Consider the following 72089-nt stretch of genomic DNA (forward strand, 5'->3'; position numbering starts at 1 on the left):
TTTCGTTGACTAAAACTATGACGAAATATGTTCGTCAACGACCTTTTTTTCCATGACGAAAACGAGACGATGACGAGACGGCACCGACGGCAGTAAACAATAACTGTAACAAAATCATCATGCAATATCGTTGACGAAAAGTGACGAGACGAAAATGTAGTTTACTAAATAAAAACTATGACAAAATCTCTCTTTACTTTCGTTGACGAAAAATGAGGAGACGAAATATTATCAAAGATAACGTTAAATCTCTGATAGTCAGTTTTTTTCCCAGCAGTTCCATTTCCGGTGCTGCGGCAGAGCAGCAGCTGTTTCTGTGCTGCGCGCGGCAGTACATTTGAATTACACCGGGCAGCGGCACAATATGAACTGTCAGGAAGACTCGGGTCTAACTCATGGTCTAACTAACCTTATTTAACAGAAAATAAAATGGCAACATCAGGGCTTAGGAGCAGTGGTCGCGTTAACCGAATACCCCCCGTCAGCGCGAGTGAGTGATACATTGTGCACTCGACGGGTAATAATGGATTATGACGGAAATGTTACAATCCTGTCCGTCAAAATGACTGACAACGAAAAAGTCTAAAGCCACCACTGCTTGGCAGAAAGAAACTATGTCATATTTGGGCCCATTTTCGCTACAATGAGGCGGAGAAAAAAAGCGAATGCATTGTTTTATCAGAAGGGAAGCAATGTGGCCATAACACAGCTGGTAAAAACACCACAAACCTGACAAGATACTCTCTGCAAAGCTGCATTCTTAATCATTCAACCTGTGTTTTTCATCAAATAAGGACAAGATAATCTTATTTATATACTAAAATGACAAATTATTGGTTTTGGCTAGACTAGTTTGACTGAAATGTTCTATATAATCTGATGACTAAAAAAGACTCAACAGTTTTCATTGACAAAAAGTAGACTAAAATGCTTAGACTTTTAGTCGACTAAATCTTGACTAAAATGTTTACTGTTTTAGTCGACTAAAATAAGACTAAAATGCTCAGACTTTTATTCGACTAAATCTTGACTAAAATGTTTACTGTTTTAGTCGACTAAAATAAGACTAAAATGCTCAGACTTTTAGTCGACTAAAACTTGACTAAATAAAAACAGGATGAAGGTGACTAAATATGACTAAAACTAAAAAGGAAATTTAACACAGGACTAAAACTAAATAAAAAAATAGCTGACGAAATTAACACTAGTCTACACGTATACATGTCTCATTATGGTATCGGATTTCAAACTGCATTCCTGGCCTAGTCCGTGGGCCCCCGCCCACAGGGAACAATGTCTCGTCTCACGTTGCATCTACATATAATGGGCTGCATTCTCCTGCACGCAGGTATCTAAATCCCAGGCCCTCGCTCAAATGTGTTCGTGTAAAATGTATACCCTGCGACGTCAGGTGTGGACTGGGGGTCCTCGTAGACTTCGGTCTCGTGGCTTCGGGCCACCGTACACTTCGGTATCGTGGACGTTGGACCACCGTACACTTCGGTGTCAGTTACAAAACAAGATCCCTGCTCCGGCAGGACGTTCGACCTTCGGGCGGCGTAGTCAAGCCCTGCTAGCCAGGCAGGCGACCCTCAGGTCGTTTTCAGATAAGACCGGCACTGATTTCGGCAGTCAGAGTCTCAGCATGACCCGTAAGCTCCGGCAGTGATTCCGGCCCACTGCCGCATACATATGTTAATCTATTATATCACCACAGTCACCCCACAAGGTAGGAAACTCAGTTCATCTCAGTATTTCATACTTCACTAGTTTTGGGGATTTCATCGGAGCGGTGCTTTCCCTCCTGAATGATTATCCTGCAAACCGGGGCCTAATCGCCAAACACCATTCCATTATCCTTTTTGTATTATCATGGCAATCATTTCATTCATATGACGTGTAAACAATAAATATGTATTCCTTACATCACGTCTCTCCAGTTTGAAATGAAAGCTTTAGCGCAAGTTCAATAAGGAAGACCTAACATGAGTCACTTACACGTCACTCTATTGCTCCCTTCCCCCTCATTAAATACGAGGGCGTCACCCCTCAGCAGCCAATTGCTGCACAGGCTAAATTCCTTAAATACCTGCTCTTCCTCCCTGTCAGTTGTCATTTCAGGTGACTACACGCAACCCGCCTCCACCCCTCTCGCCTCCCGTCTCCTCCAGGACAAAGCTAAACTTCCTTCTTCAGACCGGTCCCACCTACTTATCACCACTACCACCACCATCAATCAATCAATCAATCAATCAATCAATCAATCATCAATCAATCAATCAATATTCATATAGCCCAATATCACAAATGTTACATTTGTCTCAGTGGTCTTCACAGTGTGTACAGAATATCAGTATGACAATACGACACCCTCTGTCCTTAGACCCTCACATCGTACAAGGAAAAACTTCCGAAGAAAACCCAGTTTAAAGGGAAAAATGGGAGAAACCTCAGGGAGAGCAACAGAGGAGGGATCCCTCTCACAGGACGGACAGACATGCAATAGATGCCGTGTGTAAATTGAAAAGATAATACATTTGCTACATAGGTAGTCCAAATGTTTGGAAATGCATGTGTGTATAATACATGCATTATACACCACCAGTGTCTAGACCCCGGGGATTTCATCAGATCGGTTCTTCCCCTCCTGAATGATTTTCCTGCAAACCGGGGCCTAATCGACAAACACCATTCCATTCTCCTTTTGTATTATCATTTCATTCATATGACGTGTAAACAATAAATATGTATTCCTTACATCACGTCTCTCCGGTTTGAACTATAATAAGTAAAACATATTCAAAACAAGTCAAAGAGGAAGAGCCTGAGTTGCTTTCAGAGGTGATTATAATGTACAATGGATTAGAGAGATCTTAAACACAAGTAGAGACACTTTCAAAGTTTAGGACTTCAGAGAAACTACATTTTTCTTTCGTGATAGCTTTCGGCTACAGTTTTTAATAAAAAGTGATAATTCTCCTATCACTGTTCGCAATTCTCAAATCCTTAGCAAATGTTCTTATAATAGTATATACAGTTATTGTTACAATGTTTGGGTACAAATATCTTCAAATTAAGAAGTGATGCATCCAGTTAAAGCCTTCAAGCACGAAGCAAAATAAACACGAGGTCATGCCCTTTCAGGTGACATGAAGTTAAAACCCAAGCGCTTTGACCACCAGGAAAACTCTACATAAATCCATGTATTATTACATCCCTGGTGCTGCCTGTAATTCTCCTTCGATACATCTTTGTGACAATTGAATGATGATGTTGAATGATTGCTCCAAATGTGTGCAATTATATATATATATCAGAAATATGTGTAAGCAACTGAAAAACACTGTAGTTTATGAGGAGCGTTTTCATTGATTGGTCTGTGCTGAGCTGATTGCCCTCGCTCTCCGCTCCAACATCTCTGAACTTTTACACAATCATTTTGTTCCGTAGCCAATTGCACCGTAATTTACTTGAAATGTGTTTATGTTGTCTTTCATTGTAGAACAGGGCGCAATTAGTAAGATCCCAAGCCCATGAAATGGCTAATGGCTGCTATAGATAGATTTTAGAGACTTATACAACCCATTTTTTTAAACTCATAAGGAGTGTTTTCATTGATTGGTCTGTGCTGTGCATGCTGAGACGATTTCCCTCCCTCTTTGCTCAACCAGCTTTCAGCTTTTACATAATAATTTAGTTCTAGCCAATAGCACCGTCATTTACTTGAAATGTGTTAATGTTGTCTTTCGTTGTAGAAAAGGGCGGAATTATCAAGATCCCAAGCCCATTACATGTCACTTGTTAGACGCTTTTATCCAAAGCGGCTTACATACTCAATACTGTGGGCAATCTCCACAGGCGCAATTCGGGGTGAAGTGTCTTGCCAAGGGACACAACGACATGCTAACTGCAGTGGGGTTTGAACCTGTGACCCCCTGCCCACACGCCAAATTCGGAAATGGTAAATTATGGCTGAATATATTTTAGAGGCAGGAACCACACATTTCTAACCCCTGCCGCCCACTTGCCCCCTCCGCTGCTGTGCAGATCAGGATTAAACACTTGGTTTGCAGAGGAGACCAGAGGCATTGAAAGATGCACTCGACACTCCAGACTCCACAGTAGACACGTGTGACAATGTGTGAGAGGAATTACAACACGCTTTCAGAAAAATCATTTTATTCACATACTGATGAATAACACATGCTACTGGTGCAGCTTCTTATCTCTCATGGATTGCTGCAGTGTCTCTCTGCACTGAAAACACTGAAACATTGACTTAAATGTAACATGTCAGCAAACTTCACATCGCTGTAGTCCTAAGCAATAATATTAAGTTTAAATGAAAAGTATTAGGTTCAACTTAATATTATTGCTTTCAACTAACCTATTACAGTTATGTGAAATGAAAGTCAACGTTTCAGTTTTTTCACTTGTAAAACTGACCAAAAAGAGGTCATCCAGCACATGTCTGCATTGTGTATAACCGTATTGTTATTGTGTAACCCTATCCTAAGGGAGTGCATGTACGTAGACACGTTGTGCCTCTCCACCTCTGTTCCTTACCTCTTACTTGCTACCTCTTTCCCTCACCCTATCCTAAGGGAGTGCATGTACGTAGACACGTTGTGCCTCTCCACCTCTGTTCCTTACCTCTTACTTGCTACCTCTTTCCCTCACCCTATCCTAAGGGAGTGCATGTACGTAGACACGTTAGTTTAGCTGCTATAGGCTTAGACTGTCGGGGGACACCTTACTTCTTCCTTCTGTCTGTCTGTACCTGTGTACTCTCATGTTCCGAATAACCCAGCTTCCCCCAAATTTCTTTTTGGTGTCCATCTACGCCGGGATCCTGAGTCGTGGCTGATCCTGTTGCGGTGGTCGTGTGTCCTGGATCCTCTTTCCTGAGTTCTGGATTTGAATCCTGGACTTCGAGTCGTGGCTGAACCTATCACTGTGGTCCTGCCTGACTCTCATCATACTACTTCCCTGATGGATCCCACAAGATTGTTGACATCGTCATGGATTCATCTTCTTATTACAGACACATGCATTTCCTAACATTCGGTCTATATGCTGTAAAATGCATTATCTCTTCGATTTACACACGGCATCTATTGCACGTCTGTCCGTCCTGGGAGAGGGATCCCTCCTCTGTTGCTCTCCCTGAGGTTTCTCCCATTTTTCCCTTTAAAACTGTGGGGTTTCTCTGGAAGTTTTTCCTTGTACGATGTGAGGGTCTAAGGTCAGAGGGTGTCGTATTGTCATACTGATATTTTGTACAAACTGTGAACATTTGTGATGTTGGGCTATATAAATAAACATTTATTGATTGATTGTGCAATATTTTATACATTATCACAGGTTGTGGACCATGTTCCTCTTTTGTTGGCCCTGCAGTGACAACAGAAAGTATAGACGTTTGAAAATGCTTATATAGGGCTAATTTAGTGTGCTTCTCTGACACGCTTAGTTTATTCATTAGTGCCTTCCTTTATATGCTGCTCTCACCTCTCTCTGCTCTCGGGGGATTTGTGCTCTGCCCAGCTTTTATAATCAATCCAGCAGCAAACAGCGGCTAAAAGTATATATAGCAGAAGGCAGGGAGAAGAAAATTAATATTTCCTGTCCTTCTGAACAATACAGACAATTGTCCTGTATTTTCATACACAGTAAATATACTTTGTGATTCTACACTACCTTTACTACCATAAATAAACCCAACTCGAACAAAAAAAACTAAATTATTTATTTTTTTGTGCATTGTTGGAGGGAGCCTGGGATATAAGATTTCTACTGCTTACAATTGTTCTTCTTCTTCCCTGTTTATTTATTATATTAAAACATTTTTTTCTTAAAAATTCATTGAGCAAAATGGGTCTATTGTTTGGTAAGTTCATGTGCTTATTGTGTGCATTTTCGCATTATTTTTGGTTTATATCTCTAAATCATACCATCTTTTTATTAATCCGCTTTTGTTGCCATTTGTTTTTCTCTTTGAGCAAATGGGAAGTACATTTCCCATTCCTCAGACATATGTATTCTTTTTTCAATATCTGGATTTGATGCAGTCTTGAGTGTATAAAATAATACCTATAATAATAAACATAATAAATACAATGTGCATATTATGAATTGAATAAAGCCATCAGTACATTTCACAGCTGAAAATATCTTTATTTTATCATTTAAATGTGTATTACATTTTGCTTTTGATAAATATATATTACTGAGTAAAATCTAGGGTGTTAAAAAATATGTAAACATGCACTGTAAGATGCAACAGGCAAAATCACAGAAAACTAACTCAAGGAAAATAGGTCAGTGCAAAAGAGGATGATTTTCTCGGAAATTAGACCCTCAGAAGAAAATTGCATCTGAACAGAAAATAACAAGAAGACAAGAGGTTTTTATTTTCACTGCTCTGAGGTAGGACACAAGCGTCCAGGAAAACACACAGAGAGAAAAACACATGATCATCTCACAGCTTTTATATTCACAAAATACAAACCTTTTCAAACACAAAACTGTTACATGTTAAAGTACACTCATTGATAAACATGTTCATTTAAATATACTTTACACAAGAGAAACATGCCATGAATACAATCATTGTAAAATACAAGTACATTTTTATAGTAGGGTCCAAAAACTATTCTGCTGAGGTTAATTACTTATCAAATATTTAATATTTTTACTAAAAGTATTCAACACCTGATTTTTGAACTTCTTGTATACATCCCAATAAGATGTGTTTTAAATGCTGAGATTGAAGTATAACTGAATATCTTGTTTGCACGCAATTAACATATATAATTCAAATATACCAGTAACATCTTATACAGGACAGCATCTGCATGCACGATTGAACAAAAACCAAATAACATCAGCTCCAGTTAGACAAAATACATCTTGATAAAAGACTAGCACTTTCAAAACTAGTCAAAGTCAGACTTTAGATCTTTCAGAAGATTACAGTTGCAGCTGAGCTTATGTGAGGAAAAGATCACATAAGAGATAACACGTGTACACTTTACATCAGTGGGGGAGAAGCACCACTTTGCAGAGGAATACTATTCCTTCACACTTGACAATGTTTACATCCAAAAGTATTCAGAATATGACAATATCCCAAATTTGATGCGGTTCCTTGTGGGTGTTTCGATTAAAGCCTTATTCCAATCGAGCATTTTCCGATCAAGTCGGATATCCCAATAATATTCACATTTAAGACCCTTTTTGTAGATGTATACATACAGTGGATTTGAAATACGCGCCTCACTTAGGGTATTGTATTGTACTTTTGTAGGCCGACCCCAAAGTTAGCAACGCAAAGGGAACCCTTGACAAACAGTGGGATTTTACGGTTGGATTTCGGAATACTGCAGAAAAACAGCTCTGTGTCAAACACGAGTTTATGATAATTATCAAATTTTTTCAGTAGGATAATCTCCACATATTTATAATTTGTAATTTATGAAATGTAAATACGATTGCCAGAAGTAAAAAGCTAACTGTAGGTCTACCGCATTATGGTCACCTGGCTGCACATCACCACTGCTAAGCTAAAGGCGCTTTTGTGTCGGCGTGATGACATTTTGTAGTCTTTTTCAGTGTCTGCAAGACACTAAGAAGATTTGAACATTCACGAGTCGAGTATTTACTGACATATTTTATGTCTGAGAACAACATTTAAAACATATTTTCAGATTGACCCTATGTCAAGCTTCTAACCACAAACACATTTAAAAAAAACTTTGACTTTTTTGACTTTGACTTTTTTGTACCGGAAGTGGTACAATGCTATTTCCAGGTTAGGACTCTGGAACTTAAGGACATGCAACAGCAGATGCATGCTTAAAGTAACTAGAGCCCCAATTTCTGCCAACATTAGGAGAATGATTCATAGTTATGAACATTTAGAAAGACTTTAATGGCATTAGGTTTTTGGAAATGCGGAAAAAAAGCTGACCATTTGAAGAAGTTGATTGCAGGGATGACAGATGTGTTGTGCGGGTAATATTAGGGATTCTATAACACATAGGTGTGAGCAAGCTCTCTGATTGGTCAATAGGCATGTTTGATTCCACGATCAAACAACGATCAAATAGAACGTGCCTAATCACAAAGTATCCAGTGGCCTAAACACGCCACTAGCCTACCAAAACTACTTCCATGAGCCTACATCATGTGGTTTCCATAGCGACGTTTAGCGACACACAGCCGTTACACTGTTATACATTGTCTCTCGTTGGAAATCGGTAGCTGTCCGTTAGCGGACATAACAACGAGTCATCGCTTCGCAGCTACTGGGCTCCATCTCTAGACAACAGAAAGATGTGGAGCAACGCACTTTTTGCCGGTCCGGGACACGCCATGAAACGGCCACTGGAGGAAAGCTCTTCCTATAACGCAGTCCTACCCGTGAACACCATGGCACCACCTGCAAAAAAGTTTGGCATGGAGTTCATGGAGAGCTGTTTCAAGAATTGCACTTTTAATGGCAGCATGAACATCCACCTTCATTCTGAACCCAAAATGTTTCTGCACCATGGACAGCCTGATTTGATTTGTTCCGCTAATCCCACACAGTGATTACTCAGATATTTAAATAGCTTAATTCAAGAATTGTTTTCAATAAATTGATTAATAATATATTATTTACCATAATTATTATATCAATAACTGTAAGCGGGGTAGCAGGAGTGTTCGATTGATCGGCTATCGTTACCATGGGAACTACTTTCTAGGAACTACTTTCTGACAGAGATTAACTCAAGCAGAAAGCCTAGGTTTGGGAGCAAATTAGCCCACATTACGAAATTATTTTACGATATTGTTGATTACAATGATAGTTTGTGTTATAGAATCGCAATCATACACTTGAGGCCGTTCTTGAACGTCATTATTGGTACGACAGTACAGGCGTACTGTCGAAGTAAGAAAAAGGTCATTTTCAGAATAAGGGTCAAAACCTGAATATTTTGTGCATGTAAACGTAGTCAATGACCTTGAACTTGCATCCAACCCTGTTTACGTCAAACCAAAAGTAAATGGTGCTGGCTAACATTAATTTTCCTTCACAGTCGCCAACCTTTGAACATCTTTGGGACCATTTGAAAAGGTGAAACATAACTGTAACCTTATGAGACACATTCTGCGCTGCTCTTAAAAGTGCTGGAAAAATGAAGATTCTCATACTGACAGAAACACCCAGCAGCAGGCCATGGTTAAGGCAGTAGGAAATACTGAGAAGTTTCCACTTTTAATAAATACTTTTCTGAGTTTGTATCTGCTCTAGAGGGACATGCTATAGTGGTAAGTACACAAGATGGTGAAAGAAGCAGATTTTTGGTAACACTTAAAGGGGACATTTCATGCTCACAGAGGTTTAACATGTATTAAAATGCCTTTATGTTAAACTAACATGTAAAAAACAGCAAAAGTAGTGCTCAAGCAATGGGTGTGTAGATACATTCTAATGTGACACAGGAAGGGGAGCCTATTCTGAATGGTTTGTGAGCCCCCAAAATACTGACTGGGTTGTCCTATTTCACAGTTTGTGGGTTAGTAGGCACTGCAGATCACCACATTGTCACTGAAAAAGTCACAATATGTCCCCTTTAAGAATAATACAATATGTTCTTTTAATCTCTTCTTCTGTTTGCTACCAGAACTGAGAATGTCGTGATGAGAAGCTAGCACTTTTTCTCGAGAATATCAGCTGTGATGTCTTTCACATAAGGCAATCTGTATTCAGCCCGTCAGGAAAGCTGAATCACTTGTCAAGTCTGTCGCTGAAAGGGCAGATTCAGTGTTACCGTGGCTTCTCTGGGCTCTGGGAGAGGCCTGTTTATCATTTCACATTCATTCTGTCGCACGTGCTCCTCGTTCATCTGCGACACCTCCGTGGAGCCGGCTTCAAACCCGGGCACGGTGTTGGCGACGTGAACCACGTGGACCTTGTTTCTGCCTTTTTTACTGAGGATACAGCTGAACACTTTCTTAAAGCCTTTGCGAAAGTGCTTGGACACCAGAGCGTACACGATGGGGTTGACACAGGAGTTAGCGTAGGCCATGCAGTGGGAGAGGATCCTGAAGGCGTACGTGGTCTGGTTGAAAGGGAAGTCTCCGTACAGGTAGCACAGGATCACCACGTGGTACGGCAGCCAGCAGATGCAGAAAAGCACCGTGACGATGATGATCATTTTTGTGACTTTGCGTTTGGCCCTCTTGGATTCCGACATGCCGTCCAGCGGGTCCACGGCCGTCCACAGGTACTTGATGGTCCGAGTGTACGAGAGACTCACGATGAGCACGGGAATGACGTAGCCGACCAGGAACGTGCACGTGTCCAGCAACTTCCTGTTCTGCTCCTCCCAGCCAGGGATGCACACAGTGCTGTTGGCGTAATCGATCAGGTCGTAGTAGCTCAGATACGGACCCGCGAAGACCAGAGAAAGACCCCAGATGATCACCATGGCAACCACTGCGTTACACGGGGTCCGCAGCTCTCTGGAGCGCAGCGGGTAACGAATGGCCAGATACCTACAAAGAGGTACAAAATATACATTGAAGTGGGATCCAAAGCACATGAAGCTGATAATTAGCGGACATGCTGAGCCAGTGGGAAAACTATAGGCTGAAAGGGTCTCATGCGTTTTTAATTAGAGACTCGTATCAAATCAGCAGGTGCCCATTTTTCTGTAATGCCTCAATAAAACTAAAATCTCAGAAGAAGTAATTAGGTGTTCTGGGGGGAAAACATCTTTGTTGATTTATGAGATATGTTTTTGTTCTGTTTTGTTTCATCTTGGGCCATGCAGTGGGAGTCATTAGACCAATTTAAAACTCATAGTGCAACCCAATAAAATGTGCTTTCATGCATTGTGATTAATTTGGAGATTTTTCTTGGTGTCCACTCCAAATCTAAAGTAAATGTACAGTACATTAGGGCTTGTTTTAGAGTTTCACCTTGCATGTTATGACTTAAATCTTCCTCCACACTCAGTGTTACGAGCCCTCTCGCTCACACTGAGGCTTTTGAGTTAGATAATGATCATTCAGCCGTTTGGGAAATATGCGATACTGGCTGTTACAGTATATCCACAGAAAGGTCTAATCTGATTGCACAGACATCCCTTGGTATAGCCATGACAAAAGCACAAACCATGCGTTGTGCTGTGTCTAGATGTACTATCATGAAGAAAGAGCCTGATGTTTTCCTGGCAGAGAAGTCTTTCAATAGTCTGTCACCACACTGATTGGGAACGTTTTTGACTCATCGTCACCTGATATGTTACTCTGTGAACTTGTACAACTGTATTTGCCATATTCAACACAGGTTATATTTTGGATGCTTTATTTCTAAGAGTCAGATCACCTGAAAATAAATCTCCTCCTCCATGTGCTTTTGCAGGACACTTCAGCCATAGCTCTCCAGAATAAGAGGCAACAACCTCTCTGGTCTCTGAAAAGCTCACTGAAATGGGGCCAAGCACTCCACGTCTAACATGAAAGGACCAAAGCAGATGAACCTACTTGTCCCTAATGAGGTCCACAACTGCGGGTACATTTATCTGGAAGCTTGGATGAAATTGACAGATTAATGAGAAAACATGAGCAAATGATCTGTCTGTTAATGTCTGACAAGATGCAGACTGGGAATGTGTTGAACAAGATTCTGAATCACCACTTTTTCGGTGAAATGGAATTTCAAAGTATTCCCCTTTAAAAACTGCAGGCATATAGACATGAACTTCAGGATATTATGCATAACTCACAAATGGACTATCTTTTCTTTCTATCTTCCCGCTTCAACTAATTTAGTTTACTTCTACCTTGTCTGTATCAATTGTCTGAAGAGGCACTAATTTGCCATTATTGGGCAAAAAAGCCATAATAACCTTTCAGCATATTGTAATTCAAGTGGTACCCCTGGCCTGGGTATGTCGCTCAACTCGAAGCCAAATTATAAGCGACATTTTCTCTGCATCTCTGAAACACTTCACCGAAGTCTGCCTCTTACTTTGGGTTGCTTTGCATTGGTTGGGAGTTTTTGCCCGAGCTGTACGTAGCAACTCTTCCTGGGTGATATTTCCCTTGTTGAATCAGAATTTCACCGTCTGAAAGGATGTGCATGCGCTGCCTTTTTTGAACGGTCAATAAAAAAGCCTCCCTTTCTAAAAATGACCTGTGATCAGCTAGATTTTTCCTTTTACATGTCTTTCCTAAAGGCTGCAAACAGAGTCAAGAGGAGGTGCAGAACTCTAGTTTTAAAAAAAAGAAGAAATGTTGAGGGTATTATGCAATGTTGCCTTATGATGCAAAACAAATATTGCTTACACTTTAAACAAAGAGTAAACAATTATCTCTGAAGATGATTTTTAAATTGTAAGCATTTTTGCACAAATATAACTCATTATATCCTGTTATCTCTGGCTGTTTTACTGTTACCTTACATAATTTAGTTTTAGTGCAAATAAACCCCCTGATTAGTTAAAAAACAACAGCAATGTTTTTAATATTTTATTGAATCATTTTCGCATGGGAACTGGCATAAAATCACAGTAATCGTTTGATCTTGCCTGCAGGCTCACTGCAGCAGCAAATAGCTTCCATTAAAAGACTGAGTGTGTCTGAATGTGTGTGTGTGTGTGTGTGTGTGTGTGTGTGTGTGTGTGTGTGTGTGTGTGTGTGTGTGTGTGTGTGTGTGTGTGTGTGTGTGTGTGTGTGTGTGTGTGTGTGTGTGTGTGTGTGTGTGTGTGTGCTGCTGTTCACTGATTTAATTCCTGCTGAGGTTACCTGGTGAAAAGTGTACCTGCTGCTGCCTTTGAACTTTTTACACGGAAATAACGGAAATCAATTCACATCTCGACTAAGATGTCCTTGCTTTTTTCCGGACTGGGTCTAGCTAGCATCCTGAAAAATCCATCGCATCCTCAAACACAGCCAGTGTGAGCAGAGGGCAGCTGCACACTGACTCTGTCCATATTGACTGAGCTGACAATGTTTTCCAACAACTATAATGAGGGCTTAGCATTTACTCTGCGAGGGATATAGTTTTCAGGAAGGATAATGCATGATTCTCTCATAAGATGGCTAATTCAGGACGGCAGAAAGCTTACACACCTTCCGGCGCAGACTGAAAACTCATCTCTTTCGACTCCACCTCGAGCGATAGAATGACTAACAAAGAACTGCTAACAGAGCACTTATATACTAATAAAGGACTGGCTTATCTAAAGCCAGTTGAGTAGCACTTGAAACGATTGGCTCTTTGAAACCTGATGTACTTATATGATTCTGTTTTCTTCAAGGTTGTGTCTTCCTGGTCGAATGTACTTATTGTAAGTCGCTTTGGATAAAAGCGTCAGCTAAATGCAATGTAATGTAATGTAATGTAATTACAGATGCAGCACCTCTGTAAGGTCTTATGGGTCTCTGAATTGTCCTACTTCCGGGGTCTTGCTGTTCTCAATGTTCCTGAGGTTGTTTTTCATCTTCAGATGAGACAAATAAAATGTGTGAAGTATAGTCATAGCATGAATAAACAGAGTGGGGACTTGAATAAAAGCTTCCTTGCAGATTGTCTTCATTATTGGGAACTCGAGGGGAAAGAGGTGAGGCAGGTCATGGTAATCTCATGTATGAAGCTATGGTATGAAGTAATGAATAAGTAAAGATGAGCCCTTCTTGTTACAAATTGAAAGTTTAGTGGGTGCTTCTGCTGAGTATAACCTTGGCTGAGCTGATAATCTGTCTTTCAGATGCTGTAGCAGGCTCTGTTTTAAAGCTATAGTGAAGTTACTGGAATCATATGAAACCAAAAAACCTACATAATCCATAGGTACCATGCAATGCTAGCTATAAATAATAGATAGATAACGCTCTACAGTTAAGCTAGATTCTGAAGGCGAAAAATTATTTACAGGGGTACTTTGACCTGTCACTTCATATGTGAATGAGAAAAGGTGCTATCCACAAGGCTCCATTTTAAAGTCATGCATATGCTAATCCCTTTCAGTTTTGGCAAAACTCTGCAGTTTTTTGCATACAGTACAAATGTGTTTAGCCTATTCTATCTTGTTGAATATATTTCTGCATGCTGGGTTCCCTATACATTTTTAGATGAATTCAGTATAACTGGCCAAGCAGGAGCCTTGTGCATTTAATCATTACATTACATAGCATTTAACTGGGTTTTATCCAAAGCAACTTACAATAAGTGCAATAAACCATAAAGATTCAAACTAAGAACAACAACAACAACTACAGTGCTGACATATTTACCTTCAACAAGCAATATCGTTGTAAGTGCTGGTGCATAAATAAAACTCTTAAGTGATCTTAATTTGTTTTCATCTTATTCTTTGGTAGTGATGCTAGTTTCCATAGTAGCCATTTAATTGCAGTGAGGCCATTTATTGCAAACTGACTGCACTATAGCCTAAAGTTAAAAGCTCTAGGATAATCAAAAACTACAGAGTGAGTAATTTAAGATGATTCAGATTCATGATGAAGGACTTCCCTAGATATACTGACAATAAGGGTGTTTCTGAGCAGTTTCCAGAACAAGAATGCTCGTCAAAACATACAATTCTAACAGAAATCTCATCCTTTAAAAGGTTTTTGACACCAAATCACAGCATGAGTTATTCTCTGGTGTTCATGAGATATTATCTGGCGTTCCACTAGGTCCACTAGGTCTTGGTGTTTAAATGTGGTATTTTGGAGAAATCTTTTAAAAAAAATTCTAGAGAGGCGAAACGTTGATAAATATAGCAATATGTCTGTGTAACAAATGACATGAAACCCAAAATTGCTGCAAATATATATAAGACCTGTTAGAGAATAATTCTGTCTTTACTTCGAGTTATTTAACCTTTCTGCCTGTTGACATTTATCACCAACCCTGAGTCTGTTATCTCCCGTAAGGAATGTGCTAATGCAGTCATATGGTGTTGTTCCCAGTTTTATGACCGGTCAACTCTCGGTCACAGAGCCAAAGAGTATCTCCAGATGTTGGCGATATCTCCAGTGTTCCTAGGTGTTTACGCACCATCCCCCAATATGTAGATTAACTCTCTGTAAATTAGTTAAAAGGTCTATCGAGAGAGAGGCTGGTCAGATTTGACATGGCAACCCACCAGTGCAGTTGTGATGTGAATTTCTCCGACTGATACTTGTAATAAACTATCAGTGTTTGACATCAAAGCTCCAACTCTCCTCGTGTCTCTCTGAGTCCTGACTCTCCATTGCTGCAGAAGTTTCCCTTACAAGACCGTATAGAGCATGAGCATGGTCATCATACTACGTTTATAATATAAGCCCTTGTGTACTTTTTACAATTTATCTTAATTAATGTGTTAATTAATTTCTATTTCTGATGAATGACTAGAACACAGTGCGGAGCTGTTGCAGATTTTAATTAATTTCAATGAGAATATGTAGGTACAGTTTTGCTTCCAAAGAGGCTGTTTAAATAGATGCATCTCTGCACAGCCTATGTAAAACATCATGAGTCAGGCATTAGCTGACAGTTACTTAAGTTATAATTTTTTAACCTTATTATTGTAAAGTGCCGTCCATCAACATGTACAACAGCTTTGGCACTGCATTTAGCATAGATGTTTTCACTCCTTCAAATCGATAAAATGCGCACTTGAATTTTTAAATAATTAATGAATCCGTTCTCTTTCACTTTTATGTGGAGGACAACGCATAACCCTGAAAGCTTTACATATGGCTGAATGAAAGGCAATATTAATTAGAGTTAATTAAAGGGAAGATAAATTAGTTACGGGTATGCATGAATTAGTGAATTTCAGATTCAGATTCAGATTCAGAATTTAGACCTTTAATGGTTGCTATAATGATATGTTCACAGATTTTACCTTGTAACAGCTGATACTTGCCTCTCAATGTGCATTTCTGAGACGTTACAAGCAAAGGAAAATGGAGATACCAAAGTGAGTACAAACTACAGTTCACTATGATAATTGAATAAGAGTTGCAATTTATCAAGTGAAAATGTCAAAACAATTAGTTGATTAATTATAAAAATGATTGACTGATAGATTAATCATCAAACATAATTATTCATGTAGTTGCAACAAACAGGAAGCAAAGGGCACCATGGGAAATGAACCAGGAACAACATGTGATTATAATAGTTATCTAAAAGACATTCTAAAAGCAATGATGGTTTCAAATGGCACACATGAGCTTATAGTTAGATCACCATTATCTTTAAAAAGTAATTTGTTGTTACAACAATTAAATATCTTCTCTTCTGAGGATAATAACTGTAACATACCTGTCAACAGAGACAGCAGCGAGTGTGAAGCTGCTGGCGTACATGGTGAGGTTGATGAAGAAGTGCACCACTTTGCACATGAAGGATCCGAACACCCAGCCCTCCAGAGAGTAGATGGTGGCTTGAAAAGGAACACAGAAGATGATGAAGAAGAAGTCGGCCACGCTCAGGTTGAGTATGAACAGATTGGTTGTGTTGTATCCCAGCTGCCCGCTCCGCAGCAGCACAGCCAGCACCAGACTGTTGCCGATGGTGCCCAGCAGGAAGATGAGGGAGAAGACCACCGACACGATCACGCTGGTGGGATTCAGCTGGTAGCTGTCAGAGACATTAGTCTGCCCTGCTTGCCTGCTGAAATCCTCAAAGTCAGACATGTTGCAAGTCTGAAAAAGGAAAAGAGACAGAAAAAATATAACCACGTCTTTTTGATTGTTTTTGTATGTCTCCTTGGAGATGTTAAAACACATCAACTAAGAATACTGCTGTGCAATTACATTTGCTACATTTCTCTTAGGGATGCAATGTGTAACATATGGGCATCATTATATTTTTCCAAAAATAATCTTAACACTATCAACTGAATATGGAGAGGTTACAGTGTTGGTGTTGTGTCAAAGATGTCTTTGTTGTGTTGCTGAAATATCTAACAATTGCCCCAGTCCAGAGAACAAAAAATGAAGCTTCCTAGGGGCCTCAGTCAATAACACATCAATCTTTTTTTTCTTTCATGGTTTTTACTTTAGTAAATAGTTGGAAATACGAAGTAAGCAACTTGACTCTACTCATCCTCCCAGCCATCCGAGGCTGACCGACCGGGAGTATATGTTACATGTTTTCCCCACGAGACAGACACGTTCAGTTGGCAGTTGCTAACCGCTAACTTTAGTGGTTAGCAACTAGCATATGGCAGTTCAACCCAGTCTCACGGCATTTCGTGTTATAGTCACGACATTTAATCTATTGATTCGTGTTCACCAACACGATTTTCCCCTTTTTTCGTGTCACACAGAACGGTTTTAAAAGCAATGTATTTCTATTGGTAGTATGTTTCGTGCCTGCACCACGTCTTTTTTTCCGGTCGGGTCTTGGAAGACCGGAAGCTGTGTGGTTCATAAAAACATTTTCTTACTCGGATATCAAAAAGCCCGATATTATAGAATTAAACAGATACATAAAAACAAGGATAATTGTGTGTTATTTTTGAGTAAATAACAGTGTGTTATTTAGAAAATAATAACAAATTAGAAGGAAAGAAAGATTTAAAAAATACATATTTTGTCAGGGTGCTTGGAAAAGGTAGGACCCTAATGCAGAATTTTAACAAAAAGCGAGCTTTATTAAATAATAAAAGCTGTGTCAAAAGGCAGTATCCAAAATATCCCAAAACAAATGAGCAGCACAAGGAACATGGACCGTGGAATAACATGGAGGGAAAACAATGGACCGACATGGAACACAGGGGAAGACTAGACTAAATACACAGAAGGGTAATCACAGGACAAGACACAGCTGGGCAGGGGAGGGAGAAACACAAGGGCAACAGGTGAACACAATGAGACAATCAGACACACCAGGGAAACTAATGACAGGGAGGAGGACCAGACAAAACACAAGGAGGAAGACAAAACACTGAATGAACAGACTTAGTTGTTTTGAGTTTGTTTTTGCAACATTAAAAATGATACTAAAAAAGATGACGAGCCTGCATGCACCATAAGATGATTTTATCCAATTAATCCCCAGTGTAGTCATGTCCTGTGTATTAATTAGAAAGGAATGAGAGGTGGTTTTTAATTGCCATGGTGACGTGCTATCCAGGGAATATGTCCTTGTTTAATTACAAGTATGGTTGCAATGCAACCATACTTGTAGCCTCGTTTTTAGTCTTACGCATCCGACCTGGAAAACTTTGCAGCCAATCTTATTTGTTACAGTGTATCGTGCACCAGGTCCTTATTCAGAATTCTTATCAGAATTCTCTGAGTTTTTATCAACTTTGGTTCTTAAAACAGACAAAGTAATTATCGTAGGTGACTTTAATATTCATGTTGACGATGATAAAAATAGCCTTACTGTTGCATTTAACTCTATATTAGATTCTGTTGGTTTCTGTCAGAGTGTAAATAAACCAACCCACTGTTATAATCACACTCTCGACCTTGTTCTGACTTATGGTATTGAAATTGAGCAACTATTAGTCGAACCGCATAATCCTGCTTTATCCGACCATTTCTTAGTAACTTTTGAAGTACTGTTACTAGACTACAAAGCATTAGTCAAAAGCTCTTGCAGCAGAAACCTATCTGTTAGTGCTATAGCCACATTTAAGGAAGAGATTCAACCAATACTTAACTCGATAGCATGTCTGCATGTAGGGGAGGAAACTTATACAAAATGTACACCACCCCAAATTGATCATGTTGTTGATAGTGCTATAGATGCGCTGCGAATAAAATTAGATTCTGTTGCTCCTTTGAAAAAGAAGAAAATAAAACAACATAGATTAGCTCCATGGCATAATGCCGAAACCCGCAAAATAAAGCAAAAGTCTAGACAACTTGAAAGGATATGGCGTTCCACTAAACTTGAAGAATCTCGTTTAATTTGGCATATTACTCTCAATGAATATAAGAAAGCACTGCGTAAAGCGAGAGCAGCCTACTACTCTTCATTAATAGATGAGAATAAGAATAATGCAAGATTTCTTTTCAGCACTGTAGCCAGGCTGACAGAGAGCCACAGCTCGATTGAGCCTTCTATTCCCTTAGCACTCAGTAGTAATGATTTTATGTGCTTTTTTAACGATAAAATTGTTACTCTTAGAAACAAAATTAATGACCTCTTGCCTTCGACCAGTATAGTGTTATCAACAGCTCCCGGAATCGTAAGTTCTAATATTACACTAGATAGTAAACTAGAATGCTTTTCAGCCATTAACCTTGAACAATTACATTCAATGATTCTCTCTTCTAAACCATCAACGTGTATGTTAGACCCAATTCCAACTAAGCTGTTGAAGGAAGTTTTTCCATTAATTAGCACTTCTTTATTAAATATTATGAATATGTCTTTATTATCAGGCTATGTTCCACAATCATTCAAAGTAGCAGTGATAAAACCGCTTCTTAAAAAGCACAACCTCGATCCAGAGGTTTTAGCCAACTATAGACCTATTTCTAATCTTCCGTTCCTCTCAACAATTCTTGAGAAAGCGGTCGCAAAACAGTTGTGTGATTACTTAAAAAACAATGATTTATTTGAAGATTTTCAGTCTGGCTTTAGAACACATCATAGCACAGAGACAGCTCTGGTTAAAGTCACAAATGATATTCTAATAGCCTCAGACAAGGGACTTGTCTCTATTCTTGTTTTGCTCGATCTTAGTGCTGCATTTGATACTATCGACCATGATATCCTATTGCAAAGACTAGAGCACTTAGTTGGCATACAGGGAACTGCTTTAGGCTGGTTTAGGTCCTATCTATCTGAACGCTCTCAGTTTGTACGTGTTAACGATGAATCTTCCACGCAAACCAAAGTTAGCCATGGAGTGCCACAGGGCTCAGTGCTCGGACCTATTTTGTTCACATTATATATGCTTCCGTTAGGCAATATTATAAGGAATCATTCTGTAAACTTTCATTGTTATGCGGATGATACTCAACTATATTTATCAATCAAGCCTGATGAAATTAATCATCTAAATAAAATTCAAGACTGCCTTAAGGACTTAAAAACGTGGATGACCTTAAACTTTTTGATGTTAAACACGACCAAAACTGAAGTTATTGTACTTGGCCCGAAGAATCTACGAAACAAATTATCTAAAGACATACTAACTATGGATGGCATTAATTTGGCCTCCAGTGAGACTGTAAGGAATCTTGGTGTTATATTTGATCAGGATTTATCCTTTAACGCCCACATAAAATCAATTTCAAGGACCGCCTACTTCCATCTACGTAACATTGCAAAAATCAGGCATATCTTGCCTCAAAACGATGCAGAGAAACTAGTCCATGCATTTGTTACTTCTAGGCTGGATTATTGTAACTCTTTATTATCAGGGAGTACCAAGAAGTCAATCAAGTCGCTTCAGCTGATTCAAAATGCTGCGGCTCGTGTACTAACCAGAGTTAGGAAAAGGGACCACATTACTCCTGTTCTGGCTGCCTTACACTGGCTCCCTATAGAACACAGGATAGAATTTAAAATTCTTCTTCTCACCTACAAAGCCCTTAATGGGCAGGCGCCATCTTACCTTAAAGAACTCATTATACCCTACTGTCCTACTAGGGCATTGCGTTCCAAGAATGCAGGGTTGTTGGTTGTTCCTAGAATCTTTAAAAGTACAATGGGAGCCAGAGCCTTTTCTTATCAAGCTCCACATTTGTGGAATCAGCTTCCAGTTTGTGTTCGGGCGGCAGACACCCTATCCGTTTTTAAGAGTGCGCTTAAGACCTTCCTTTTTGATAAAGCTTATAGTTAGGGCTGATTAGATTCAGCCCCTAGTTTTGCTGATATAGGCTTAGTTTGTCGGGGGACATCTTACTTCTTCCTTCTCTCTGTCTATACCCGTGTACACTCATGTTCCGATTAACCCAGCTTCCCCAAATGTCTTTCTTTTTGGTGTCTATATACGCTGGGATCCGGAGTCATGGATGATCCTGCGGTCCTGTGTCCTGGATCGCGAGCGCTGGATCTTGAGTCGTGGCTGTGGTCCTGGATCATAGGTCCTGGATGGATATCCTCGTGGATTCATCTTCCTATTATACACACATGCATTTCCAAACATTTGGACTACCTATGTTGCAAATGTATTATCTTTTCAATTTACACACGGCATCTATTGCACGTCTGTCCGTCCTGGGAGAGGGATCCCTCCTCTGTTGCTCTCCCTGAGGTTTCTCCCATTTTTCCCTTTAAACTGGGTTTTCTTTGGAAGTTTTTCCTTGTACGATGTGAGGGTCTAAGGACAGAGGGTGTCGTATTGTCATACTGATATTCTGTACACACTGTGAAGACCACTGAGACAAATGTAACATTTGTGATATTGGGCTATATAAATAAACATTGATTGATTGATTGATTGATTGAATGCAGCTCAATTCAAATAGAGAGAGATTAATTTAAAAGGTTATTCTCAATTCACACATTGTATTACACCCTTGATTTGGGTTTTTTTTTCTCCCTCACAGCCAACCACTCACCCCTTTCCTCTCTAAACCAAGGAATTGTGTCCCAAAACCAAAGCAGCCTGAGTGCTTTCCTGATTCATTTTCTTAAAAGGACGAAGCTGGGGTATATTTTCTTTTAGCCAAGAACATCCCATCCTTATACAGTGAGCAGGGATATATTCTGTCATTCTCTGTCAATAACAAAATCAGCTTCTGAAGTGTTGCAGTGTGGTTACAAAACCTTCCATGACATCAGTGTGCACTTTCTGGCTGGTAATTGGTGCAACAATTGAGGCTTGAAGGTAAGGTACACTCTTGATGCTGAAATGTATGGGCCACAGTGAAGAGTATGGAAAACAAGAATGATGTCTCCCAACACTTTAAACTGCAATTACAGTTTCTGTTCCTGAGCAGCCTGTTTAATGTCATTTAGTGAAAACTCTAAAAGGGACTGAGATTAAATGCATAAATGTGTGTAAATATTTAGAGTGTTAAAATGCAATAAAAAGAGGTGTGTCCTATGCAGCCAGTGTAATTCTTTGACCCAGCATTGATTTTGAGTGAATCGGTCACATGACCTGGAAGGTATTGAAGAAATAGGCTCATTTTTCTATCAAAAATATTAATATAAAATATTTAAAGTATTGAAATGCAATACAAAGAGGTGTGTCCTATGCAGCCAGTGTAGTTATTTGACCCAGCATTGATTTTGAGTGAATCGGTCACATGACCTGGAAGGTATTGAAGAAATAAGCACATTTCCCCATCAAAATATTAATATAAAAATATTTAGAGTTTTAAAATACAATAAAAAGAGGTGTGTCCTATTCAGCCAGTGTAGTTCTTTGACCCAGCACTGATTTTGAGTGAATCGGTCACATGACCTGGAAGGTATTGAAGAAATAAGCAAATGTTTCCATCAAAAATATTAATAAAACGTATTTAAAGTAATAAAATGCAATAAAAAGAGGTGTGTTCAATAAATGTATGCTCTAGAGTGAATTTGCGTCACATTCACACGATCGAGAAGCTGTCGATTTATTAAAAAGAACATTTTTCTAATTGTCTAATTGTAAAAGTCATTTGTTGATGGTCCCTAAGTGAAAGCCTCGTTTCGCGGAGAAGATCTCCTTGTTAAACTGACGCTGCTGGCGGGTCCGCGAATGTCCGTCGAATATCCAACCTAAGGCCCTGACACACCAAGCAGTCACCAGAGGACTAGCCGACGCTGAAGTCGGCTGTTGCCTGGCCGTGTTCTCCTGCGTTTTGGCCATGTGTCGCACGGGAACACACCGCACCGACTTCAGTGCGTGAGTGGCAATAACTCTCCTTACCAGCAGGCGGCGGTAGTGTGTATTCGTCATTCAAAAGAGGCAACAACCGGAAGACAGAGAAGAAAAAGAAGAAGAGTATCTTTTCTCCGTAATATCATACAGAGCTGGCCTCTCCTGGATTAAGGTGATGAGCAGGTCTTCGTTTGCATCATTCCAGATCGCCATGATGAGATGAAAATGAATAGCAGTCTGTGTGTGCCTTCTTAAATCGTTTGTTTACGTCCCTCACTTCCGCTTCGCTTCTCATGCACTGATTTGCTAGCTGAACAGCCAATCAGAGTGATTATTTGGTCCGACTGCCAGACCCGATGCATGGCCGATTCAACATGTTGAATCGGCCATGCATCGGGTCTGGCAGTCCAAATAAGGCGTGTCACTGTCGACGGTGCGGGACACACCAACCTGACTACGGCGCCGCGAATGCCCGACAGCCTCTGACGGCCTCTGACTCCCAAAATCGGGTTGGTGTGTCAGGGCCTTAAAACTAAATTCACCGCGGTCCATATAGGCCCTTATTACGACCAGGGGCACGTTTTAAAGTGTATGTTGTTTCGTACACGACCACCAGAGGTGCTCTAGTGGTCGTGTAAGAAACAACATGCTCCCCAGAGCCATATACAGTGGCGACTGGTCATTAGGGGCAGGTGGGGCCCAGCGCCACCTAGTGTCAGCAGAAAGTATTAAAATAATGATTACAACAAAATGTTTAATGTTTAATCATCTGATTCTGTCTGTACATTGCTGTTTTAGTATGTGTTCTTCTAATTAGTGTCTACAGTGTGTGCCTATTGAGCTGTTTAGAGCCATGTGGGACAACACCTGATCCTGCCCCTCCCTCTGACTGTCTAAGTCAGGGGTCTGCAACCTTTTTGACCAAAAGAGCCATTTTGCTCCTTTTTCCAAAACATTTTTTTGTCTGGAGCCGCAAAACATATTTCATAGTTTTTTATTGTTATATCAGACAAAAACTACAGTTTTTTTGCATTTATTAGGCTATTTATTACATGATATAAAATAATACAGGCCTACTTTAAAATAAATTAAACACAGCACTTGGGGAGTCCTCTGCACATTTGAAGGGAACAAAAATATTATTAAAATGGGCCCACTTTGAAATAAATAAAACATATAGCTGCACCCTAAAAAGAGTTAAAGGTAGGGTAGGTAAGAATGGAGAAACCAGCTCGAGTGCGCTAGAATTTGAAAATACACAACCGGAAAAAATATGCCTCTTCCTTCAGACTTTCTTACAGAGTCCCTCCTCCAACACACACGAACGCGCACATGACCAATGAGGGCACGAGATAAGTTTGTGCACAGATGGAAGGCTGACAGGCAGGTAGGCCATCCAGTTATTTTAGTCGGGCCGAGGCAGATGATTGGTCGTGCTTTTTACGGTGCGGCTTCCACAGATTAATTTTTGTATGTATTTATTGTCAAAGCATTTAATATATTCATTGCTATCGGGACGTTAAGAGCATTCCATGGAATATAACAAAAAGTGTTTTCTTTATAATTACATAAATTATAATAAAATAAATTACATACCCCATTGAATTATGACTGAAGATCGTCAGCTGGCTTCCTCTCCCTTGTTGTTCCTCGATATGTAACTTTTAGGCTGCACCACCGTTGACAACTTCTCTCTACATATCAAACATACCGGTAAACCAGCATCGTTTGCTGTGAAAGCAGATAACTCTGTCCACGCAGAATTAAATCCTGTGTTCCTCCGGTACTTTTCTTTGATTTATCCATAGTTCGCTCATCGAGCCGGGGGTTATTCGCCTCCAAGAAAAGGCGCTCGCGCGGGACCGTAGCAGGATGTGACGCATATTTTAGTTGACCTAATTAAAACCGTTTTGTTTTTTATTTATGTGTCACAGTATCACCTCAATATACAAGATACGAAACATTTTCAACCATGCAACAAAATATAAATAGTCCTACAAATACTTTTATTTTATTTCCTTCTTATTTTTGTCTAAATTCAAGGGAGCCAGAGCAGAGGGCCGCATGCGGCCCGTGGGCCGCGGGTTGCCGACCCCTGGTCTAAGTGAACGGTGACTGCAAAAACTACACTGCGCATGCTCAGAGTATTTTCCTATTCAATGGCCCTTTCTCATTTCATCAAATCCCCCTCCTCGACTCCTCGACTCCTCTGTCCTCCGGTAGTGACCCAGAAATGAATTTTAGCGCGCCATGTTGAAGGACATCTAATTTCTCTAAATGCACGTCGAGGACCGAGGATCGAGCATCGAGGAGCCTCTCTGGAGGAGCTATAACCGAGGATACACTGATGGCTCCTGGCTTCTTCGCGGATGCATTTCCGGGAACAGAGATGTTTCAAAGAGTCGTGACGCACGGCCGGACTTATCTCAGCCAATGACAGCTCTGCATGCATCCCCTGGATATTATTTTAGAAACTGCTTTCATCATGACGCGATGTTTACAGAGAGAACAGCTGTGAGGTCCTTGCAGAAAGCAGAGCAGTGTGTATAATATATATCACTCTATAACAGGCCTACTCTCTTTATTTGCTTTAGTTTAGTAGATATCTACAAACAAAGAGTCGATATTTTTCTAAAACCATTCAGTGCTTCACATAATAAAATATGCAACAGCTGTAGCCTGATTATGTGTAGGTGTGTGTGGTACAGTGTGTGCGTAGATGCAGCGGACAGACAGGTCTCAGTTGGTTTGGTGTCCTCTGCTTAACTTGCAATACTTGTAAATAAAACTTTTGGCCCGTAATTTATTTTCCTCATTGCAGCGACCAGAGAGGGGGGGGGGGATATATCCAGTCTCTGATATTGTTACGTTATTATGAATGCTCTGTTTGATTCTGAAATTGTATATATTTATATAAATATATACATATATATGTGTGTGTGCGTGTCCGCATCTGCAGCCTGTTATTGTCTCATTATACCGCACTGTGAATGAATCAAAGTAAATATATAAGTCATCATGAACACATCTGTCCATCAGACAGAGGGCTGCTGTGCCTCCTGTCATCATTAATGGACGTCTCTTTAAAATGACCGCTCAGAGGAGAGGAGTTCTCATTTCTCTAACCGCCTGCTGCTTCCCCTCCTCTCTCCTCGGTTCCCCTCCTCGGCTCCTCCGCTCGCATCTCCTGTGGGCGGGACTAAGTCTCGAGGATAGGAGTCGAGGAGGGGAGTTGAGGAGGGGAGTTAGAGAAATGAGAAATGGCCAATGTGTGTGGCAAAAAATAATGACCATAGGGGCAAAGTGCTGCCATCCCCACCATACGTCATCTCACATAATTCAGAGCTGATTGGCTGTAAGTACGTGTGTCGCGAAAAGTGTGGTGTGTGAAGAGCAGACGAGAGAGAGTTGGGCTGCAGTCGGATAGTTTAAAAATCAGCTCCTAAATTCTAACCCTATCGTCTATTCCTTGACCTCTGAGTGAAACGTCACGGGGTTAAGGGATAGTGGATAGGAGAATTCAAAAGGACTTAGGAGAAGAGACTGCGGTACTTTAGAGAATCCGAATGCACTTTCACTATCCGACGTGTTTATGATGCGCCAGCGGACGTCATTTTGTGCGTCTGCTGCTGTGGGGAAACTATGGAAACCACAGTTTTCTATACAGCGGACTACAACATGGATGTTTAATAAGAACGAGGGACTGATGTAAACTCATCTAGAGACTCTGCACCGTGCTCTGATGCTGCTGCTTTGCTTTATGAACGTGGACAACAGAGAAACATTCTTCATGACCAAAGTTGGAATTGAAATAAAAAAGGAAAGTGAAACTTATGCTCGTCACCCTCTCCCTCCGGTCCACATTAATACAAATGATCCCAATACGTATGATTGTATGAACTAAAGATCTTAAAATCAATACAGATGTATTTATTATAAACGTTAGTCCTTAACATCTATCACTGTGTATATCACCATTCAAACATCTTTTAAAAGTTGAACAAACCCCACACAGCTCAGTAAAGACTGAAATGTTGACTTTATTTGATAATTTCAGTGAAAACTAACGTTCATATTTCTCTTTTTGATTATAATACTGATGAACGTTCAAAACAAAGCACTTTGGCAACTTACCACCTATGTTTTAAAAAGCTTAATAAGCACCGTAACTTTCATGATATCATTTCTCGGTCATAATCGGTTGTTTCCGTGAACGGCCGACTGTTGAGTGACGGCAAATGCTGCGGCTGCAAGGCATTGTGGGGCAGCATTTTCGCTTCTCCTGTCGGTTAGGGAGGTCCAGTGGTTCCTAAGCTAAAGGAGGTTATAAAGGAAGTTTGAAACCTCCTTTCCTATCATTCTCATCATTCTAGAGAATTCGAACGGCACTTATCATGGCTGCCACTGAGGGACTTCCGGGTCATTTCACTCCTTTAGGAAGGTTCCTAAGCTAAATGGACTATTCGACTTCAGCCCTGCAGTGAGGCGTCCTAAAACCAGGAAGTAAGCTGCGCATGGCTTCCCTCCACAAAAAAGCAACGAGATTTCTCCATAGGATTTTAGAAAATAGCTCAAAATAAGATCTGTGGGAAACGTAGCTGTTAGATAAATGTACGTTTTGTTCAGCCGGATAATATCCACATGTCTACCCTACTTTTATCATTTTCGAATCAAAAATCTATTGATTAGATTAGATTTATGATAGACTTTTGAAACTACAAGAAGATAAGGAGGACTTTTACAAAAAAGTAATAGAGATTTTTGTCCAGAAGGATAGGCAAATGGACTTAATCTTCAAGTCAAGGTAAGACTGCAATTTTATTGAAAATGGGATCTTACTAAGAGAGAACAATTCAATATTTAAATGATAAAATTACATTTTTTGGGTATCCTTCTGTTGAACTGTCTGTTTAAAAGTAATTGAAGCATCAGACAAAAAAAGCTTTTGAAAATAATATTATATTTTGATTTAATATATTTGTAAACCTGAAGAGTCAGTGCCAGTGCCTCACCAGCCATGAACCTCTCTGCAGAAGCTTATATATAGACATCTGAGTTTTTTGTGCCCCACCACTTTTGTACATATAGAAACGCCACTGGCCATATAATAGAAGAGTTACGATGCTCCCGGCCCGTTCATTGCAAACGCTCCGGAGGGACGTTTATTCACAAATAATCCTCTCTGGGAAATCCTAAATTGTGGAATAGTTTGGCCGTTAAAATGCTTTTTGATTAGATTTCTGGCGAGAACTGTATATTGTACTCTTAGAATCCACATCCAGTCGATATGTAGGATCTATAGTTTGATAGATATTAAGAAGATGATTTGAGGTCTCGCCAGGATAACGTGTATGTAGCTTCCATGTAAAGTTAGCGTGGGTGAAAACAGTTGTTCCGGTCTCGAAGTTTTCATAGTAAAACCGGATATATTCCCCTCACTGTCAAATGATTACACAGTGATATCTGCATTACTCATCCACTAAAAAACATCAGTTTATCCTTGTTAATTACACAATATTGATTCAATTCAATTCAAAACCTTTATTTATCCAAGTAAAACCCCATTGAGATCAATGATCTCTTTTTCAAGGGAGACCTGCAGCAGTAGGTTCCACAAGAAGACACACATAAACAACAGAACAACAGAAGGACATAATACAGCAACATGTACAGGGATTACAATTTACATATTTAACCACATGTACAGGTACCAACAGCATCTGATTTTGTAGCATCCAACCGAGCTTTAAAAACATGTAGTGGTACTAGCTTGGTAATTTTCCATTCTTTTTGCAGACTGTTCCATGTTAGTGGAGCTGCATATCTAAAAGCTTTCTTCCCTAAGACAGTCCTAGCACTTGGCACATTTAATAAAACCACAGCATGCGATTTCAGGCAATAAGTACTTTCAATTCGCAGAGACATCAGGGAGCAGATATAAGATGGTAGTTTATCCAACATGGCTTTGTAAATGAAAAAGTACCAGTGACTGAGCCTCCGTACAGTAAGTGATGGCAAAACCGCCTTGGTATACAGAGTACAGTGATGCGTAAGTGCTTTACAATTTGTCAAAAATCTCAGTGCACTGTGATACGCAGCATCTAACTTGCTCAGGTAATTGGCAGGTGCATTCATATAACAAATCACCATAGTCCAGCACAGGTAAAAAGGTCACAGTGACTAGCCTCTTCCTGGCCTCAAGCGAGAAACAGGACTTGTTTCTGAAAAAGAAACCTAGCCTAACCCTCAGCTTTTTAAGCTGGTTATTTACAAGAAATTTAAAAGTGAGACAGTCATCAAGCCAGATACCCAAGTATTTGTAACAGGTAACCACTTCAAGTTGTATTCCTTGCGTAGTTACAATATCCAAAGCAGTCTCCGGTGTATTTTTAGCTTTAGAAAAGAGCATTACCTTGGTTTTATCCACATTTAAAAGAAGCTTAAGCTCAGAGAGCTGAGCCTGAATAATGTTAAAAACAGCCTGTCATTTAACAACAGCCTCGTTAATCGAGGGACCTGCACAGTACATCACGGTATCGTCCGCATAAATATGTAAGGTTGCTCCTTAGACATTTTCACCTAAACTATTAATATAGATAGAGAATAATAGCGGACCTAAAACTGAACCTTGAGGAACACCATTAGTGATGTTTAACCACTCAACCATCAAACTGAACACATTGGGAACTTTCAGAGAGGTAGTTCACAAACCACCCTACTACATGGCTGGATATGCCAATACTGAGTAGCCTCTGCTTCAAAATGCGATGATTGACGGTATCAAAAGCTTTGGATAGGTCAACAAATAGAGCTGCACAACTCTGCTTATTATCTAAAATACTCGTAATATCATTTACCACTTTCATTGTGGCAGTGATGGTGATGTGTTTCTTTCTGAAGCCTGACTGATGTTTAGACAGGATGTCATTTGTACATAAAACACCTTTACCTGCTCACTCACTAGGCGTTCAAGAACTTTAGCCAGAACTGACAATTTAGAGATGGGTCTATAATTGTTTAATAAGGTGGCCTCCCCTCCTTTTAGTGGCAGGACATAAGCTGACTTCCATACTTTTGGGATTTTGTTCGTGCTGAGAGAGAGGTTAAAAAGAGTAGCTATCTTTAAAAAGAAAGGTTCTACGTTGTCCGTACCATCTGGCTTTTTAGGATCTAGCTTGGTTAAGACTTCACGAACAACATCAACAGTTAAAGGAGTAAAACTGAAAGGGTTTTCCAGACCACATTATTCTGAGTCACCGACTGTGGTGTTCACAGAAGCAGAATAAGAAACAGAATGAAACAGAGAGCAACAGGACACAAAATGCTCATTAAAACAATTTAACATGTTAGCCATATCCGATATAGAGCCAGATGCTGTGGTAAGGAACGGAGGTAGCTCATTACGGATATCACCGGTGGATATCGATTTTATGGCTTTCCAGAATGTTCTAGGGTTGTTCAGGTTCTTTGTGGTAACTGACAGATATTACTTACCTCTAAATTTACGCAGGGGTGCATGTCTATCTATAATTTCCATAAAACCAAGATAAAAATAAGACCATTCAGTCTCAACATCAGGACACAAATCGATTTTTCCCCAATCAAACCCAAACAGATCATGTACAAAACCCTGCTCCACAAAATGTTTTATGTCTCTCTTGATGATAATACGAGGTTTAACCTTTTGGACTTTTGTGTCCCTAATTGTGGCTACAACACAGTGATCGCTCAGATCATTTGCAAATACTCCCACAGCTGAGTATGTATAGGGAATATTAGTTAGAATGAGATCAATTAGGGAGGATTTATTTGGGGAGTTAATATTAGGGCGAGTAGGACTGTCAACAATCTGAGTAACATTCAATGAGATACAAAGGTTTTTAAAATCCTCTGACACTGCAGTTAACCAGTCTCAGTTAAAATCTCCAAGTAGCACTATTTCCTTGTAGTCTAGTTGCTATAAAAGATTTGCTAGCGAAGACAAGGAGTCTTTGACAGCTGAGAGAGGTCTGTAACAGCCCACAACCATGACCCGTTGACCCTTTGCCACTTCTATATTTAAGGCTACAAATTCAAATTGCTTACTGATAGATTTGGAAACTAATGTGGATACACTGAACTTATTCTTAACATAAATGGCAACGCCACCACCTTTATTAGGCCGGTCGGTACGATACACATTATAACCATTTAAGGCAGGCATCCTCAAAGTACGGACTCCGGTCCGGATCCGGACCGAACCACAACTGTCTCTGGACTCTGAGAAAATTATACTTTTCATATGTATTATCTGTGTTATCTGCGAGACATCGCCACAACGCAACGAGTCAAAATGATCCGCTATGTCCATAGACTGCAAACAGCACTCGTCGGACATTTATGAGAGAAAGTCTCTAATGTGCGAGTGCAAGTGAATGCAGCACAAGATGCACGTCATGTAACCCCTCCCCCGGTCCTAGCGCGAGCGTGGACATATGATTGGCGGCGATTTCATTTGAACTGGACGGTGCAAAACGAGAAGCATTCGGACCCAAGCACTGAAGGAATGAGGTATTTGCTGTCTATGTGACCCACACAGTGTGTGATCACAATTTTATGTTTATATTTAATATCATTTTATATTACCTGTTTAACAATGGACAGCAGGGGGCAGTAGATGGCAGAGTAACACTGCCATAAAGGGGTTTGTTATTATTTACGCGTCTACCGTAAAATGTCTGACGTGATGACGGAGCTGATGTTAGCTTGCCATTCTGGCAAGACCCGCCAAACGAGCAGTAAATGGAATTCTCTGCTCATAATTTCTCCTGTTTTACAGGTCAGTAATGTGTACAGATTGTCACAAATGTTATAAATCACAATGTCTTGAGTTTGAAGTGGTGTTTAGATGTTGTTTATTATGTTTAATGTCGTGTAGAAGACCACCTCGTGGTGGCAGTGTGTGTAATGGCGGTCGCTAGTGATGCAAGTGAATTGTTTATAGCTAAGAAGTGTTTGAGGTGTGTTTTGTATGGTCTATGGGTCCTATGGTCAGTCATAATTGAATTATTATAAATGCGTGTTGCTTGATGCTAATGCTAGCATATATTAGACCAATGCTAATACTTTGCCTGAAAAGGTAATTAACAGTGTTTGAATACAGCACCAATATCTGTTTTGAAGCAGTACATTCTCATTTGGAGTCATGATGTTAATGACACTTGGTTATACACAAATGTGTTTATTTTGAATACTACAAGTATATTTTGAAGATATAAACATGTGTTTATATTGAGAGCAGTAAAGGGCCAGGACAATTGTGTTTTGTGCCAATTGTTAATAAATTCTGGCAAGACCCGCCAAACGAGCAGTAAATGGAATTCTCTGCTCATAATTTCTCCTGTTTTACAGGAAATACTATCTGTCATCGCGCCCTGCATAGCGGGGCCTGTTACAGATTCTTGGGGGCTCGTCCGGGATCAGCATCGTTTGAGACGACCACATGCTGATCCAGTGATATTGGACCTAAAGGACCGGACTGACGACGTGTTGCCGGAGTGAAGGTGCTTCCAGTTAGCGACTCAAGAGGTAGAGAGACCAGGTTGAAGGGGATCTACGCCTAGGAGTGCAGAACTGTTTGCCACAGTTGCCCACTACACACAGGATGGCGGACAACGAGAGGAAGAGACTAAGCTGGTCCATCAAGAAAAGACTTCATCAGCTAACAGCAGATGAAGCGTATGAAGTTGCCACACACCTCGATCCAGTGGAAGAACTTGACTCATCAGAGCTAAACAGGGACGACGACGAGGGCTGTGTTGAGTATATTGCTGCGAATATGAACAGTATGACTCTACTAAACCTAGAAGATGAGGGAATGTCAATGTTGTTGTGTCTACAAGATACTGTTAATTTGATTATTGCAAACCGTAGCAGTGGTACCGTGTGTTCCAAAGAGGGTGAAATTGATACTTCTGTTAAATCACCTCTGATGTTATCTGCTACTGTTAACGCTAACCAACAACTTGAGCCATTAGACAATCCAACTGAGACTGGCCTTCATGACGCAGACATACAGAAACTGTTAAGGGGCTTAGAGGAGGTGCAAAACAAACTTCAACGCAGTGTCACCACACCTAGTTCAGACACACCGCAACCTCACTCTAGCCAACCCAGTAAGCAGCATACACCTAACTCACCACATACATCTACAGAAGGACTCTCTAATCCCACCCGAGAGAGCATGATTTCCCTTAAAGATCTTTCATTTCTGCACAGAAGGGAGTTTAAGATTCATGGAGGGCAGATAACTGACACTTCATCAGACATTAGCTTTAACAGCTTATGTAAACAGATTGAGGAAGGCTGCAGAGAGCAACACACTGATGACGAGATCATTAGAGGGGTGTCACGCATAATAAAAGGTGGAAACTTTAAAGACATGCTGACAAACAAGGAAGATCTTACAGTCACCGAGCTGAAGAGTTTCCTGCAGTCCCACCTTGGCGAGAAGAGCAGCACAGAGCTCTTCCAGGAATTGATGTGTGCTAGACAGCATGAAAATGAAGCTCCACAGCAATTCCTATACCGCATGATAGGACTGAAACAAAAAATAATGTTCACCTCCAGGCAGGAAAATGCACTTATTAAGTATGATGCGTCTACACTGCAGGGTGTGTTTTTGAATGCAGTCTATCAAGGCATGGGAGAGAGACATGAGGATGTCAGACGGGAGCTGAAACCTCTGCTTGCTGACCCCACTGTGTCTGATGAAGCTCTGTTAAGGCAGGTTATCAAGACTACGATGGAAGAAAGTGAAAGAAAGCGCAGACTGGGACGCAGTTCCAACCGCAAGTTAACTCAAGCACACAGCATACTCGCTGAACCTGAAGAGATACTCAGCAGTGTGGGAGAGACTAAAAGTAAGGATAATGTCATCCAGAGATTGAGTGCACAGGTTGAGGCTTTAACACAGGCAATGGAAACACTGAAACAGCTATCAACAACAACCCAGGTGCCTGAGGGGCTACATCAAACCACTCGCCAGTGTTGCTCTGACAAAACCAGACCAGAGAAGAAGACCAGGAGACCGTATGGGTGCCCACAATGCATAGCTCAGGCTCAACCAAATTGTAGCCACTGCTTTTTCTGTGGGGAGGAGGGTCATCGTGCTATAGGCTGCTTGAAAAGACAGAAGCAGGCGGGAAACGGGCACCGGTCAGGGCAACGGGACGACCACTGACCGACCCAAAGGAAAAGTCCCACCCCCAGGAGGTTGCAGCAGCAAGACAAAGCACTGGTCATACACCTATCAACACGCAGAACAATAACGAACAACACCCAATCAAAAAGATAGCTCCGCTAATTGGTCGAAAGTCGCTATTGAGATGTAGCATGAACGGTTACGCCATAACCGCTCTTTTAGACTCTGGGGCCAATGTGAGCATAATAGACAATGCTTGGAAAGACAGATACTTACCTGGACAAGATATTAGACCCCTCAGTGAACTCATGGAGGATGATCTCTACGTGACGGCTGTCACAGGAGATGCAGTACCTTATGAAGGATGGATTGAAGTGGTAGTAAACCTGCAGGGAAACGATGATCCAGACTTATCTATTCGAGTGCCTTTCCTAGTGAGTCGAATAAAAATAGACAGACCGATAGTTGGTTTTAATGTCATCCAGGAACTCTTTAGGAGTCATGAAAGTAGACCCAAAGTGATATCTATCCTTGTCAACTTGCTTACGGGTGCTTTGGAGATGGACAGTGCAATGGCAGAAGCTATGGTGAGTTTCATAAAGACTGAGCAAAAACAGAAACAACAGAATGCTGCAGTAAAGATAGGCAGGAAAGAAGTCACTATTTATCCTGGCCAGGTAGCTTATATTAAGTGCAGGGTACCAGTAGATATTAGTGAATCTGACTCACTTGTGCTTTTCGAACCCAATCTAGAAGCTACACCCCTGGCACAGCTGAGTGTTGGAGAAGGACTAATGGCGATCCAACAGACAGAGAGACCTTTCGTAAAGGTGCCTGTGTCAAACCATTCCAGAAGTGCTGTGACTCTGCCCAGCGGTACTGTTCTAGGCAACATCGAAACCATTGACAGAGTGATAGAGACAGATAACCAAAGCAGCAAGGACAATCAAGCCCAGGCAAATATAGCCAGTTCTTCCACATCACCACACTCTAACAGTGACAAACCCACTTCTGCACTGTGGCACCCACCTGTGGATGTCAGCCACCTGAGTGATGAGCAACAGATGAAGGTGGAACAGATGTTACACGAGGAATCGGCAGCCTTTGCTAAAGATGATGGGGACATAGGTTGCATTCCCAACCTGCAAATGTCCATCAACTTAAAGGACAACATCCCAGTTCAGCGCACATACAGTGCAGTACCCAAGCCCCTTTATAAAGAGGTTAAAGAGTACATCCAAGACCTGCTTGTAAAAGGGTGGATAGTTAAGTCCAAATCTCCATACTCAGCACCTGTTGTCTGCGTCAGGAAAAAGGATGGGTCCCTAAGGTTATGCATCGATTATAGAATGTTAAACCAGAAAACGGTACCAGACCGTCACCCATTGCCTCGTATTCAGGAACTCATCGACACCCTAAAAGGCCAAAGCTGGTTCAGCATTTTAGACCAAGGCAAGGCCTACCACCAAGGCTACATTGCTGAAGGATCCAGACACATGACGGCTTTCATCACCCCTTGGGGGCTGTATGAGTGGGTGAGGATACCTTTTGGACTCTCCAACGCCCCTGCTGCTTTTCAGCGCAGCATGGAGGAAATGTTGGACTCTCTGCGTGACAACTGCTGTATCCCTTACCTCGATGACATCCTCTGCTACTCCGACTCCTTCACTAGCCATGTTGAGGGAGTACGTCAAGTCCTGAGAGCCTTGCAGTCCCATGGTGTCAAGCTTCGACCAACAAAGTGTGAGCTGTTCCAGAAAGAGGTCAGGTATGTTGGGAGGCTGGTCTCTGCAGACGGTGTCAGGATTGACCCAAAAGACATTGATGCCATTATGTCTCTGAAAGAGAAGAGGCCAAGCACAGTTGGAGAAGTGCGGAAGTTACTGGGTTTCCTAAGCTACTATAGAGCCTATATTCAAAACTTCTCAAGCATTGCAAAACCAGTTTATGATCTGTTAAAAATTAAAGGAAACTCTACCGTAACACAGGGGAAACATAAGGTGGGAAAAGGAGCTCAGATGCCCTCAAGGACACCTGTCCTGTGGACTGATGATCACCAAAGGATTCTTGAACAGCTGATTGACACGCTTTCACACCCACCTGTGTTGGCCTATCCGGATTTCGAACTGCCATTTGTGCTCCACACTGACGCCTCTCAGCAGGGACTCGGCGCTGTGTTGTATCAACGACAGGATGGAAAATTGAGAGTCATTGCCTATGGTTCAAGAACTCTGTCTCCCGCTGAGAAGAATTACAACATGCACTCAGGGAAACTGGAGTTTCTTGCTCTTAAGTGGGCGATATGTGTGAAATTTAGGGATTACCTGTTCTATGCACCCCATTTCACAGTATACACAGACAATAATCCCCTCACATACATGATGAGTACTGCCAAGCTGAATGCTGTGGGCCACCGATGGGTAGGTGAGCTAGCAGACTTTAGGTTTGATGTCAAATACAGGCCAGGAAGAGTGAACATAGACGCAGACACGCTCTCTCGTCTCCCTCTTGACATTGACATCTACGTTAGAGAGTGTACTGAGGAACTCACAAGAGAAACCATTCAAACCACATGGGATGGTTGTGAGTCTGCAAAGAGGCAGGATGTTGCTTATGTTGCTGCATTGGACCTGGCTTCATGCTCAGAGTCACCTGTGAATGTGTCACCCCTTACCATTGACCACAGTGAGCTAGTCAATGCTCAAAGGGAGGACCATGCAATCGGTGAGCTTATCAAACTTAAAGAGGCCAAGGCAGTATTGACCAATGAGGACAAGAAGAGAGCCAGTGGTACACTCAGAAAGCTCATGCACGAGTGGGGAAAACTGCACATGGAAAATCAACTGTTGTACCGGACGGCCAGTCAGCGGCAGCAGCTCGTCTTACCATCACGATACCACCCCCTGGTACTAAAGCATCTCCATGACGACATGGGACATGTTGGGGCTGAGAGGGTCATCCACCTGGCTCGAGACCGTTTCTACTGGCCTTTCATGAAAAAGGACATTGAAACCTATGTAACCAGAAAGTGTCCCTGTATCAAACAAAAGAAACCTGTGACACACGTCAGAGCACCAATGGGCAGCATCACTTCATCTGCACCACTTGAGCTTGTGTCTATAGACTATATGCACCTGGAAACTAGCAAAGGGGGCTACGAGTACATTTTAGTAGTTATTGACCATTTTACCAGATTTGCTCAAGTCTACGCAACAAAAAATAAATCTGGCAGAACAGCTGCTGAAAAAATCTATAATGACTTTATTCCAAGATTCGGCTACCCGGCCAGGCTCCACCACGACCAAGGCAGAGAGTTCGAAAATGACCTGTTCAAGACCCTGAGGCATCTGGCTGGAGTTGCTCATTCAAGGACAACCCCATACCACCCCCAAGGAAACCCAGCTGAGAGGTTCAATAGAACATTGCTCCAAATGTTGAGGACCCTGGGAGAAAAAGAAAAGAGCAACTGGAAAGACCACTTATCCCTGGTTGTACATGCATACAACTGCACCAGGCATGAGGCAACAGGCTTCTCACCCCACTACCTCATGTTTGGACGGCACCCGTGTCTCCCAGTAGATTTAATGTTTGGCCTGTCAGCCAAAGGTCAGACTGAAACAACACAGGGCTATGCTAAGAAATGGTCTCTGAGAATGAAAGAGGCTTACCGGATTGCATCTGAAAACAGTCAACACTCCAGTGCAAGAAACAAGAAGTACTATGACTGTCACATCAAGGGAGTTGTGCTCCAACCTGGTGATAGAGTCCTAGTCCGCAACATGAGTGAGAGAGGTGGACCTGGAAAATTGAGGTCCTACTGGGAACAAACTGTGTATGTCGTCAAAGAACAAGTTGGTGAAATTCCTGTGTACAAAGTGTGCCCTGAGACAGGTGGTGATAAGATCCGTACCCTCCATCGAAATCTCCTACACGTTGTCAATGACCTACCTGTAAACTTGCCTGAACTAACAGGAAATCCGCTACCACCTAGAGGGAAAAGCAAGAGTCATCATGTTGAGAAACAACGACGGAGAGAGACATCACAAAGCAGTGACTCAGAAAACTCTGATGATGAGGCACCTAGAGTACGATACTGGCTAAGAGTACCTCCACAAGCTGGACTTCACTCACAGAATGTTGAACCTAGCTCTGGATCTCAGCGAAACACAGATGGTCAGAAAAGGGTACCTGAACCACATAGATACAGAGTGCCATCGAGATATCATACACCAGAACAACATGGAGTTGTTACACCTGAGAGAGAAACCAGACAAGAACAACCAGAAGAACGGGCTGATGAGGAAGACCTGCCTGTGGATTCTGAAGCACCGGAAGAGCATGAGTATGTACAAGTACCCTATGGCTATGACCGACCTGTGACACCTCAGGATGAGCCAGTGAGGAAATCCACACGGGACAGGAGACCTCCTCAAACGCTGACATATGACTCCCTTGGGCAGCCATCCTCCAGACCATGTGGGTCTACAGACCCAGCAAGACTCTATACTGTACAAGCCATGCCATTCTGGGGAATGCAGCCTGTTCCTATGCCACATTACACTACACACCAGACACTGCCTTACACTACACACCAGACACTGCCTTACACTACAGACCAGACACTGCCTTACACTACACACCAGACACTGCCTTACACTGTAATTCTACCATACATACATGCATATTGAGAAGGAAAGATTGTTACACCCACTCTCATCCATATTGTACAGTATTCACCTGTACATTTAAAGAAGTGCCTTATGAGAGTGTGTATAAGTGTTTTAAGTTCAAAGAGAAGGGGCACAAGTTAAGAGGTTGATGGTTAATGTCGGGAGCCATTTTTCTTTGTCGGGGAGTGTGTGACCCACACAGTGTGTGATCACAATTTTATGTTTATATTTAATATCATTTTATATTACCTGTTTAACAATGGACAGCAGGGGGCAGTAGATGGCAGAGTAACACTGCCATAAAGGGGTTTGTTATTATTTACGCGTCTACCGTAAAATGTCTGACGTGATGACGGAGCTGATGTTAGCTTGCCATTCTGGCAAGACCCGCCAAACGAGCAGTAAATGGAATTCTCTGCTCATAATTTCTCCTGTTTTACAGGTCAGTAATGTGTACAGATTGTCACAAATGTTATAAATCACAATGTCTTGAGTTTGAAGTGGTGTTTAGATGTTGTTTATTATGTTTAATGTCGTGTAGAAGACCACCTCGTGGTGGCAGTGTGTGTAATGGCGGTCGCTAGTGATGCAAGTGAATTGTTTATAGCTAAGAAGTGTTTGAGGTGTGTTTTGTATGGTCTATGGGTCCTATGGTCAGTCATAATTGAATTATTATAAATGCGTGTTGCTTGATGCTAATGCTAGCATATATTAGACCAATGCTAATACTTTGCCTGAAAAGGTAATTAACAGTGTTTGAATACAGCACCAATATCTGTTTTGAAGCAGTACATTCTCATTTGGAGTCATGATGTTAATGACACTTGGTTATACACAAATGTGTTTATTTTGAATACTACAAGTATATTTTGAAGATATAAACATGTGTTTATATTGAGAGCAGTAAAGGGCCAGGACAATTGTGTTTTGTGCCAATTGTTAATAAATTCTGGCAAGACCCGCCAAACGAGCAGTAAATGGAATTCTCTGCTCATAATTTCTCCTGTTTTACAGGAAATACTATCTGTCATCGCGCCCTGCATAGCGGGGCCTGTTACATCTACACTGACAGAGAAGAGACTGTCAGTTTGGCTGTACTCAGCATTGAATCAAAACGCACTAAAGCTGTTGATCTTAATACGTTTGTGAGGCGTTTTGCTGAACAAAATGGTAATCGCTGCATTCAGCTGTAATACACGTCAACTTGATGCTCTGCTCACGGATGAGCATACAAAACTATTAAGATGATGACCTTACGTGTGTAAATATATTTTTTTCTTTGAGGGGGTCTGCCCCCAAAAAACAGTTTTAAGTCCTGAGAAAGTCAAATAAGACGGTGTGTAAAACTACACTGCCCAGCCAAAAAAAAGTAACCACTTTGATTTAACTAGGTTAGTAGGTAAGGACATTCCACTGGATAATAACTGAAGTATAAAAGAATGCATGACTGAAGTGATGGAGACCATGTTGAAGGCAAACAAAAAGAGAAAATAACAGGTCAAATCAAGCAAATCCCCCTCTCAGATTCCACAGCAACCAGAAGAACATAAATACTTGCTGGTGATTTGATTAATCAGCTTTGTGATGGAATAAAAAATGCACAGTGCATTTCATTAGCTGTGGATGAGTACACTGACACCACTGACATTGCTCAGTTGCTGGTGTTTGTGAGTTTTTATGATGAGGCAAAGGGGGAGTTTGTTGAAGATGTATTGGGCCTGACGAACCTCAGTGGACACACAAGGGGGCAAGACATTTATAAAGCAATAATGGGAATGCTGAATGAAAAAGAGTGCAGCTGCCTTTATTCATAACTGCAGCTCTTACACTGCGACTCTGAGGGATCAAGCACAGACACAATAACAATGAAAACTGCTGCATACAGATTATTTTTGATTTTGCAACCTCGTGTTAAGAATCTTGTTGCAATTGTTTAAAAGTTTGAATGACTGTAATAAACGGACCTTTGTCATATTGAAACATTTATTTTGGACCTTTAAGATTTGTATTTGAGTACCCCTGATTTAAGGCAATGTCAGAGGCCAAAATAGATTTATTTAACCATGTTTCTGATAACACAATGACGTCAGCGTCAGTCGAGCTCGCCCAAATATGGACACAATCTAGTTTACCTAACAGACTGCGCACATTCAAGTGGATGAAAACCCAACCCAGATCTAGCTTTAAAATCAGCAGGAGTAGCGATCTGACTACTACAACTGGGCGAACCAGGGTTAGGTTGTACATTTCCTGACAGTAATAACAACAAAAAAACCAGGCATATTTTCCTCTTAAGCGACACACATACATTGTCATCTACTTTAGAATCACCGGTCTGCGAGAGTGTGATTTGAGCTTAAGAAGCAGTCCTGAAGAACCATCATCGCAGGAAAACAAAAAAGACAAACATATTTTGTCGAGCAGATTGTCTGTGACAAGACAACCGGTAATTGTTTGTGTAACACATCCGAACCTTTGCAGGGGATGCCCACTGCGGGTGGCAGAACAGACTGAATCCAGTAGACTCCTCAGAATGACTAGAGATCTTCTCATAGTCCAAAACAGTTAACAGGCACAGCAGAATCCCGATATGGGCCATTTTCCTAGACCAGCACACAGAATCCGTGATGTTCCTGGAGCAAAATCAGCACAGCAGCAAAGGACAGACGACAGCAGCAGCGTGGTATCCCCGGGGTGAAAGCAGGCCTCTGCAACAGCAGAACCAGGACAGGTGGAAATCAGGCCCCAGCCGTGGTAAAATCCTCCTCCTCACAGCAGCACACGCCCGGTGGAAGCAGGCCAAGCCCGAAGCGTGGATCCACTCCGTCTCTCCGCGACGACTCCGGGGTAAAAACCTCTCCAATGCAGCCATACTCTACAGGTGGGAGCAGGCCTCCGCAGATCACAGATCGCAGATCGCAGATCGCAGGCAGCAAACAGGTGGAGTCGCTCCGTCTCTTCGCGACGAGCAGGCCTCCGTAGATCGCAGATCGCAGGCAGCAACAGGTAGAGCCGCTCCGTCTCTCCACGATGACTCCGGGGTAAAAACCTCTCCAGTGCAGCCGTACTCTACAGGTGGGTGCAGGCCTCCGTAGATCGCAGATCGCAGGCAGCAAACAGGTGGAGTCGCTCCGTCTTTTCGCGACGAGCAGGCCTCCGTAGATCGCAGATCGCAAGTAGCAACAGGTGGAGCCGCTCCGTCTCTTCGCGACGTCTCCGGAGGAAAAACACCTCAGTACAGCCGTACTCAACAGGTGGGAGTTGGCCTCCGCAGACAACTAAAATTACTACTTGTATAAGCAGGGATGGCTAAATGTTTGTGAGCAGGAGAGCTAGATGCTAACAGATGCCAGATGCTAACAGGCAGTGGGAGCCTGTAAAAATTGCGACTGTTCTCTCTGACACGCTGAGAGGATGATGTGATTGGTTTAAATTGTGTACAATGCTTTTGTGTTTTTAACCTTCGATTCAGAGAAACAAATAGTTTTTCGGAGTTAAGACACTACAGTTTCCGAAGACACTACACTACCCAGAATCCCCAGCTATCGTTTGGGACTACAACATCCGCCTTGCTTTACAAACCCCGTGATTAGTCATCAAGCCCTGTGATTGGATGTTGGAGTGGCAGTGCGACAAGGTTACGCTGAGCGTCACAGCTCTATGAAATGGAATGGAACCACGGCAGACTTTCCAAAACTGGAATTGGAAGGTGATTGTCAAGTGCCAATATAAACTATGCAATATATTGGACGTTAAGTACTTTGTCAGACTTCATATTTATCTGTGGATAACTCCAGCGCTTTTTTCTTATTCAAAATAAGACCTTAACTTAAAGTATTATTTAATGTTTAAATAAAGCCTTATTAGTTTGTCTGTTTTGCACATCCTCCTGTTAATGTCTTTGGACGTCCTGCACTGTTACTGCAACTGTTTTACTGTAGAGATCACTACAGTATCTTCTTGATATTTTCTATTCTATATCATGCCTTCTACTTTCCCCCAATTTTGTATGTAGGCTACTCTTAATATTTAAATGTTTTCATCAAATAAAACGTATTCAACAACAAAATTCAATAATGTGCTTTAACCACGAGGCGGTGCAGGTTAAAAAAACATTGGTGTAGTTAATAAAACGTAATAATATCAAACATAATATGACTATTAACTTTATTGTGAAATTAAAACAGAACGGTAAAGGAAAATACAGTTTCAGTCTCTCGATGTGAAGCTTATGCATTGTACCATGAACCTGTATAGACCTGTAACAGTCAACTGCATGAGGAGTTGGAAAGGTAGTTCAGTAAATAATATCTTTAAAAACTACAAAAAAATCCCTTTATATCAGCTGTGCACCGTTATGGTGTAAATATAGCCTATCTACCAATTGGATCAAATATAAAAGTCAGCCCAATTAGTGTTGATACTAAAAGGAGACGTATTGTGTGAAAAGAAATGGAAGATGTTGTTTAATTGCTAATATATTTATGATCCACGTCACGTATTCAGTTTTGGCGGCATTTCTTACAGTTTGTCAAAAGGTCTTCTGATCAGGGCTCTATAAATAAATATCTACAGCAGATATGTAATATTTAATGCAGGCAAACCGTGTATTACAATGCCGTTATGTAATGACTTCCAAAGAGCAAAGCAAGAACACTCGGAATAAAGTATTATTTTATTTATAAAAAATGTTTTTCCGATTTCATATCATATAAACACCATATCCCGAAATGCATTGCGGCTAAAACAATCGATGTTTTAGCCTATAAAAACCTCTGAAAAAAAAGGTTTCTCTCAGAATTGAAAGAGAAAAACCTATGGGAAAAACACAAAAGCATTGTACACAATTTAAACCAATAAATGTCGTATAATTAACAAGGATAAACTGATGTTTTTTTAGTTGATGAGTACTGCAGATATCACTGTTAAATCATTTGATCATTGGTTTTATTATGAAAATGTCGAGACCGGAAATACTGTTTTCAACCTGTAACTTTACATGGAGGCTGCCGCATACCTCAAATAATCTACGTAATATCTATCAAACTATAGATCCTACATATCGACTGGACGTGGATTCTAAAAGTACAATATATACTTTCTCGCTAGAAATCTAATCAAAAAGCATTTTAATGGCCAAAATATCCTACAATTTATGATTTTACAGAGACGGTTAAATAAACGACCATCTGTAACGTTAGCATTCAACGGGGGCACTAGAGGGCGAACACTTTAAAACGTAATTATAGGACGTATTAAGCGCTTGAACAAACGACATATTTGTTCGTAATAATGGCCTGAACAATCGGCCCATTTGGTAGTATGAGTTGGAGGACTTGTTGTTCAATAAGCACTTTGTACTGACTTCTGGAAAAAATGAAAGAAAATTCATTTTCTTCTGTCATGTAGACATCAAAGGAACAATTACCTTTATGGACAAAAATCCCATGTCAACCCCTTTAAGTGTTCTTCATTTAGAAATGGCACTTTTGTCAGAGCCTATTTTCATGGAAGCAAAATGCAATTCTGTTATTTTCTTTGTTAGCACAGTTATTTTCATTAAAGAAAGAAAATGCACATATTTGATAATGCCAAGCCCATAGAACAACCATCACAGGTTTTCAGACCAAACATGACATGAATCCCCCTTAAGTGTGAATGAAGCTTGATCTAAATGTAACTGAAGAAGCATAAATGAAGGTTTGTAGTTGTCCAGAATAAACTAAAAGAGTAGTATTTGATGTGAAATAAATGCAGAATGATTTATTAATGGCCTGACATACAGTATATCTATACCAGTACAAATGTGATCATTTATCAAACTTGTGGACTGAATTTTAATAGCAGCACTAAGAAGATCAAACAATTCAGGGTCCTCCGAGCTGGACGACTTACATTGGTCTCTATCTACAGCCGGAGGAAAGACACAGGGACCGGCTACAAAGTGCAATGCCGAAAAATACCTACTTGAAAAATATTCAATGATTCCCTGTCTTACAGTGAAGTGTTATCAAAATCACTTAATGCATCTATGATCTCCCACTGGTTATAATGCAACATTTGTTTTGAAGGAATATGCTCATGAATAATTTGGGTGATTTGTCCTTATGTAAACGATCAAATAACTGTATTATTACACAGTGTAGTGCTACACAAAATCACTTCACATAATGGTCTTCTGCTGGTTACACTATACTTAGTATACAACACTTATTGTGAAAGAGTATAAATTAGGGTGTTTTTTCTTCTGTAAAATATTTAATAACTGCACTGATACACTGTAGTGTTACACACACACACAATCACTTCACACATTAATGTTGTCCACTTGGTTATACAAGACTAACAAGTTTGGCCCAAAATATTTTGCATAATTTGGATGATTTTGAATGGTGGAAACATATTTAATAACTCAACTGTTATAATTGAGTTCTACCAAAATAGCTCCTAATGGTCTCAAACTGGTTGTATTACAACATGTATTTCAAGCAAATGCATTTGAAGAAAAGATAGAGTATAAAGTAATACAGTGCTCCCAAAATCCCCCAAATCTCTCACACATTGAAGCTCTCCTATTGGTTATATTACAGAAATACATTTCTGCATAAATCATTTCAATGTTATATGTTGTAATAATACCAAAATCCATCAGCAACTTGCACTTCAAAACAGAAACGCCTGCAAGCGCAATTTGTGTTTAACAAACATGCTGTCAACGTGTTTAATTTTGACATGATGACAGCAGCGGCTGGGGATCGAACCACCAACACTGATTGGTAGACACCCATTCACCCCGCTCCCTTGATGGTCTGATCTGGGGCTTGCCCAGCTGATACTGAATGTCTCTCTTCTGCTTTAAAACTATGTTGTGACCGTTTTTAAAGTCATCCCCAGGCTTTCATTCTTCCATTCCGCAGTAACCAAGCTCAAATGAATTATTAAGCATATATTACAATTTCAACATCCTCTGAGAACCGAATCTGTTGCCAGTCTGTTTGCATAATCAGAATTGTGACGGATAGCAAAATAAGAGCATACACTGTTTAAAGTCAATGGCACATAAATGACACTCTCAAGTGGAGAAAGTAGAAATCTGTTCTCATTAACCGTATAAAGAAAAGAGGAGCGTCGTGGGTCTGTACTGCAATGAAATGTCCGTCACAGCTTTTTGTCAGTACTTCATTTCAGAAGCCCCTTTCATGGGGAGTCTGATCCTTCCCATTAGAGAAGACACTTGATATTGCATTTTCGACTGCAGTGGGATAGCAGGGCTACGACTCCAGCCTGCAGAGTCTCAGGAGGAATCCGAGCACACAGGGATGGACATACAAGAGATTTTATGAGCTGGAAATGAAGCGTGTGGGACTCGACAGGTTGTGGAATTCCCAGACTTTGGCTGAGCTCAGCATAACTGTATACTTTTTGTTTTGGAAATACAACAATGACTAATGAAAACATCTGACCCAGAGAGGAGGAGGAGGGTGATGAAGGAAAACCTCTTCATTGTCACAGGAAAGTCCTCAAAAAAAGCTGAGGAGGCACAGGTAAAACATCACTATAGGTTGCATCTTTATCACAAAACAACCAAGCTAGAAAATGCCTCCTGGAATTAAGGCTTAATTTAGCAAGATTGGACACAGATGAATAACCAACACTGAGCAGCTTTAATATTTCTGCATCATGTAAATGATTCAAAAGAAAATGCTGACTATGTGTCATTTGAATTGCAAATGTTGCAACATTTTCTATCCCACACAAACAGGAGAATCAGCATGCAGATGAGGCAGATGCAGTATGATAAACCTACCAGCCTGAAGATGGGAGAACAGTATCCAAAGCTTCCTCCTAGATTATGAACGAGGCTCCCTGCAGACCTGTCCTGTGAAGATGTTCATACTCTAAACAGCTAAGGCTCTTCTCTGCCAGTGTTCATCGCTATCTGCCTGTGTTGCTGGTACCTTACTCTTTCTCCGCCTCCCCATCCCCTCCTGCATCCCCCACCCCTCTCCCCCTAGTGAGGACTCCTCCTCCACATTCGCTTTAATGTTCACACTACACTGCAGAAAGGCATTGCATACAGCGGAGGTATGGAGAGAGGCTGCGGTGCTCGGTAAATCCGTTCACAATCGCTGCATAATCAGGAGGTTCCCTAAGAAAAAACCCTAAAGCAGCATCGATAGCTGCATATTCAAACATATGAGGCTGTCTTCAGATGAGGCAGTGCCTGCATCTTCACCATGGCTTGATATCTAATGAGTCAGACCAGGGAGAGAACAATTCAATTTAGCAAATCAATTCAGGAGGGACACTGTAAAAACAGTGTGGACATATATAGTGCTCTTACTAATTAATTTGTGGTCAACTTTTGAAAAAGAGTTGTTCTTTCTAAGGCTAATAACTTCAGACCTACATCCATGGTACTTTAGCATTATACTATATATTATTTCCATTATTTTTGAGTGAGTAAAGAGTATGGAAGACACCAAAATAAATGTGGATCCTTACAACAAGGGGGATCTTGCTGAGAATATTCCAGTTAAAAGATCCCTTCCTTGCAGAAAACCTGGGAGCAGGATTTAAGCATCAAGTTCATTAATTAAATTAAGATGGTGTGTCATTCACGTTTCACGAGAGAAACACTGTCCAACTTCAATCCCAATGTTGGTCCTAGAATGATTGGCTGCCACCTGAACCCAGCCACACCGCTATCTTTAATTCCTTTGCAAAATGTCAGATATAGTAGTTGAAGGTCCTGTCAAACATTCAGAGACACCTGGTCCCCTTTTTATAAAATGTACTTTTATTCTATCCTTTTCAAAAATATTTCAGGGAATCTAGTCACTCCCAATTCACTATTTTCTGAGTATTAGGACTAAATAACCCGTTATTTAATAACCCAGTATAATTTGGCGGCATTGTTCATGAGACATCTTAACACTCTTTTTCTTTTGCCTAAACATATGTATCAAGATATGCGTTTTTATATCGTTGGTATCATTTGTGACAACCAACCAAGCCCCTTTGTTTTCACTCATTATTTATTGTTCACATTGAAATATTAACAATATACAAAGCTTGGGTAACAGATCCAAATCTTCAGGCTATGTTTAAGGTGCATCTTCCTTCATCATGAATAGTGTCAATCCTCAGGCTTAACATGAATACATGACTATTTGTTCAGGGATCTTAGGGATTAACTGCTTTGGAGGGTTTAGATATAATACCGTAGTTGAACAGCATTTGCCTAAAGGGAAGGTTATTATGAATTGCAAGATAACTATAATAAGTCTTTCCTAACTTATTGTTAAAGCAGATCACTGACATAAAATAAAGACAAAAGACATAATATATCCTGCTTGAAAATATAACTTTTAATATACACATAACTATGGAGTTAAGGTTGTATTGAACTCACCGCACGTCCTGTCCAAATAAGCAAATAAATCAAATGCTGTAACGTGTGGAATCAAATCCACAGCAGAGGTAAATCAATAAAAAAGGGTTACAAGAATCAGAAAAAGGTCAGACTGTTTTTTTTATTTGAAACTGAGCATGACTCACACAACGGAAAAAACAGTCATCAATTGGGAGTTCGTGCCTTGAGTCATGTGGTCATGACCAATACCATCTGCTGAGGCCTCTTGATGACATATTTTGTAGTGTTATAATACAATGCACAAAACAGTGTTCAAATGTATTTATTGTGATTTTAAATGTTTATGGACCAACACATTTTCAGATTTGGTTTCATGTTTTGATAGTCATTTTGAGAATGAAACACCCACACTTTGGATGTGTGTTCCTCATGCTTCCTGCTATCCTTTTCAACCCGGTCACAACACCTCTATCCACCGACTCATAGTGTGCGTCACTACAATCTCTAATAAGGGACTTGTATGGACCAAAGGAGAGAGGTGGCCAATCTCCTGCTGTGTGGGGGCACTGACAGCGTGTTTGTTCAGTGATTTTCAACCTCATTGCCTGACTAGTTGAGCCATTTAAACATAAAGGTACTCTCCAGCACACTCCAGTGAGAACAGAAATTATTTGACCAAAATGAATAATGTTTGACCAACCTGAGGATCCTGAATCAGGTTACTTTCAGATATAACCTCACATCCCTTCATCGTCACATCTGCCTCCCCATGTTCCACTCATAGGCTCTGTGCTGCTGTCAGAGCAAGCATCCATCAACAGACTACAGGACAGCTGGTCAGACAACAAAGCAAAACAGATGATAGTGTCCGAGGAACACTGTGGAAAAAACATGCTTTTTCATCCATTATTTGGCTTATGATTCGTACTGCTATCGTATTGACTTTTGCAACGTTCAATATTTTCTAGAACATTTTCTGAAATCTGAAATATATCACTGCCCTCAAACAAAATGATTAAAGAGGCATTATTATGTTTTGGTGGTTTTCGCTTTCCTGTATTGTGTACATACAATTTAGTGCATGTAAATGGTCTACAAAGGCTAACATCCTGCCTGAAACACCTCCATTGGACTCCTTTGTTGACTTAATTAACATAGTGACATCACTACGCAACACTCACATTTCTATTGGTTAACTCTCCAACCAATTGTATGTGATAGGCTAAGGGGCGGGACATCTCTAAGCGGTTCACCAATCACATCAGAGCAGACTGGGCTCTGGTTTCAGACAGAGGGTGAAAAGAGGTACAGGCAGTATGAGAAAAACAAAGACCTTTAAAATATTAAAACAGGTCAACATTTCGCAGTAGAGGCACACAAAACGAATGCATAATAGGGCGCTTTAACTAGTTTTAAGCATTTTCTCTTCAGTATACATTCATGTATTGACAAATACAACTGGATTACAAAGTTACCAGACTGAATTAAAGTAAATCTACTACTGGTTCCTTATGTAACAGGACCACCCTCCTTAACAAAAGCACATTGGGGTATTTGGAGGATGCACACAGATGAGTTTGGACAATGATGGATTCTGTCCTCAGTGTAAGGCCAAATTAACATTCAGAAATACCTCTGGGTGTTGTTTCATGGGATAGTTTCCATAGCAACCGTAGATGGATCACTTTGAACGGATGGCGTAAACACAGGATTGATTTCCAGAAGTAGCATGATATTTCACGAGCATTCAACATAGACATGCAGATAATTGGTGAATTATTAAAGATGCAGCTTCAGGCAAACAGAATAAAAAACATATTTACTTTGTTATCTTTGACTCAAAGATTTCTCTGTAGAATTCCACCTAACAATGGAATCTGAAAAGCAGTCTTTTTTTCTCAGTTTTCCATCGATAACTAAACAAATCAATCCATACTCTGCTAATAACTTCTGGCATACAGCAACACTCCTCTCATGTATCTTGACTTAACACCCTGTCAACACAAGGAAGACAGCATCCCTCTGCTACGGTCTTGCAAATATATATATAACACAGATTTATTATTTTTAGAAAGGCGTTATAATAAAATGCTGAATATCGCGCAGTGTAAAAGTGACATGCAGTGACACTGTTTCTGAGCCGATTAAGAAGAATAAAAAGAAGCCATGGTGCGAATGGCCTGTGGGAACAACAGCCACAGTGTCGACAAGCAATCAAATAACTCCAACGATAAAAGTGTGACAAAAATACTGATAGACTCATTAACATCAATATGCAACGGCTCCAAAATAATTACATTTCCTCAAATAAATTACTTAGAACAGTAATTAATTAGTCTTATGCCGGAGGGGTTAAAGCAAGAATTCAATATGGACGTTTTACAGGAGAAATCTATTACACTGTAAGTGAATGGTTTATGCTGTATGCAAGTCTTGCTTTATTAGTCCCTTATTCAGTCCACGAGACTAATCAGTCTCAGAGGACTCAGAGTGTGTGTCTGAGGCGAAGTGTTCACTTCACATGCACACCTTGGCTCATGATCACTGTAGCTTTTCAATAAGCTGGAACCTGCTGTGCACAGACTCGGGTGAAATAAAAGAGCGGTGCCTGCTGATGGATCAATTACCCCCGGGGTGGAATAAGTACTCTGATCTTTTACTGAAGATAAATGACCAACACACATAAAGAAATACCCCATTAGTAAAGGGGCCCTGCAATTAAAATAACTCTTAAGCATTTCACAGAGTTAAAGGTTTGAAATACCAAACAGATCGTGCATTGTAGCATCCCATAATCCCCTCTGTTTCAGCCCTGTTTCAAAAGTGCTGATTCTCTGTCTGTTACTTTAGATGAAAATAAGGAGGCACTCCCCACGCCCCTCTGAGAGATATTTGGTTAAAAAGAACACAATGGTGCTCTAGGAGGAGATTCAGGTGATAAGGGGGGGGGGGGGGTTACCTTGGTTGGTTATTGGCTAATGGTTACACAAGCCAAAAAATCGTTATGACATCATAAAGGGACCAAAATCTGATCAGCCCATTTTCAGACAGGTTTTTATATAAATGGATCAGGACAAAAAGCGAGTTAATATTTTTTCCTGAAACTTTCAGAATGTCTTTACACAGAGAGGACACATGTTGATGTATAAAAGACAGGGACAAGCAGATTTGTGACCTTTAATATCAATTAAGAGTTAAGTTCAAAAGTAGAACTACCAAAGAAGTACCACAAAATTGTACTTAAAGAGGACATATTCTGCTTATATCCAGGTTCATATTTGTTTTGTGTGCCTCTACTGAGACATTATATACTTTAGTGTTCAAAAAGGTCTTAATTTTTCTCATATTCCCTTTAATCCTCTGTCTGAAACCAGAGCCAAGTCTGCTCTGATTGGTTAGCTAGCCAGCTCTGTTCTCAACCGCTTAGGGATGTCCCACCCCGTAGCCTATCACGTGTTGGAGTGCTAGCCAATAGAAGCATGAGTGCTACATGGTGATGTCACTACAGTATAACGGAAGGAGTCCAATGCATACAGTCTGCAGTGTATGGTCCCACTGCATCATTTCTAGACTTATTATATGTAACAATGCACCACTTTCCATTGCTTTTCCACAAAGAAAAGGAACACTATTCGTGAACGTTTGTGTAAGGCTTCGGAGAAATTACCGTATACACACCTCCATTAAAAATAAATGTGGAAAGACATCAAGGCTATTAAATCATTACTGACTCATCCTACTCAAATGAGTACGCTGATGCTGAAGCACTTACACATGAAAACAGATGTCTGCGGGAGAATTTTTGTAAAGAAGTAAAGATAATTGCATAATGGTTGACATGATATGAAAAGTACCTTATATCAGTAGTGATAATACTGTTCTTAAGATCGATATTGAAGTGAAAGGACTAGATCTAAAAGCAGTATGTTTTTACATGTGTAACAAAATGTCTCAAAATTAGTGTGCCCTGAAATGACTAAAAAAATCATTGGATTTCTTTGTACAGATGGTCATGGTGCACAGAGGATACATCCTTTAAACTTAGGGGATCCCCTGACTTTTCCTTGAGCTCCACGATTAGGTTCACATTTGTGGTTTGGAGTGAAATGTCTCAAAAACGATTGGATGCATTGCGAAGACATTTGGTACACATATTCATAATCAGTTTATTCCATATAGCACAATATTTGTATTTTTCCCAATACGTTGGACCAAGATATTGCAAAACTAATGACATTGCTGTCATCCTCCTCAGCTTTATTTTGTGTAAAGTGCTAATTAGAAAGCACTTAGTATGGTGAGCATGGTATTATTTTACCTCCTATTCAAAGCTGAATTATTGTGTTATTATGGCAAAGCTTTTGGACTACATTTAATTTTTGCATGAAAGGAAATGTTAAAGCAAATCTCAGTTGAGAAGGCAATTATTTCATGTCTCAGGTGCACAGTTTTTAAATCTGCTTCACCAGCTTTGCAGCAGGCTCTGTGAGTCAGAGGAGTGTCTGGTGAAAAAAGAGATCCGAAGAAAGACACTGATTCATTCTCATCACAGTAGTAAAAAGAGGTTTTTGCACTAAAAATACGACGTTAGTGCATTTCAAAATGACACCATGGGTCAGTCCAGGTACTAGCCACATACTGTATCATTATCCTCCTGGTTGTCATAGTTACAATTGCAGATGAAATCATGCCTGTGCTTGATTTTGAGTAGATAAACTGTGTCATGGGGTTTGCTTCCACTGGGGTTGAGACATCCCCTTTTTTGTTACATAATAGAAGCCTGCAATGCTGGGCAGATCTTGTGTAAGCATCTTCTTCAAAGTACTCTTTGCTTTTTTTGTGCAGCCTCTGAAGGAGCCTGAAGTTGACAGTATTTCCTCTTTTCAACATTTGCAGTGCAGAGGTAAAGGTTGATATTTACTCAAATTGTTCACACAACATGAGGATTAGACAATGACACAGGAGAGATGATATACCATTTAACTGATAGGTATAAAAGATTACAGGTTTATTTTACAAATTGTGTTATTTCTGCAATAAAACACTTATTTTAAGCACTTCCTTATAAGAATGTCTCTTTATACAGTAATAATATCAACTGAATTTTTTTGTGCAAGCCCCCTGCCCCACAACGAAGCCCACCTTGGGCCTGGTCCATACTTTTGATTTAATAATACTATAGAACTGACTGTATTGATTTGTTGGCACTTGGCAGTGCCTTTCAAAAGGCTTCTATTAAAAAACCGGCAGTCATGGGTTGTATAAGTCTGCTGTCGATTCAGGCATGAATGAGTCCGTTTTGATCCCAATCTATAACGCCACACTGATACTGAAGAAAGAAGGCTTGGAGAGTCCTTCAGCAAACCCCAGCTGACTCACATAATTGATCGGCATGAAAAAAAGGCATTCATTAGACATGGAAACACCACTTCAAACAAAACATCATCACGACAACAGATGGACAGCGCTCACAGTGCTGAGAGCCAATTATTACTTCGGCATCATAAACAGACTGGAACTGGAATAATCTAAGGGAAGTTAAAGGAGTACGCAGAAGAAGAATGTGTTTGGTTTGGGTTCCAAGAAGAGAAACACATTCACCGTCGGAGAGGAGGACATTACATTTATTAAAAACATTTGATTTCGTTTTTTTTCTGTATTAAACATAATCTTTTCAGTCTCAGAGCCAACACAGTCTCACTCCCTGAACGTCCAAGAGCGACGCTTGGTCAGGGCTCTATGGCGTGCAGTTGTGACGCGCCGAGTCTCCTTCAGCTTCATAAACCGACGCAAAGAGCTTTCAACTGATTGCAATGTATTCCCATCGGCGGCGGTATTTGACGCTCAGGGAAGCACCGCATCGGTCCATGTCGGCGGCATTTAAAGGCTATGTGAGCGTCCATTCCCATTTTACACCCGGAAGTAAGTATTCTCTTTACTGTCGATTGATTTTACAGTGATATCTGCACTACTCATCAACTCAAAAACCCCAGATTATCCTTGTTAATTAAACGACATTGATTGGTTTAAATTGTGTACAATTAGGGATGCTCTGATCGATCGGTCACCGATCGAGATCGGCCGATACTCACTCTCTACCGATCGATCGGTGCTCTCTAAACATGCCGATCGCGAGAGCCGATCGCATGACGTAAAATACATGACACTTTTCTCTGTGCGCGGCAAAACAAGCTCGCCAAAATGGCTTCACCGGTCTGGCAGTATTTCAAGGTGTCCGAAAAAGACAGTAAAATAGCGGAATGCAACGTGTGTGAAGCAGAAGTCCTGCAGCTCTACCCGCTGAGACGGACCGGTGAGCGGAGCGAAACACACAAGAGTTAGATACTTAGCTATTATATCTACCTCTGGAACAAGCTAAACTAGTTATTATAAATATATTTATTCTTCACTGTCGGGTCACTCATTACTGGATCAGTGAGCTGCATGAGATACTGACAGGCTGTCAGGAGGGAGAGAGGGGGAGAGAGTGTTATTATCCAAAGTGAATGTAAACTTGAATAATGTACATCATTTGAATGTAATAATTAAGTTGATTGTTGTTTGTGGAAGCTCCAGTGAATGAGCCCCATTAACTGAGTTTTAAACATCCCTTTAAATGGAAGATTTAAAGTGATGTTTAAATCTTTCATTTAGGCCCCGCCCACTTGATCGGATTGGCGATCGGTATCGGCCGATACTGATTCCGGTGATCGGCCCCGAAATTGGCGATCGGAGCATTCCTATGTACAATGCTTTTGTATTTTTCCCCTTCGATTCTGAGTTTAGGATGAAAGAAGACACTACACTACCCAGAATCCTCAGCTATCGTTTGGGACTACACCATGTGCTTTGCTCGACAAACCCCGTGATTAGTCCTCAAGCTCTGTGATTGGTTGACCTCAAACTGCATTCCATATGAAAAAAAAACGTTTCGTAAAAGATAAAATCATACTTTATTCAGCAGTGCTTGCTTTACTCTTTGAAAGTCATCACATGAATGCATTGTAATAAATGGTTAGGCTGCATTCAATATTACCTATAGTTACGGCCATGTTACGGCCGCGTTACGGCCGCGTTACGGCCGCGTTACGGCCGCGTTACGGCCGCGTTACCCCCAGTTACGGCTGCGCCGCGGCGGTTGTAAAGGTCGCGGCCACTCTAGTCAATGGGTGCAATTCCACCACACGCGCCGCGTTACGGCTCAGACGCGTCCCAGAAGCGGCTCAGAAGCAGCCCAGAAGCGGCCCAGAAGCGGCTCGGCGCAGCGCTTCTCTAACATTAGGATGAATCCTATTTTTGCCGTGGCGCAGCCGTAACATAAGGTCGGGCAGGCAGCCCCCCCTCGCAGGATGTGGAAAGGTGAGCATCCGGGCCAGGCCCATCCCCCACATATACTAATTTAGCAGACCCCCCTCCTTCATCACAACACCTCCACTACGATACGCACAATGGACGACGAGGTTTTCATCATGGAAGTGGAAAAACACACAATTTGATGTAACCAATGCTTATAACTATTACAATTATTATTAACTGTGTCTGTAGACTACAACACAACAAAATAGGAAATTTATAACAACAATAAACACAATTTAAACAGACACAAAAATAAAACATTTAACTACGTAGACTACTTACTTTCTTGTAGAAGTACAAATGTCCAGGATGCCCGAATCAATAACAAAACTGCGAGCCTGCACGCACGACGCTACGCTTCTGAAACGCTTCTGAAACGCTTCTGGGACGCGTCGGTTGGGTTTTGGCGCTAGAGGAGGTCGGACCAAAACCGTGGCGCAGACGGACCCAGTGGAAACTGGGGGCCACTCTAGTCAATGGGTGCTATTCCACCAGACGCGCTGCGTTACGGCTAGAAGCGTCCCAGAAGCGTCTCTGCGCTGGGCTCCGCTTAAAATAGGCTAGTCTATTTTCGACGCGACGCGAGGCGTTGCATACTGTAGCACCGGGCAGGAAGTGGAACGGTCAGAGCATCCAGTTAATCCCCAAAATAAACACATTTTTCAGACCCTATCCCTCCGTAGTCTTTCAAGTTGGAGAATAAATGCCAGCATTATCCTCCGGTTTACAGGCACTGTGTAAATTATATATAGAGTAATTATGATGATGAATGCATTTTTTTACCACTAAAATAAAGCAACACATCTTTGATTCATGTCGTTTATAACTGGAATATTACAATTATTATTAACTTTGTCTGTACAAAGTAGCCTGTCCAGGAAATATGCCCAAATCAACAAAAACTGCGAGCCGGCATGCAAGACGTTCCGCTTCTGAAACGCGCCCGGTTGGGAATGACACTGGAGGAGGTCGGACCAAAACCACGCTGCAGACGGACACAAATCTCTCTTGTTTTGGCTGTTTGGTATCAGCTGTTTTAGATATGCTTCTCAGTGATTGGCTTATTCAGAGCTGTGTGGCTGGTATCGTCCAATCAGAATCACTCAGGTGCGCAGCACGGAAAATATAACCTGGCACTTGTCACTGTTCGCTGCTGTTACCACAGATGATAAAATACGTGCATTGCTTTTCGTTTTAGAAAACATAAACAAATAATACAATGGCTATTCTAATTGTGTCGTGTGTCTCCTGCTACCTGCTGTCCTGTGTGCCCTGCTGGGACCGGATGTCAGGACTGAAGTTTTCCTAATTTTACTCACTTCGTAGTAACATTCAGAGGCCTATTTGTTGGATTTCAACCCGCCATTATTCCGGAGTCAAAGGTAGGAAACTGTGTGTTGTTGGCCTGTGTGTTCGTCAATTCGGAGACATTACATAATTGGCCTCAGGTTATGGATCCCTGGCAATGAAATTAAGTTAATTTTGGCTGTCCATTGTTGCTTTCAAATGTTTGATGTTGGATGTTATTGCAACACACTCTCACTCCATAATCGTCCAGGAGCGACGTTTGGTCAGTGTCCGTGGCGTGCAGTTGTGACGCTCCTAGGCTCCTTCAGCTTCATAAAGGGACGCAAATAGCTTTCAACTGATTGCAATGTATTCCCATCTGCGGCGGGATTTAACGCTCATGGAAGCACGGCATTTGTTTGTGTCGGCTGCCCTTAAAGGCAATGTGAGCGTCCATTCTCATTGGATAACGGAGAATTGTACACCCGGAAGTAAGTATTCCCCTTACTGTCGATTGATTTTACAGTAATATCTGCACTACTCATCGACTAAAAAACACCAGATTATCCTTGTTAATTACACAACATTGATTGGTTTAAATTGTGTGCAATGCTTTTGTATTTTTCCCCTTCGATTCGGAGAAACAAATATTTTTTCGGAGTAAAGGATGGCAGAAGACACTACACTACCCAGAATCCCCAGCTATCGTTTGGACTACACCATGTGCTCTGTTTGACAAACCCCGTTTTTTTTCACCATTCATTCCAATGGCTGGCTATGTCAAGTGATCTTCAAATTTCTCCCTGCAGAAAAAAAAAACATGGCCGAACTTTGTTTTATTCTCGGTGGAAAATGCCTATTTTAAAATTAGTTTGGCCATTAAAATGCGTTTTGATGTCATTTGATGCGAGAAATATGAGTTGTTATTTCAGATTATGTGTGCAGTGGATGTACATGATCTTTAGTCTGCTAATTATTACGAAGATTACTTCAGGAAATTGCATCCATAGAACGTTTTCATTGTGGTGGTTGCTAGGGACGCTGCTATCGATATTATTTCTGTTATGTCGTGTAACTGTTTAATGGCGTTATCTTTATTGCTACCCCCTTCCCCGTCAATGTATAGTGTTGGTCCACAGCGCAAACATATTAGTTTAACAAAATCCGCATCTAAAGATAGCCTACGTTATTTTCCCCTGTGCAATTCCAGTCTCACATCTCACAGCACATCGTCATTAACAAATACCGGAAACAGACCGAAAACATTTAAAAAAAATTAAATAATACTTTATTCCGATTGTGCTTGCTTTTCTCTTTGAAAGTCATCACATAACGGCATTGTAATACACGGTTCGGCTGCATTAAATATTACATATCTGCCGTAGTTCTGTAATTATAGAGCCCTGATGAGAAGACTTCTAGACAAACATGAGGAACTGAAAACGTGACGTGGATCATAAATATATAAGCAATTAAACAACATCTTACATTTCTTTTCCCACAATACGTCTCCTTGCAGTATCAACACTAATTCGGCTGACTTTTATATTTGATCCAATTGGTAGATAGGCTGTATTTACACCATAAAGGTGCACAGCTGATATAAAGGGACACCTAGTGGTTAAAGCATGTTATTGAATTTCATTATTTTTATTATTAGATATTAATAGGATCCCTATAAAGTAAAACATATTTGTTTCTCCGAATCGAAGGGGGAAAATACAAAAGCATTGCACACAATTTAAACCAATCAATGTTGTGTAATTAACAAGAATAATCTGGTGTTTTTTAGTCGATGAGTAGTGCAGATATCACTGTAAAATCAATCGACAGTAAGGGGAATACTTACTTGGACGCTCACATTGCCTTTAAGGGCAGTCGACACAAACGAATGCCGTGCTTCCATGAGCGTCAAATCCCGCCGCAGATGGGAATACATTGCAATCAGTTGAAAGCTATTTGCGTCCCTTTATGAAGCTGAAGGAGCCTAGGAGCGTCACAACTGCACGCCACGGACACTGACCAAACGTCGCTCCTGGACGATTATGGAGTGAGAGTGTGTTGGTTATTGGCTTCTGTGCTTAACTCTGCTTAGTTTGCTTTGCTGCAGAATCTATGTGTATTCATTGGAAGGGCCTTTTTGCATTAGAATTAACACGATCTACTACGCTGAAATCTACTATGTCTGGCTACTTGTTTGTGATTTTCTTGTTGCTTTATTGTCAGAACTCATCTTTTGAAAATGGTCCGAATTGATCCTATTAACAGTTTACATTGGTGTGGTGTGGTTTTCTTTTACCACATGCTAACCAGTTCACTCAATCTGTAGTTTAAAGTTATCTATATCATAATGAAATATACCTATTTATATTGTGGTATAGGCTACAGGCTTTATGGCTGATTTCATAAATGTTTTGAGCATTTTCATTTAACTTCTTACCCACAGAAGATATATTGCATTGTGTGGATGGATATCTGCAGTATGAGATCACCTTGTGCCTACATTTGAGCAAACATCTGCCTAGTTTACACAGCATGAATGTCTGCCAAAGAAAATTTTACTTTTTTCAGTTCTCCGCCTACACAGCTTGTATCATCTGGTCATCTTGCTGTTATAAAGGTCATGTGTTTATGTCAATATGATAAGTTAAGTCTGTGGGGCATAGCTCACTCTCAGCAGAATCATCATCGTTGCCAGGTTTAATTGAGAACCCCCTCAAACAACAAAACCTCTCCTGCCAAATTTCTTACTACCAGAACACGAGCGTGAGTGAAATGGGCTGTTATCCAGATCTCTAGAAAGCTAATTGAATTCACTTTACTTGATGGTTGTGATGAACTGATGAATTATTTAACTGGATGATTTCCCATGAACCTTCCCGAACAATTGATAGCAGCCGGTAAGATTTTCTGCTATATGGTGCATCATGAATGAATAAAGAACAACTTTTTTATTGAACTCATAATGGATAAAATGGGTAATAGATTCTAAAATGTTGGGAAGAAAACATGTGTTTAGGGAGATATAGGACCATATATATACAACAATACAAATATGACATTTTATACATGCATTCATGGTTCCCAGCGGATGTACGACATGAGGTTTACATCTGTGGCTTAAAGGAAATGTCTAATCAACGATTGAATGGATTGCCAATCGTTTCCTCTCGGGATGATTTATAATCACTTTCATCTACAGAAGGTCACAAATTTGAATTTTAGTTCATGGCCAAAGTCTTGCATTATTAATGACCTTTCCATTGGCCTCAGCTCGATCTTATCTCCTGCTTTTCTATTGTGTTTCTGACTGAATATCTTTTTCATATTTTTGGCTTACAAACCTTGAGAAATTGAAATTTTTCATGATTTTCTTACCAAACAGTCATATCAATTGTTGATGAAAGTAATCTTAATTGTCAGCCCTCGTTAGCATGCTAAAACAACATGGTGCTTTTGGTTTAATGATAAACTTACTTAACATCAGCATGCTAGCATTGTCTTTGTGTGCACATTTGCATGAGGCTGGTGTTTAGCCTAAAACTGGGCCTAAGCCTGCTGTGCAGCTAACATGGCTGCAATTATACTGTAGCTTTACAGAGGACGTCTTAATGCTTGGCCACACTCTTTGTGGATTGAAGATGCGCTTGTTGAAGCAATGGTGTGGCACCCAGGCTGGGTGCCACACCATTGCTTCAACATGTCCTTTGGGATGATTACACAGCAGTGCTGAACAGTAGAGGTGTCTATTTAGAGCTGTTTCCTTGTAATAATACAAGGATGAACCTGGGGGCTGTGTTGTCTGGAACCTTGTGTTCCTGGTAGGGTCTCCCATGGCAAATTGGTCTCAGGCAAGGGGCCAGACTAAGATTGGTTCAAAAGACCTCATGAAAGGAAAAACAAGAAGTGAGGATACCCGGCCCGGAGGAAGCCCGGGGTCCCCTTCTGGAGCCAGGCCCAGAAGGAGGACTCGTCGGCGAGCGTCTGGTGGCCGGGCTTGCCACGGAGCCCGGCCGGGCCCAGCCCGAAAAGGCAACGTGGGCAACACCTCCGCTTCTCTGTCCCGCGGGCCCACCACCTACGGGAAACATCGATGGGGTCGGGTGCGCTGCCAGACGGGTGGCAGTGAAAGCGGAGGGTCTCGACGGACCAGACCCGGGCGACAGAAGCTGGCTTTGGGGACGTGGAACGTCACCTCTCTGGGGGGGAAGGAGCCGGAGCTTGTGCGGGAGGTGGAGCGGTACCAGTTGGATCTGGTTGGGCTCACCTCTACGCACAGCGTCGGCTCTGGAACCTTACTTCTGGATAGGGGTTGGACTCTATTCTTCTCCGGAGTTGCTCAAGGTGTGAGGCGCCGGGCGGGTGTGGGGATACTCACAAGTCCCCGGTTAGGTGCTTCGTTGTTGGAGTTTACCCCAGTGGACGAGAGGGTCGCCTCCCTACGCCTGCGGGTTATGGGGGGGAAAACTCTGACTGTTGTGTGTGCTTATGCACCCAACAGCAGTTCAGAGTATTCGGCCTTCTTGGAGACCCTGGAAAGAGTCCTGTATGGGGCTCCTGAAGGGGACTCCTTAGTCTTGCTGGGAGACTTCAACGCACATGTGGGCAATGATGGAGACACTTGGAGGGGCGTGATTGGGAGGAACGGCCCCCCTGATCTGAACCGGAGTGGTGGTTTGTTACTGGACTTCTGTGCTAGTCATGGATTGGCCATAACAAACACCATGTTCGAACATAAGGATGCTCATAAGTGTACGTGGTACCAGAGCACCCTAGGCAGAAGGTCCATGATCGATTTCGTTATCGTATCATCGGACCTGAGGCCGTATGTTTTGGACACTCGGGTAAAGAGAGGGGCGGAGTTGTCAACTGATCACCATCTGGTGGTGAGTTGGGTCGAGTGGCGGGGGAAGCCTCTGGATAGACCTGGTAAGCCCAAACGTGTAGTTCGGGTGAACTGGGAACGTCTGGAGGAGGCCCAAGTTCAGGAGGCCTTCAACTCACACCTCCGGCGGAGCTTTTCGGGCATTCCTGTGGAGGTTGGGGACATTGAACCAGAGTGGTCGGTGTTCAAAGCCTCTATTGCCGAAGCCGCGGTGGGGAGCTGTGGTCTCAAGGTCTTAGGTGCCTCAAGGGGCGGTAACCCTCGAACCTCCTGGTGGACACCGGTGGTCAGGGAAGCCGTCCGACTGAAGAAGGAGGCCTTCAGGGATTTGTTATCCCGGGGGACTCCCGAAGCAGTTGCAAGGTACCGACAGGCCCGAAGGGCAGCAGCCTCATCCGTGGCCGAGGCAAAGCAGCGGGTGTGGGAGAAGTTCGGAGAAGACATGGAGAAGGACTTTCGGGCGGCACCAAAGTTGTTCTGGAAAACTGTCCGACACCTCAGGAGGGGGAAGCAGGGAACCATCCAAGCTGTGTACAGTAAGGATGGGACGTTGTTGACCTCAACTGATGGAGTGTTGGGACGTTGGAAGGAACACTTTGAGGAACTCCTGAACCCGACAACTCCGCCCTCTATGTTAGAGGCAGAGCTGGAGTATGACGGGGGATCAACGCCAATCTCCCGGGGGGAGGTCACTGAGGTCGTCAAACAACTCCACAGTGGCAAAGCCCCGGGGGTGGATGAGATCCGCCCGGAAATGCTGAAGGCTCTGGGTGTTGAGGGACTGTCATGGTTGACACGTCTCATCAACGTTGCGTGGAAGTCGGAAACGGTACCGAAGGAGTGGCAGACCGGGGTGGTGGTCCCCCTTTTCAAAAAGGGGGATCAGAGGGTGTGTGCCAATTACAGAGGCATCACACTACTCAGCCTCCCCGGGAAAGTTTACTCCAGGGTACTCGAAAGGAGGGTCAGGCCGATTGTCGAACCTCAGATTGAGGAGGAACAATGCGGATTCCGTCCTGGTCGTGGAACGACGGATCAGCTTTTTACTCTCGCAAGGATCCTGGAGGGGGCCTGGGAGTACGCTTATCCGGTCTACATGTGTTTTGTAGACTTGGAGAAGGCGTATGACCGGGTTCCCAGGGAGTTACTGTGGGAGGTGCTGCGGGAGTATGGGGTGAGGGGGTCTCTACTCAGGGCCATCCAATCTCTGTACTCCCAAAGCGAGAGCTGTGTCCGGGTCCTCGGCAGTAAGTCGGACCCATTTCCGGTGAGGGTTGGCCTCCGCCAGGGCTGCGCTTTGTCACCAATCCTGTTTGTAATATACATGGATCGGATTTCGAGGCGTAGTCGTGGGGGGGGGGGTCTGCAGTTCGGTGGACTAAGGATTGCACCACTGCTTTTTGCAGATGATGTGGTTCTGATGGCTTCATCGGTCTGCGACCTTCAGCACTCACTGGATCGGTTCGCAACCGAGTGTGAAGCGGCTGGGATGAGGATCAGCACCTCCAAATCTGAGGCCATGGTTCTCAGCAGGAAACCGATGGACTGTCCACTCCAAGTAGGGAATGAGTCCTTACCCCAAGTGAAGGAGTTCAAGTATCTCGGGGTCTTGTTCTCGAGTGAGGGATCAATGGAGCGTGAGATGGGCCGGAGAATCGGAGCAGCGGGAGCGGTATTGCAGTCGCTTTACCGCACCGTTGTGACGAAAAGGGAGCTGAGCCGGAAGGCAAAGCTCTCTGTCTACCGGGCCATTTTCGTTCCTACCCTCACCTATGGTCATGAAGGATGGGTCATGACCGAAAGAACGAGATCGCGGATACAAGCGGCCGAGATGGGTTTCCTCCGCCGGGTGGCTGGTGTCTCCCTTAGAGATAAGGTGAGAAGTTCGGTCATCAGGGAGGGACTCGGAGTTGAGCCGCTCCTCCTTCGCGTCGAAAGAAGCCAGTTGAGGTGGTTCGGGCACCTAGTTAGGATGCCACCTGGGCGCCTCCCTAGGGAGGTGTTCCAGGCACGTCCAGCTGGGAAGAGACCAAGGGGTAGACCTAGGACCAGGTGGAGGGATTATATCTCTTCGCTGGCCTGGGAGCGCCTTGGGATCCCCCAGTCAGAGCTGGTTGATGTCGCCAGGGAAAAGAAAGTTTGGGGCTCTCTGCTGGAACTGCTACCCCCGCGACCCGACCACAGATAAGCGGGAGAAGATGGATGGATGGATGGACACAGCAGTGCTGAACAGTAGAGGTGTCTATTTAGAGCTGTTTCCTTGTAATAATAGAACATTTGCTTCCCTATTATTCCTTTGATTTGTTTCTTAGGAACTGGCATGACTTGCAGAATATGTTCCCAGTGATATACATGTGATCAGCACAGGGGGCGTCTCACCCCTACTTGAACCAGCTTCCTATTGATTATGGTGCAGATGCTCCCTTGTGTCCTTAGGCTTGTTGAAGTGTGAATCTCAGAAATGAAAAGCAGAAATAATTACAAGCAGGAGCACAGAGCCACCATTCTGAAGAGTGATTTGATTCATAAAATACGAATTGGGAAAATATATGGCATTCTAAAGTTTAATCAAAGGTTGAGTTGGAAGAAATAGGCAGCACTCAGTGAGTAGTACAAATAAAATTACCTTTGACAGATAATCAGAATTTTTAACATTTTAACCCCAATTAACAAATAATAACCCTGAGACACATAATACACCTTATGCATAAAATCTCAATATATTTTTTTCATTGAAATAATGGGCTCTGCGTTTTCATTTATAATTTCCAGATTGATAATTTCACTAAAGATGTATTATCTTAGATTTCTTTGGATAATGTACATTTTTAAGTGAAGTCAATTGAATTATTATTATAGACACATGCATTTCCAAACATTTGGTCTACCTATGTTGTAAATGTATTATCTCTTCGATTTACACATGGCATCTATTGCACGTCTGTCCGTCCTGGGAGAGGGATCCCTCCTCTGTTGCTCTCTCTGAGGTTTCTGCCATTTTCCCCTTTAAACTGTGGGGTTTCTCTGGAAGTTTTTCCTTGTACGATGTGAGGGTCAAAGGACAGAGGGTGTCGTATTGTTATACTGATATTCTGTACAAAAACAAAACACCACTGACACTGAGACAAATGTAACATTTGTGATATTGGGCTAGATAAATAAACATTGATTGATTGAATCGTGGCAGGATCAATCAACACACACAGCCTTTACAAAACGTACTGTTTGAAGCACTATTACATATGTTTTAATATTTGAATCAAGACTGAAGTATATGTATAATGAGTTATAAGCCAATAGCATATACACACTCTACTGTATATGACAGCTTGAAAACAGCAATTTAGACGTGAACTTGTAACATCATGTGGTGATGAAGTGTAGATGAAATGCTTGCCTCATTTAAGAATAGAGGGTGAAATGTCGTCTTCGTTAAAGTCATCGTTAAACTCAACATTAAAATAAGTACAAATTATGAACACACAAGTATCAGTTTGATAGGTTCCTTCCATGGGTTTAGATCTGTCCAGCAGTGTGAAACGCCTCTTTTAAACACCATTAGTGTCTTGAATATCTCCAAAAATACACCAGAGTTACCTTGTTCAGAGTTTCAACAGTTCAAGTACCCTCATACTTCTGTCCTCAGGATGCATTATGGGAATCTAGAAGTCCTCAAAGACGAAGTGCTGAGGTTGATTTTTCACTCTGTACTGTTCTGCACTAGAGCTTATACAATTAGATTTTACCGTGTCCAATACTCTCATCTGCTTTACGCTTGCACACCACTCATCTATTCAATCACTGAACATTTTACGGCCATGAAAAAAAGAATTGCACTCAGCCAGAGCTTTTCCTGTCCACTCTGTCACACTTTCACACCCCAATGAATGTCAAGTGTACTTAATACTTTGTTTAAAATCAAAGCCACTGAGCTTTAAGAGCCCTTGCTGTCAGCTGCTAGGTACCTGCGTTGAAATGCCTGTCATTTTATTTTCCGCTGTGCGCCTCTCATCAGGTTTTCATCCACAATAATATCAAACAACATCAATGACAGCTATTGGCCTGAATGCTTAAAATGTTCACAGTTCAGCATGTGATTATGGTAGAGCTGCATTCACAATTCTTTTATCAGCTATTGTGAAATTAATAAGAAACCATTCCAAATGATGGTGTCAGCTATGTGGTTTTATGGCCTGTGTGTAGGTGCTGCTGTTGAGCCTGTGTCAAGTAAAGATGAAGATGCACGTTTGAGCTGATGAGCTTCTCCCTATTTACTCACCATCTGATCTGCTAAAGTGAATCCTCACATGAGAACACTGCTGTTACCATAGCAATCAATTCTGAAAAAATCCCTCAGAACCTACTGATTACAAATGGGTTTTAGTGGTATGTTTATAGAGCTGCATATATATTTCGATTGACAGAAAAACAATTCAAACTATTTCGATAGCAACCTCTTCTTTTGAAAACCATATCAAGCACATCACCAAAACTCCCTTCTTCCACCTCAAAAATATATGCCGTCTCCGCCTATCACTCTCCTTCTCTGCTGCCGAAACACTCATCTATGACCAAGGCCGGATTAACCATATGGGCAACCTGGGCAAGTGCCCAGGGGCCCTTGAGCAAAGAGGGCCCTCACTCCCTCACTCATCATACATTGTTTTAAATGACACTCACTCTTCGCCATAAATAACAGCTTTTCCATAGGGTAAAATTACTGTAGGTCTCTGTACTGTAGGTGTTAGGATCTGTTTATTTTATGCTTTATTTTGGAATTGTCTAGGACTGTCGGCTTCCTGTTTTTCATTCAAGGATGTTCACCCCCTGGCCGTTTCTCAATCGCGAGGATGCTGGCTTGGTAGTCGCGTACTTCCAAGTCACTTCCTTTAGAAACTAAGCAAGTATGCTTCCAAGCCACGGCTAACAAGTGTGCCACTCTCTCTAACGGTTTCAACACAAACTGTACCGAAAATAAATACCTCACGATGTCTATCTAATTATGAACTTTCTTTATTTTCACGGAACACATTTTTGGTGATAACAAACAAATGTAACAAAGTAACATATTTACCAACACATGTTCTACGCCACTACATACTTACATTTAAATGTGTGCTGCGTCAGTTCAGCCATTCTCCGCAAGGGTTTAAGAAATTGGTCCGTGCGCAAAGCATTGTGGGGATTTTAAGGATGCAAAGTCTACCCATGTGCAGCCTCGAAATTACCCCCAAACCAAGGACGCGGTCTCGGTGGAATTCCAGGTATGCTGGAGATTGGAACAGTCCTTCGGTGGCACTCGATGACGTAGCATCCTTGAAATATTGGCTTGGAAGCCAGTTTCCTCGAGATTGAGTAACGGCCACAGTCTGTCATGTGTATTTGTTTCCTGTCTGTGTTTTCCCTCCTGTGTGATTACCTGATTCTGTTCATCTGTGTCTTTGTGTTTTCCTCCCCTCCCCAGCTGTGTCTTGATTGGCCATGTGTGTATTTAAATTCTTGTTTTATGTTGGGGTTTTGTGGGTTCCTGTTTGTGCTTAGAGGGAGATAGAGTTCCTGTCTGGTTTTTTGTTGATCCTGTTGCATTGCATAAAGGTTTGTTGCTGTTAAACTATCGTCTGTCTGCACTTGGGTCCTCCCTGCGCTGCTCAACCCTAACAGTAGGTCTCACTATGTATGCGCTCAACTTTATTACTACGCGGCGGCGGTGTATAGCCGAATCACAGCCCCACCCTTGAGCAACCACACAATTTCACTACATATTTTACTTTTGTAACTCTCGATGTTTGTGACAAATAGAACTCCTCGTGTACTTGTACAGCCAGCCAGTCATATTCTGGCATTAAGTGGGGTGCTGTTCTGAGGTTTTGATTGATATTACCTAGGTCTTCTTGAGCCATACACTGTCTTGAGATCTTATCCATTGTATCTTTGTCTTGTGATTTTTGACTGAAAGGGTAAAAGGCTAGACCTACTTTGGTTGAACTATGTGGCGTGACAAATGCTTTTGACAAATAGGTGTGCGATTTGACATGCCAGATTGACTGAAAATTCTAAATATTGGTCATGTTGGTAGGCGTGGTATTACTTGTTGGTACGTGGGTTGGGGGGGGGGGCATGAGTGCCCAGGGGCCCCTGGAGGTACTAATCCGGCCTCATCTATGCCTTCATCTCATCCAGATTATACTACTGCAACAGCATCCTATATCCTGTTAGGCCCCAAGCCTGTTTCAGGTTTCTGGTTTCAGGCTTGAAAATGACATTCCCAGAACAAATGACCATATCTTCCCTTCTAAAAGGGTTAAATTAATAATCTTTGTTCTCAAAGTAATGATAAACCTGTGAGTTGGATGTAGAAAAGTCAGAATCAATATAGATGTTTTTTTATTTTAAAGAAAATTCAGATTGAACATGGTAAAAAAACTGTAAATTATAGTGTCCGTCCAAAAAATATTTTGTACTAATCCAAAGTACAACATATAAGTACCCTGTATCAAGATTGATGCAAAACAAGTGATATTTGACCTTTTTTAGGTAAAAAAAACCCCTCTTCTGGGGCCATTTGGGTGGATTTTCCATATCTCTGGCCCCCCTTGCTCGATTTTGACATGTGAAATCTCTTCCTGACCGTTAGAGCCAATAGAATCAAAGAGAAATCGTCCCGCATGCACTTATGTTAAAAAAAAAAGGTTGTGTCTACCCGCATGCAAGCTTTCAGCAGAGGGTAGAAATATCCCTGCTCTGATATCTGGAAACGGAAAAGCAGTTTTATTGCTTATGGATTATCAGAACATTTCAAAGGGGACAGTCACATTGGATATTAACCTATGGATTAACTACAGCATCGTTTTAATGCCATTGAAGACCAGTTTTGACCAGAAAAGACCAAGGTAAGCAATGTTAGCGTTTTTGGCTACCTAGCGCCACATGTTTTGATGCACGTTTTTATTGATAACGTCGCGAGTTTGTATCTTTCAGTGTTGAGGTGGGCACCGTTAGATTCTGTGTCTCCTTATGATCATAAACGTATGTGTTGGATGTGCAGCTAGGATAAGTAATAAGGAAGCTAGGTGTGATTTTCGGTACAGTAATAGGTTAGCATTTTTCGCTCGGGGCTAATTCAGAGGGTCAGTGACATTGTGTGTTTAAAAAAAAAAAAAGATCAGTTAAATGATTTTTTTTTTTTCGTTATATGGATATACAATATTCAGTTTATTAAATATTAAGGTTCCTTAGACGTTGTTTCCTGCAAATGACGCGATTTCGGCCCCGGAACCGGGTCGTGGGGCTTGAGGATATGGTGTACCATCCAAACTCCTCAATAAACTCCAATTCAGAACTCTGCTGCCCGACTCCTCACCCACACCCGTTCCCGTGACAACATCACCCCTGTCCTGCAGAACCTCCAGTGGCTCCCCGTCCCACAGCGCATCCATTTCAAGATCCTTCTGCTTACCTACAAAGCCCTCCATCACCCTCCATCACCCCTACCTCACCGACCTACTCCAACACCACACTTCTTCCCGCAGCCTCCGCTCCTCAGACGCCAGTATCCCTCATAGGACCAAGCACCAAACCTGGGGGGCCAGCCATCCAGCAAAACCGGCTTAAAACTCGATCTTATCTAGTGCCATTGGATTTTCAAAATAATAATAATGCATTTTATTTATAGAGAGCAGAAACTCAAAGACATTTTACAAAGTAAAACTTCATAAAAACACAATTAAAAACAACACACTTAAAATATATAAAACACAACATTAATTACAGATTAAAAGCAGTTATGAAGAGGTGAGTTTTTATTTGTGATTTGAACATGGTGAGATCAGGGCCGCAACGGAGAATACTCGGCTGGCTGGCCGGCCATATCCAATGGCACTAGATAAGATCGAGTTTTAAGCCTCTTACTGTAAATATGGAGAGTTTCCTTATTTGTGCTGTTTTATGAATTAAACTAAATATCTTTTGGTTTTGGACTGACATTTTAAAGACATCACCTTCGGACTTTTAAAGTGGCCATTTTATGCTTTTTGGGTTTTTTCTTTTCCTGAAGTGTGTTATATAGTTATTTGTGCATGCAAAAGGTTAACATCCCTGTGTTACGCTCCTGCATAGGCCCCCATTCAAAACTGGCATTGACATATTTTTGTCTATTTTCTGATTGGACAGATCTTATCTGGAAAATCGCAGAGGTGTCTATAATGAAACAATTGTCAGTTGCAGCTCTCGAGTTGCGTTTTGATCTAAGAGCAAATCTTGTTGAGCAGGTCTCATCCTGCACCACACAACTTTCCCATCAACACATACAACAAGGGCAGGTTGCTGTCCACTCCATTTGTACTGCTGTGATGTGAACATTCGTATTGGTAAGTTGTAGCATGTTAGAGATCTTTATTTTCCTCCAGCTCATACATCTCTACCTCTGGCACCAACACCTGTGTGTGGGCGTTAACAATCACTGGGCAGTTTGGACAAAACACAAGTGGAACTATTCCGAAATGTAACCTATGAATATGTTAATGTGCCTCAAAGCTCTACATAACATCGGCTTTTAAAAACTGATTCTATTCTGTGCTATAATAGAAGATTATATTATACATCGTGTTATAAAATGATCATGTTTGTACAATAAAGTAAGAATATGTCTGATTAAAAAAACAATAGTGTTCAGGATTTCATTGGCTGTTTTACATGTTAATAAATCCTTCTGACTTATAATACAGTTAAAAACCCATGCCACCTGATACATCCACTTGATTTTTTTTCTAACGTGATGTGGTTCTGCTCTACTTACAAAACACAGCCAGCACAAGGCCACGTGGTGAATGAGAAACCGTGAAGACGTTCACTGAAATCATGGCCACATTTCATGGTCAGCAGGACCCAGTTGTTTTCCCCCCACACACTCCAGTCACCTATTCAAAAACTCTATTTGAAAAAGCAGCAAGCAGTCAGACATAACCTTTGAATGCTCTGAAAACAATTCAAACAACACAAAGGAGATAGAGATTCAGCATGAAGATTAACGTGATATTCCTTTGGCTCGCTGATGTGTCGAGGGATCAGGTGCGTCAAGTTAAAGCATTGAACAAGCATTGTCACCTCCTTGACTAAAAGCCTTAGTGAAGGAGAAGAGACAGATGAAAAGGATTGGTCTTCAACGTCAGAGGTTTTATACACACAGAGATTTTTTTTTTGTATAGTTTTCTATTTCACTTTTTCACATGTGATTCCACGCAGTCTGTTTTTCTGCCAATAATTGCTCAACATTTCAGAGTCCATCTGGCTATATAAGGTACGGCAATAATAATCCAATTGAACATCTTTTTATAACGTCACAATAATAATCAGCCAATCTTGAGAAGTCTGTATTTCAAACAGTATTTGTAGTACGGATGGTGGCTTGTTTGCTCCATTTTGTTATTCTTGTGAAACCTGAATTAATACAAAATAAAGTATTTAATCACAAAGATGTGCTGTGCAAACATCCCGTCTCTTTATTTGTCTTGAAGTAATTAGTGCTCTTCTCTTAAGTGGCTGCAGGACACTTAGAAACAGTGAGCTACTCAGGAGAGGCTAATTGTGTTTAGAAGTCTGCATCTCTGTTCAGAATAATGAGATCTCCAATAGAGAAAACTGTAAGTAGTAGCAATAGAATAACACAAAAAAATGTTCACAATAAAGTGTTATATTTATATAAGCTTCATATCCTATGTGTACCTTTAAGCACTTACAGTAGTTTCAAGTAAATTACTTCTCTCATGAATATGCAAATGTTTCAGCAAGATGCTGCAGTCGATAAGATCAGTGTAATGCATCGTTTTAGTGAAATAGTCATTTTTGCTTTTTACTACTTTTTGTTTTAATAAACTAAAAAACAAATGTCACTTCACAGTATCAGCGATGAAAACGTAATATAAGACTCATTCTGAAAGTGTTTTTTTATAATCACAGCTAGCTGCTGTTGTGATGCAGGCTCACTGCAGCAGGTTGAAGGTCTTTTGTGAAGTGTTGCTGCCCTCTGCTGCACAAACTCAGAATTGCTCTCACTGCAGTGACTTTGTTTAAATGTATCTATAAATAGTGCAAAAATAAAGGCGAGTTTACTATTTCATAAAGAATATCAAAAATAAAATGATTTTGAAATTCCATACATCGAAAAAAGAAATGTTGCAAGCAGTGCAGCTTGATAAATTCATTAAATGATTACTGAAGTCTTAAATCTACATATTTTCAATTCAATTCAATCATCTTTTTAAAATAATAATTCACCTTTTTAGAATGTAAAACATACGTTAAAACTATTTTATCAGGCTGACTAAAGATCTGAAAGTAGGTTCCCTTGGGAAATATACAGAAGTTGTGATTTAAGTTTTGCAAACAGTTGTTACAAAGTACTTGAACATAACTGTATTTAAGGCTTGTTAATTATATTTATTTTAAAGTAAAAGGAAATACATTAAACACTAGTGATCATTTATATGATCTTTTAATTACAATGTACTGAGACCTTCATATTGAGGTTATGTGAATGGAGTCCTCACTGTGTGGA

At 41.3% G+C, this 72089-nt stretch overlaps 1 protein-coding gene across 1 annotated transcript; it reads right to left on the reverse strand.

The window, feature by feature from the left end:
* Nucleotides 1-6399: 6399 nt before the first annotated feature.
* On the reverse strand, nt 6400-46575 carry galr2b (galanin receptor 2b). The gene is made up of 3 exons (XM_034089813.2): nt 46441-46575; nt 16319-16701; nt 6400-10548 (listed from the first exon to the last, which is right to left on the reverse strand). The coding sequence occupies exons 2-3, from the start codon at nt 16690-16692 to the stop codon at nt 9786-9788; spliced, it is 1137 nt and encodes a 378-aa protein (XP_033945704.1). The 5' UTR covers nt 16693-16701; nt 46441-46575; the 3' UTR covers nt 6400-9785.
* Nucleotides 46576-72089: the final 25514 nt, after the last annotated feature.

Source organism: Pseudochaenichthys georgianus, chromosome 8 (genome assembly GCF_902827115.2).
Source record: "Pseudochaenichthys georgianus chromosome 8, fPseGeo1.2, whole genome shotgun sequence".
Lineage (NCBI taxonomy): Eukaryota > Metazoa > Chordata > Actinopteri > Perciformes > Channichthyidae > Pseudochaenichthys > Pseudochaenichthys georgianus.

Excerpts from the sequence above, each read along its gene's own strand:
- galr2b (XM_034089813.2), bottom strand. The coding sequence starts at position 16,692 with ATGTCTGACTTTGAGGATTTCAGCAGGCAAGCAGGGCAGACTAATGTC. Across the intron at positions 10,549-16,318 it reads GCTGCTGTCTCTGTTGACAG|GTATCTGGCCATTCGTTACC; the intron begins GTATGTTACAGT and ends ACCTCTTTGTAG.